The sequence below is a fragment of the Nanorana parkeri genome, unplaced genomic scaffold (genome assembly GCF_000935625.1).
Source record: "Nanorana parkeri isolate BGI_ZX_2015 unplaced genomic scaffold, ASM93562v1 scaffold238, whole genome shotgun sequence".
Taxonomy (NCBI): Eukaryota; Metazoa; Chordata; class Amphibia; order Anura; family Dicroglossidae; genus Nanorana; species Nanorana parkeri.
The window spans coordinates 309,201-367,299 of record NW_017306506.1 but is presented as its reverse complement, the minus strand read 5'-3'; the positions used below and the strand labels follow the sequence as shown (position 1 = coordinate 367,299).

Here is a 58,099-nt window from a genome sequence, read left to right as displayed (position 1 = left end):
GCGAGGTGGTGCGTGGGCTCTGCTCGGTGTGTGTGTGTGTGTGTGTGTGTGTGTGTGTGTGTGTGTGTGTGTGTGTGTGTCTACGGACGCACACAGCTACTGCAGGCACGGCCGGACATGCACAGTTGCCTCCACAGCAGCCGCTTAGCTGATAGAGGCACCTATGCAGGGGGAGAGCGATGCGGGGACCCACTAGAGAACGAGGGATTGAAAGAATTTAGAAAAACAATCTTTATCCCACACATTGTTCTCCATGCGTACCAATAAAAAAAAGTAAAGGTTTAATGTTGGTGAACAGAAGTAATCAAGCAGATGTGCTGAGGTCAAGTGAATCAGTTTTAAAGTAGTTTCTCATTCTCAAACAACTTTAAGTGAGGGTCATGGCAAATTTTATAATAAATGTTGAAACACCAATACATGCAGTTAATATCAGTCTGTGAAGCACAAGGATTTTTGAATTTGAAGAGCAGAATATGCCAGACTCGTTGTTAATGCATTTCTATGAGCGAGTTGTTTGTATTGGTTGCAGAAATGCAGCTAAACAATTTAACCAGTTGCCGTCCGCCTGTAGAAAAAAAACGGACGGGTGGTAGACTCGCATAAGCTTGTTGTAGTCTCCAGACGGCATTTTTTTTCCTGCGCACGGGCGGGAAAGACCCGCTCGTTTTTACAGCCGTTAACGGCTGTTTCACATACAACCGATCAGCGGCTCTATAGCCGCCGATCGATTGTATGGCGTGATTTTGTAGCTCGCGCTATATCGAGCTTAGGGTGACGGGAGGATGCTAGCTTGTGTCCTCCCCTTACCCTAAGGAGAACTATGGGGATAAGCCATAACCCCATAGTTCTCCTTTAATGCTGTCGCAGTGCAAACTACAGTATTTACTGGTTCCGTTTTAAAGATAATATGGTAAGTCTTAAAACTGCTCCCCATCTGTGCCCCCTCAACATCTCTGCAATCAGTCAGGAAGGTCTTCTGCAGTGAACCCTAGATAGCAGAGAACCCTTAAATACAAAGGGAACTGCCAATGCACACCTATGCACCCTCCTAGTTCTAAGATCTGACTGCCCCGGTATTGGGCTGGCAACAGAGACCCAGCTTGGTTCCCTAATAAGGGATGACATTAGCTTTGTTTACAAACAAGCCTACAACTGTGCATTAGTATAAAAATGTAAAATAATAAAAAAATATAATTTGACAGATTATTTTTTTAGAAAAAAAAAAAAACCCCAAGAGAGCGAAATATATGTAGGTATAAAAATGAATAGCCTTGGCCATGTATACTGACACTGCTAAATTTTTGCCAGGGCAATCTAGGTTTCACTGACCTGTGGTCCTAATAAAGACATTTCTAAAATGCAGCCTAAAAATAAAGCAGCTTTCTTGCTTAAGAAGTAAAATCTGCACAATAATTCTATTAAGTGATGTACACTACCATACACAGAAAAATAAATTACCTCTTTCAATTGCTTTATTGAAAATGCATGCCATGTATAACCCCAACGTTTGCACAGTGACTTGACATGAGGTGATTAGACTTATTCCCTTTAACCTATTTCTCCTTTTCACAATTTCTTTTGTTCCTTAACCCCTTCGTGACTGACGACGTACAGTTTACGTCGCCAGCATCGGGGCTGTTTAAACAGACTCCCGGTGACTTTTGCCGCCGGGACTCTGTTTAAACTTGTAGAGCCGGCTGTCGGCTTTACAACAGAAGCGATCCTGGCGACTTACCTGCGTCCCGAAGATCAAAAAGGTGTTGGTTTTGCTCTTTTGTGTCCCTGGAATACATTAGTAAAGCAGCAGATAGCGGACCAATGCCTGATGCCCGCTGACAGCGCAGAGCTTGGCCTCAGCCGAGAAGGATCTCAACAATATTGTTGGCATCCATCCCTGCTGCTTGACAGTTGGTGCTGCCTGCCTAGAGCCAGCCATGCATAGTTCTCCCATTTGCCCCTCCAGTGAGTGGTGGAGAAGCAGAGAGGAAAGAATTCCTGCGGGAAGCAGTGACTGGCTGTCGCCACACTCCGGGAAACGGACACCAAGAGATGAGCAATCAGGAGTTACATGGTCACTCGCCTCTTGGTCTTACAGTTTGGCATGTGACAGCAGCAGTGTCCCACTTTGGCTCTGAGCAGCTGGGAGAGAACATTTTACTCTCCTCGCACTTCTCCTTTAAACTCTCTCCCACCTTTCTAAAATGTTCTGCCGAAATAAAATGATTTAAAAAAAAAATCATTTTTCTTTTTTTTTTCTTTTTGATCTGTGCAAAAATGGTATTTCCCTCGTAACAGGCTTGCAAAGTATAATGATGTTTTCTTTGTTTGTAGAGTATGAACCGATCTTTGCTTTGCTACAAGAAGTACAAGGTAGTCTGCAAACACGGCTTTTCTTCTTGCAGAGTGTTATCAAAGAGGCAGCAAGGTAGGTTGTGCAGTTTTTTCTGAATTTAACCAGTTGACATCCGCGGTGTTAAACCCCCTTCCCATCCAGGCCATTTTTCAGTATTCAGCGCTGCGGTACTTTAACTGACATTTCGGCATTTGTTTATTGCCAAGTTTCAGTCATTACATCATTATCTATAATAGGCAGTATTGTCCAGGGTTGTTCATGGGTATTACTCGTGGACCCAGTTACACACTCAAGACAAGGAATCCCATTCATTTCTATGGCTCCTGTTCACAGCTGAGCGTTTTGTTGCAGGCAGAAAGACACCTGTCTCTGGAAAAAGTACATGAGCTACTTTTTGGCAGTTTAGACGAGCTTGGCTTTGAGTGACAAAACACCAAGATGTGAACAGGGGCTAAAAGTCCACACCTCATATGTTTCCATCTAATATGTGTGATGAGGTTGTAGCTATAAAGTTGTCTAATTAAAGAAGGACTCCAATTCTTTTTTTGTGGGGGGTTCTTCAAATTAACCCCTGCAGTGTTGATCTACCCCCAAACTGCAAGGGTTAAGTTCTCATTTTGGTCTAGGGCTGAAAATAAAGAAGATATACTCACCTGTTCCTCAGTCCTGCGTCATTGACTGTTCACCTCTTCTGCTCCAGCTTTGATATGTCCCTCGACGTCCTCGCGTCTAATTGTCCTGCATTAGATGTGATGATGTCACGCATCCTTAGAGTGCCGGGGGGGGATGGCGCTGCAGGGACCGTCGAGCAGCCTGCCAGGCAGGACCGAGGATCTGGTAACTATATATTTTTGTCCATAGACCAAAACGAGTACTCGTTCAGTGCAGGTACCCCTGCACTTCAAGGGTTAATTTGAAAGATATCCTGGAAGTCCTCTTCCTCCTGCAAAAAAGCAGTATGGCAATATAAATTAAAGTCCCATTGTAATGTCTCCGTCAGTCTTGGTGAAATGTATGAAGGCAGAGGGTGATTGGACACACGAGTATCTAGCCGATGTCCATTAGTTTGGTTAGAATAGTCAGCCATCTTTGAACCTGGTAGGTTTTACCTGTGAATGGCATATTTGGTTTTCTAGTCCTGACACTATGCCACAGACTACTCTCAATTGCAAACTCCCAGCTCTTCCTGCCGGTGCCAAATCTTGCCCACCCCATCATAGTGATTAGCACATACTGTGTGGAAGTCACAGTGAGACCTAGGGCTGCAACAGCAAATCGATTTTAAATCGATTGAGAATAGTTGGCAACTATTCTCATCGGTTAGTTGATTCAGAGAGATTTATATATTTTTTTTTAAATTAAACCAATCGATTAGTTGAAAAAATAATTGGGCAACTAATCAGTTATGAAAATCGTTAGCTGCAGCCCTAGTCAGACCACATCCATGCTTAATAACGACGTGGCCATTCCAGCATGTCTGTGGGTCCCTTAAATTAGAACTCCAATTGGTTGACTTGTAGACTTGAGTTGTGAGAAGGAGCAGAAAACCAAAACCTTATTACAGGGGCAGAGGCTGCAAATGAAAGGAGCTAATATGGCTGCCCCCATATAGGTGATTCATGTTTTTAGACTCATTTTATGGGTACTTGGTAAAGCAGATTGATGAGTAAACTGATCTTTTACATGAATAACACAAAATAAGACTAGATATTTCCTTTACGTAACCTTCAATTAGCTAGGAAACTACCGTAGTACTAGGAGACATTCTCTATGCTGATGACACTCAAATATATCTCTTCACTCCACAATTCACCTCCTCAGTCTCCTCGCGTATCATGATGTCACAACACTTCTTAAAGCTCAATCTTCATGTCAAGGTCCTAGGTGTCATACTTGACTCTGACCTCCCCTTTCTTCCCCACATCCAATCACTATCCAAATCCTGCCGCCTTCACCTTCGTAACATCTCCAAAATACGCCCCTTCCTCACCAATGAAACCACAAAGCTGCTCATCCACTCCCTTATGTCTTGTCTTGACTATTGCAACTCCCTCCTCATTGGCTTACCTCTACACAGGCTCCTCCCCCCCTTCAGTCTATCATGAATGCAGCTGTTAGACTCATTCACCTAACCAACCGCTCAGTGTCTGCAACCCCCCTCTGCCAATCCCTGCACTGGCTTCCACTCGCCCAAAGGATAAAATTCAAAATATTAACCACTTACAAAGCCGTCCAGGTTGGAGATATATCCGGGGGCAAAGGATCACCCTAACCGTCCCCTCCGCTCCTCCCAAGTCTTCCTGCTTTCCCTCGTCAACTCCTCCCATGCTCGCCTCCAGGACTTCTCTAGAGTCTCTCCCATTCTTTGGAACTTCTTACCCCAACCTGTCCGTCTTTCTCCCACTTTGACTGCCTTTCGGCGATCGCTAAAGACTCATCTCTTTAGTGAAGCCTATCCCACCTGAACCTAACCACTGAACTCCTTCTCATACAATTCATCCCCACACAGCTACCTCCTCATATATCGCTTCTCCCTCCCTGTTAGATTGTAAGCCCTCAGGGGCAGGGCCCTCCTTACCATCTTGTCTTGAATTGTATTGTGATTGTAATGTCTTCCTTGCATTGTAAAGCGCTGCGCAAACTGTTGGCGCTATATAAATCCTGTATAATTCTGGAAAATGTAATTTTATATATATTTTTTGATTCTCTTCTGTAGATTTAAAAAACGAATGTTGATCGAGCAGTTGGAAAATTTTCTAGAAGAGGTCCACAGAAGATCGAACCAGATGAACCACTTCAGCAGCTGTTAAATGGTCTCAAGGAAACCCTTGTATGCTGGTGGGCACAAGGTGTGCCCAGGAAGGGTGATGGTTGCCACAATCATCTATACCATCTTTACAATGACTAGTTGTACCCTTAATATGCTTCCATTTTTTTCTTCTATGGAAATAATGATGCCTTCATTATGGAGTATCGGAAAGTTTTTAGAAGTTCCTAGCGGTCACTGACCAGCTATGCTGATCTTTCTCAGGTTCCACAGCTGACACTTAGACTCACATTTAAGTTCACTCACTGGCTAGGATTAATGTCTTTTGCCAAAATCTGATCGGGCTTCTCTCACGGTTCCACAACTGGTTTTGGCATCGGAAGTGTGAACTCTCTGCATTCGACATGTACGCTGGACAACAGACCTTTTAAATGCAGTCCCAGGTTTGTAATTAAAACATAGCTAGGCAGAAGCACAGATGTTGAAACAAGGTAATATTTTGTACATAATTATTTTGAATATATTGTAAGTTGTACAGTTGTATTTTGAAAACTATTTAAAGAGGCTCTTTTGTTATTCCATCAATAAAAAAAGCTCTATTTTAATATTTTTGCAAACTCTATATTATGAATCTGTATTTTTGTATTTCCTGGCTGAGAACTGCATATTATTCAGTGTCATTTTGTTACTTGACATGTAAATTAAGCCTATTATCTGTTCACTGATGAGTTGACCTTTCCTGCATCAGGACATAGATCAGAGCTTTTAATTAAAGGGGAGACACCATGTTAGAAATACTTATTGAAGTTCTGGCCTTTTTCTTACCATGCATGCAAGTTGCCCTGCTTGGTATGGGGATCCCTGACTCTGATCAAGTATGCGGCCGGTGACGTCTTAAAGGAAAACCTAAGGCCCCTTTCACACAAGCGACACCAGTTCAGTCAAGGTTCACGGATACAAAAAACTGATGAAAACTGAATCAGTTTGCACTTCAGTTGTCAAGTTCAGTTTACATCCGTTTCGGACTTTGTTGTTATGGTAAATTCCCATGATTGTTTGCCATGCTGTATTATAATATCAGTCCCAAAAAACGGGTGTCACCTGAACCGATGTAAACGAAACATCGGGTTACATCAGTCCCCGTCAATCAAAATGGAGAGCGGATCCGTGTCAAATTGCGGACCTAAACTGACACTGATGTAAACTGATGGTCATCCATTTTCATCCACACTGCCATAGAGATGCATTGTCCATTTTTCATCTGCAAACGGAGGGATCAACCTGAGTGCTCGTGTGAAAGGGGCCTTACTTGGAGGAGAGACTGCTGTGGGGGCTACGGTTCTGGAAATGGCCATTGAATTTCTAATGCTGTTGCAGAAATATTGTTTGAAGATAGCCAGTCATTATACTTTTCTTAGGGTTCTATGTGGCACTTTCTATTTTATGCTGGTTTGGCCAAAGCTGACTTAGAGAGAGGGCATGCGCAGTCTTTATTTCAGCAGGCTTAGATTCTAGGCTATACAGAGGACACATAACAGCAGTTCAGCACCTGGAGGCCCCACTAGTTAAATCAATCTAGTTGTGATGGATAGATGTGTCCTCATGCTATTCCAACCTCAATAATCTCAGACCAATCTCCTTACTCCCATTCACCTCCAAACTTAGCCCTGTCTTGAATTGTATTGTGATTGTAATGTCTGCCCCATATTGTAAAGCGCTGCGCAAATTGTTGGCGCTATATAAATCCTCTATAATAATATTCAGCAGATCTAGTGTGCCCCATGTTTGGGTCTACTTCTGCTTTAACCCTTTTGCTGCCGATGTGTTATTTTGCACACGTTGCAATCCACATTTTAGGCCTGAAAGTTACTTAAAACCCCTGAGAGTTATAGATTTCCTGAAAGCAGTGCCCTTGTAGAATAAAATGGTGGTGGTTACGAAATTTTACATCAAACACAAAAGGTCATTAGAAATTACACTAAGTTAATTTTAGTGCACAAAAACACAACAATAATGCCCATTTTATTTTTGTAAAATATAAGGTTAGCTGAGTAAATAGATGCCCAACATCCCAAGCTTAAAAATTGCCTGCACCCATGAAACGGCGACAAAGTACAGTACCCAACATTCTCCATAGGCAGCAACGCTTTAAAAGCCTGTGAAGGTCATCAGTTTAGTTAACCGTTAATATTGGCCCTAGAATTATTGGATCCACTCTGGTGCACACAGTGATACCTAACGTGTAACGCAATCGTAGTTTTCATACATTGGGGCACCTGACAAGTTTAGTATGTGTGTGGGGGACTTCTTTAATGTATTTGTACATTTATTTTTATTGCACTTCATTGCTATCACATAGGGTGGCTCACAAGCACATTGGAGGTGACATAAGCTCTCCCCTCTACCTGCTGACACCCATGATGCTGGTCGAGGGGCAATGGAGCCCGGAAGCAAGGTGGGAGGGAGGTGCAGTCTTCAGTGGCCACTGGAAGCAATCTGGCAGTAGGTCAGCAACCAGAATTGCTCCCGGTGTAAAGCCGACTGTCAGCTTTATGCAGCTAAACAGTTTCAGCATATCTGTTTAAAGGGGCCTGCTGGCAGTGAAAGGGTTACTACGGTGAGTGACTACTAACGGCAATGGTAGCAAACCTCTGGCCCTCCAGCTGTGGTGTAACTACAAATCCCATGAGGCATTGCAAGATTCTCACAGCCAAAGACATGACTCCCAAAGAGATGCATCATGGGATTTGTAGTTTCACCACAGCTGGAGGGCCGGAGGTTTGCTACCCCTGACTAAGAGTAACTACAGTGTGATACTTGCAGTTCTTCAGATACCTGCTAAGGCAATTTCTCCTTCTAGCGTGCTATGATGGGGTGAAGATGGGGTACACATTCAGTATAGTCTGGTTTGCTCTATTGACAGCCTGAGCCATTGTGGTTTGTGTGTGCTTCTGTTGGTTGGACACTTAAAGGTTTTAAAAATAAAATGGCGTAGCTATTGTTCCAGCAAAACTGCATGTACATTCATTCTGTGCACATTAATCGGATGCTGTTAGAATGAGGCAAAAATCAAATGTTGAAATATGGGCAGTAGAGAAATTGGGCAAATCACTGGACTGGGGTCTCATGGACTACTTGTCTTTTCTGATATTATACTGTCCTATATTGTGACATGTCAGGAATGTACTCATGACAGCTGGTACAAATCACTACTAGTGTAATGTCACAGATAGCAGGAGATGTGATACAGGTCTACCTACCCCAATGTCTGACAGATAACATGGTCATTATAGTGAGTGTGATCGGCATGAGCTCAGGCAGTTGGCAAAGTTACAACTGTAAAAATTGTGGTAACTGCCGATCTTTAACGGGCAGGGCCTAGAGTCAGCACTACACAGGGTAAGTCACTCTACATGGGGGTATATGGAAATGCATTTATTTTCTGTGTGCATTAGTATCTGGCACACATGTGCTTATGGAGGAGAGAGGAATAGCTGAGCTCTGGCTTATCTCGGAGGACAATAAAATCTCGTCCTTAATATTTGGTCCACCAAGGGATCCTGAGTTAGCTTTGATGGAATGTTGAGATCAGGCAGGGCCTATAGACATGAGTCCGCTCCTTTGATTGTAAACACCTATTAGGGCAGATTCACATCTATGCATGCGGTTTAAACCCTCAGGTAGAATTGCTTGCACTGTGTATGTGTACTGGAGTGCAATTCACAATGAACGTACATGCATGTGGAAGGGGCCAAAATGGATTCTAGCTGCCACATACAAGTGACATACTCTATAAGCCAGGAGTGGGCAAACTCCAGCCCTCTAGCTTTCATGGACCTACAGATCCCGTGAGGCATTGCAAGATTCTCACAGCGACAGACATGACTGCCAGAGACGGATGCATCATGGAATTTGTAGCTTCACCACAGATGGAGGGCTGGAGTTTGCCCACCCCTGCTTTAACCTTTTCCATCCAGCAGGAGCCGCCCCTTAGTTTATAACACTGAAGGTGTCACATGGGCTTTCCAGTCCTGTAACCACTGTGATTGGCTGTCACGGTGATCAGGAGCCTGCCCCACCGGCTACTGATTGTAAACAGTGACTGGTTACTGTCTGTGAGATTGTGGTCAATCACATCGACAATAGGAGCTTAGTCAGGAAGGTATGACCATCCTGACTAAGCTCCTATTGGGAGAAATGCACCGTAGGAGTAGGAGAGGGTCTGGTGGTGAGCTATGCGCCGGTCTGATTTTGAGTGTTTCCACTACTTGCAATAAAGCTTGTTGCATATCAAGAAAAAAAACAGCAAAATGCAGCCTATTCGTATCTAATATACTGCAGGGAGGAACAGATCCCAGTAGGTATGTACTCCTGACCGATGCATGAGCTATGAGACCACCAGGAGTGGTAAGATCTTTATGTATGTGTATTAAGGTACCCACACGCCTTGCGATAATCGTGGGAAATTCTGCGATCGTACGATTATCGCAAGGTGTGTGGAAGGCTTGCGACCGTTTCTACTGTACAGTCGCACGACTTTTATCTTAGGAACATGTTCGAAAACCCGCCGAGAATCGTTTGATTGTCGGCGGGGGTGTGGCATGTTCGTAAGCTAAATGCCGCACGGGCCGGTGTGCGCAAGCGCACACTGCCGGTTCAGCATTGCATCGCAAGCCTGCATCAGAGGGGCGGGCTTGCGATGATCGCAAATACGATCTGCCTGTCCAAGATAGGCAGATCATAAGGTTTTTTTTTAATTACCTTACAACAGGGGTAGCCAAACTCCTGCCCTCCAGCTGTGGTGAAACTACAAATCCCATGATGCATCTCTCTCTGGGAGTCATGGCTGTGAGAATCTTGCAATGTCTCATGGGATTTGTAGTTCCACCACAGCTGGAGGGCCGGAGTTTGGCTACCCCTGCCTTACAAGCATCGCAAGACAAAAGTCTTGCGATGGTTGTAAGGTCTGTGCCCAGCCTTAGACTCTAGGCAGCTATAAGAGACAAATGAATGCAACGCTGTAATAATAAATACAAGTGGGGAATTTATCAAATCTGGAGCAGTTGCACCTGGCAACCGATCAGCTTCTAGCTTTCATTTTCAAGGCTTTAATAAACAAACTTAAGAGAGAAGCTGATTGGTTGACATGGGCAACTGCTCAGGATTCTGTCTGCTCCAGTATTGATACATTCCCCTCAATGTATTTTTTATTTTTATGCATTTTGACCTGGTATCAGCCACCTGCAATCCTTGTGCAGCAGAGTGGAAGTGTGAAAAGAAGAAGCAGTAAAAGTAGCCAATTAGTGCATGTGCTGACAAGGAGGATACTAAGAGAGAGAGCAGAGTGACAGATAGATGAGATCATCATTGTGCTGCTTCTCCTTTCACTTCTTTTTCCGGTCACAAACTGGGTGGGTCAAAGACGCTCAGAGGAAGTGGGATAAATGATGCTGGTCAATGAGGACACCCAGTGGCAGAAAAAAAAAAGGACTGCCGGGGGAAATCTCTGGATTGAAGGGGAATATTGCAACAAAAGCTGATTTCTTGTTTTAATGGACTATTCTGGTTATTTTGGCTGGAATTCCGCTTTAATCATTTGGACTCCAGATCTCCAAACATAACTAAGACAACCAAATGGTGAAAAGCCATTTCTTGCATGATTCACTTACAAAAAAGGCAGCCAGGTATATATAAAAAGTAAACAAATAATATGTGCAAAAACCAAATATTATAGTGAACAATACTACTGTGAGAGAAAAAAAACCATATATGTAATATTTTCAAATATTTTGAAATAGTCAACTGTTTGTGTGAATCACAAGGTGATAATCTAAAAAAACTCCAAATGACTAATAAAGTAGCAAACGTCCTGTGTCAGTGTATAAAACACATCATTTGAAACAAAGTGTTCATAAATTCATTAAAAGCAGGTCAGTAACGTCAGGACGCCTGGAGGAAAAGAGGAGGACAGATCTAACATCCAGGAATGAGATTCTGATACGCGATTTTATGTCAGTGTATTTTTAAATAAAATCATTTCATGCATACGGGGTGCGTTATGATTTCCACTTCTGTCTTTGAGAGATCTTTTTTGGGCTGTCGGTAGAGGAGAAAACCATTGAGATCAGGATTGGTCTCATCTGAAAGAAGGAAGATGACAGCTACAAACAGTGTGAGGAAGGAGTTTTACCCTATAAGAAGCACTGAGACCCAAGGGTCTGAACACGAAGGTGGGAGGCCTATTTATCAGAGCACTGTTTTTTTATGAGCACTTCAGCAAAAAATACACAAGAAGTTACAAGAGTGGGCAGAGTGACGCACAAAGAAAAACAAGACAACACTTTTTTTTTGTTTTTTTTTTGAGAGAGAGCTGCCTGCTTTTAATGAATTTATGAACACTTTGTTTCAAATGATGTGTTTTATACACGGACACAGGACGTTTGCTACTTTATTAGTCATTTGGAGTTTTTTTAGATTATCACCTTGTGATTCACACAAACAGTTGACTAGAAGATTTCATTTTGAAAATATTTGAAAAATATTATGTTTTTTTTCTCTCACAGTAGTATTGTTCACTATAATATTTGGTTTTTGCACATATTATTTGTTTACGTGTTGGGTGATAGTGCCGCTTCACATATTTGAATGATACTAAGGCTGGGCACACACCTTGCGATGGTTGTAAGGTACTTAAAAAAACGTACGATCTGCCTATGTTGCATAGGCAGATCGTACTTGTGATGATCGCAAGCCACGCCCCCTGAGGGGAGGGCTTCCGATGACCGCAATGCCGAACGGGCAGTGTGCGCTTGCGCACACCGGCCCGTACGGCTGTTATCGTACGGACATGCCACAAACCCGCCGAACATCGTACGATGCTCGGCGGGTTTTCGAACATGTCCGTAAGTTTAAAGTCGTGCGACCTTACAGTAGTAGAGGTCGCACGGCTTCCACACACCTTACGATAATCGTACGATCGCGGGATTTCCCGCGATTATCGTACGATTATCGTAAGGTGTGTGGGGACCTTAATGCAGGCTCATGCAGCCAATTTAAGTGAGCAGCTGTAAGGAGTAACGCCCAGTTTTTCTTTGATTAATCGAGCGCAGAAGCCCCTGTAGATAATATATATATAAAAAGTATCAGAGCTTTATTAACACACAAGTATCTATAAAGCATCTCATCCGTTAATAAATACAACAGTACTGTGATTTGTCTTCACAACGCATGCTTAGAATGTATGTTCAATGGAAGGGGTTGGTGACCCTCCCGATGAATAGCACCGAGCCTGAAATGACAACATAAGAGGTCACAAGGTGAGGGACAGGGATGATATCTAAAACAATACACATGGCAAAGACAATAGAACTGAATTTAAATGAAATAATTATGCCCACCCAGGTGATGGCTGTGTCACGTGTAGTAGGAACAGCAATTCTGATGTTCATGAGATGAATGGAAAATATTGGGTCATGTGCCTGGGAGAGATACACAGCCCCTCATCCCATGTCAGCCTCTCTGTATCTGTTCAGGACTTGTTATTACTAAACACCCGCTGCTCCTAAAAAGAATGTACTTGCCACTTAACCATAATCTATCATTTCCATAATGTGTCTGTGGGTATTGTTAACTTTTAAAATGTATCTAAAGACATTTTTTTCAAACATGTTTAATTTGTGTCCCATTGGACGTGTCCTGTAGACACAACAGGAATTCATTTCTCATGTGTCTATTGGGAGATTTCCCTTCTATTCATGTTCTGGTGACATCACAAAATTGTGGCTTTTCCCTTACCTTTAGTCCCTATCCATGGTCACCAGAATAAACAGAGAGGGTGAATCTGTCTAATGGGGCCCAAACAGCATTAAACACCTGACAGAGGTTATAATCTTTCCCACTCTATTCAGAATGAAAAACAATGTTTTGTGCACTTTAAAGTGCAAAGGAAGTCAACATTTTTGTGTCCTCCTTAGGGAGATTCACCCTCTCTATTTGGTGACCATTATCACTGAAAGAAAATCCCACAATTTGTGTTGTCATCAGAACAGGAATAGAGCAGAAATCTTCCAATTGGGGGCACTAGTTCTGGTGACCCTGCTCAGGGCCGCCTCCTAGGGGAGGGGGGGGGAGGAGGGTGTGGTTGCTGGTGGTTGATGCTGGTTGATGCTCACTGTCGGTGGATATTGGTTTCCTGGGTGGGGGGATGTAAGATGATGCTGGTGGTGGCTGTTCACTTCCTGAAAGGGGGGGATTACGGGCGTGCTGGTGCTACTGGTGGATCTGGCTCTGTCCAGTGTCTTGCCCAGCTCACTGACATTACTGGTTGCCAGGAGCTGGCAGGCTGCCAGCCAGAGCGTCACTGGTTGGTAAGAGCTCTGCCACCCCCCTCACGTGACCCAATGAGATGCTGCCTCATGCTGCCATATTATGGGGACAGCCCTGACCTTGCTGACCAACAGGGATTTCACTCACTTTGGAAGGAATTTTTCTCACTTCCTGTTGTGACTGTCAGACAGGAAGAGAAAGAAAAGTTGACGGGATATTTTTACTTACTTAGTTTTACTGAAACCAAAACTGGAAAAAGTTTTGGATTCAGTTCTACTTTAAGCCCTTCAATTCTTTTTTTTTTTTCTTAATGCAGCTCATCATCTTTTGTTATATTTGATTTTGTCTGTGAATTACATAATAATGTATATTCGTTAGTGCAGATACGCCCTAACACTGAACAAAAATCTGTAACTGTGAAATTTGACTATTTAGATTGCATGCGGCCATTTTGAAATTGGACTTTACTGTAGATTATCTTTAATATATCTAGAAGATTTGGTCTATTAGCTAGAGTTTATATATTTGTCCTGTGTTTGGATACATACACACTATGTGGCAGCATTTCTCAACCTTTTTTCAGTCACGGCACCCTTTAAAAGTAAGCAAAATCTCAAGGCACCTCAGTTACAAATATACAAAAAGTAGATAGGGGTCTGGTATGGATTTTAAGGGGGAACCCAATGCAAAAAAAAAGGTGGTTCCTTTTTTTTTTTACAAAAGAGTCCACCTTTCACATCACAAGTCCCCCTTCACATCAGGAGCCCTCTTCACAACTGGGCCCCATGTTTACATCAGAAGCCCCTCTTCACTTTAGGATCCCCCCCCCCTGGTTCACATCAGAAGCCCCCCTTCACATTAAGAGCCCCCTTTCATATCAGAAGCCCCTCTTCGTTTCAGGATTCCCCCCTTTATATCAGGAGCCCCCTACTACCTTTTTACATCAGAATTTTCCCTTCACATCAGAAACCCGCCTGCTCAATGGAAGGGTATGACTGTAAAAATTCAAGGCACCCCTGAGGAAGCCAGAAGGCACCCTGGCTGAGAAAGGCTGCTATGGGGCATATTTTATAAAGCATTGAATGTGACTTTCACCAAACATTCTCTATTTATGAATCAATCACTGTTATTTAAAACGGAAAATTGTATCATAATTACCGGTAATTTTCCTTTCCTGGTGCCTAACCATGACAGCATACCGATGGTATGCTGCCATGGAGGCACCAGGAAAACACATTCACCTGCAGAGAATGTTGGCTGAATATCAGATTCAACGCTTTATAAATATGCCCCTACGTGTGTAGCAGGAACCTTGTAAGCTTTATGGATGGCCAGGGCTTGTATGTCAGCGTGGTAATAAAGTGTAACTATGGGTGAGATCAGTTACCTATATGAGTCAGTCTGTGACAAGTATCAGCACAGCAGTTTTTGCTTTCTCTGAAATATAGTAATTTCAGAGAGGGATATAGTTTTATCACCTATGGATCCAGCTAGTAGATACCTTATGTCTCCACTTTACCAGGGTAAGATGTTGTTGCTTAAAAAGTGTTAGCTGGAGTTGGGCTTTAGTTTCTTTGTGGTCTACTGAAATCATATGAACAACTTGTATGTACCAGCAGCAGTGCAAAATAATTTTTGCCAATCCTGCCAACCTCTTGCCAAACAGCGTGGACTGTTACGGGAAGAGAAAAAACAAATGGATCTTCTGGCAGGATCACCAGATAATAATACTGCTACAGGGAACTATTGCATATGTGTATTTTTTTTACATTTTGTAAGTAGTTCTACTTTAATAATAATTTAGTTTCTTCCAATTCATGGCAGTACAATAGTAGAAAGGGCAATATTCCTTAAAGTGACACTTAAATCTTAAACATGCATTCAGGTGCCTTAACTATGAACAAAAATTGATCTTATTTGTAGATGTAGCAGTAGATCCCCAAATCATCTCTGAATTGGTGCTGACATTGTCCTTCCTTCTGGAGGGGGGCTACTTATGTTCCCGATGGTCCCTCTGTGTGTTGTTAAGTAGTCACCGCTCCAAGCTCACTCCCGGAATGAACTACAATCTCACGTTTAGTTTACTAATTTGTATTGAGATTGTAGTCCATCACAGGAGCGAGCTTGGAGCGGTGGCTACTTTACATCCCACACAAGGACCATGGGGAACAAAGGTAGCCACCCTCCAGAAGGAAGGACAGTGTCAGCTTGAATTCTTCTGTGTTTTTTTTTGTCACTTTAAATGAAGAAACAAATGACATACATTTAGAAATGTACTGTACCTGAGCTGGCTTGCCTTAGAAAAAAGAAAAATGGTCTGTCTGCTTTAAATACGGGCATGCGGGATCTCTTCAGCAACACCATGGCTGTACAACACACATTTGGAGAAAAAAAAAAAGCATTTAGACATGCAGCTAATATATTAAACCTTTTACAGGAACTATACTCTGAAGTGAACAGAAGAACAGAAAAAGAAAACTATTGACTCTTAAGTCCATGAAAATGTTTTTGTGATATGTTTTCCTTTATTCCTCACTGGGCTTACTTTGATCAGTGCTTTGTGTTAAAGGAGACATGCATTATAGTTTTATTTTTGACTTTTCTCTGCAGTGCAGTTGTATTGTTTTATTCATTACACGTATTTATATAGCGCTGACAATTTCTTTTACATACTGCACATTCACATCAGTCCCTGCACTCAAGGAGCTTACAATCTAAGGTCCCTATCTCACATACTGCACATACAGTACCGATTTAGACAGGAGCCAATCAACCTGCTAGCATGTCTTTGTAGTGTGGCAGGAAACCAGAGTACCCGGAGGAAATCCATGCAAGCACATGGAGAACATGCAAACCCCTTGTGTAACTCCTTGTATAACCTTTGCACTCCTTGAAAAGGTTATACAACGCCTAAGTTCTGTAACCTTTAGCAACTGAAAACCCAAACAACAACAAAAAAAAAGATAACAAAGACTATCAAAGTTTATCAAAACTGTCTATATTACCTATAGCAACCAATCCAGTTCTTCTCTTCTGACTGCATGGGGTAGATTTTTATCATTAACATAAGGTTTTTGACCTTAGTGCCCATTTACACCATAGTGTTGCGCAAGACGGACGTTATTGTGTGTTTAGCACCTAGCGCTGTGTACTGTGTGCTAGGTGCGTTGCATTGTTTTGCATTGATGTTCATTTGAATGGCACTCCACCTGCCGGTGGCCGTGCATTAACAGTGCTCATGCCATCTCACGTGTATGGGCTGCTTTAGAATGATTCTACCATAAACATGCACGCTCATATGGACAGAAGATATATATTCAAGAACTGAGCAGACACAAGGCAGTAAAATAGCACAACCTAGCCCATACTGTCTACAGCTTGTATTTGGGCAGTGTGTACAGCAAGCTTTTACAAGGCATTTACAAAGCTTTCCTGTATTAGCTTTTTTTTTTTTTTCCATATTAGGGGTTCAGAAATGTATTTGATTGATTCCACAAAATGGCAAAAGCCATGCTGCACAGCCACTTAACACAGACATTCACTTACTATATATCGATTGATATATCCAGGTTCTCAGTTTTGGCCCCCAAAATACTTTGGCTGTCCTTGGCCCTGGAAACGCGTAAACCCAGGCATACTGTGCGGTCACATGGGAGCCACCATTTGTGCAGCTCTCTCATGCTGTTCTTGCTTTTTGCAAAGACTGAGGATCAACCTTTGATTTGAAGGCTCAATGTTACCTACTCTTTTGTGAGTATCATTCCACTTTTTGCCATTTATATAATAAAAATGTATCTACACTAGGGAAGGCGCCCCCTTGTTTTTGTTTTCTCATCAGTACAATTTACATACCTGTAACTCCTGAGGCTCCCGTACCATCTTCTGCCACTTCGATTTCCGCTTTATGAATGGCTTGAGAGACGTACACATTGCTCTCCTCTGAAATAAAATGTTTGAGGGATGTTTCATTTATATCACACTGACATTTCTGTAGACCAATATCAGAGCTGCAAGCCAAACAAAAATGTTTGTACAGCCAATAGAAATACAGGCACCTAAAGATCGTCTACAAATCCATGAAAGAAAAGTCAGTTACAGGTTTTTGGGTAGAAAATAATGGCCGAAAAGAAGGTGACGTGTAAATTGCAGGAATTAGTTTTCAGTGCAAGATATCATGGTTTATATGAGGTGACAGCTATGGACTGATATACAGTAGAGCCAATCGGGGCTCTTCTTAGTCACCATACTGCCACTGGCACCCCTAAATGATGGCACCCTGTTGCACAAGCTTTGTCAAGCAATTTTGTTATTATAACTATTATACAAGATTTATATAGCGCCAACAATAAGAAAGACATTACAATACAATTCAAGACAAGATGGTAAGGAGGGCCCACAATCTAAAAGGAAGGGGGATATAGTGATACATGAGGAGGTAGCTTTGTGGGGTTGAATTGTTTGAGAATGTAATGGTTGTTGTGAAAACTAATGCCAGAAAGTACTATTAGAGAAGACACGTGGCCTGCTTTAGATTCACAACTGTTTAAATGGTTTAAATGTCCAGCCTAAAGCACAGAATAGAGATATAACATGTTTTGTGAGCTATAAATGTTGCCATAAACTTCCAGAGGTGACCGGAAATGGTGAACAAATAAAAAAAATGAATGATCACAGTTTATAAATGGTGAGGATTTCACCAGTCACAAGTTCCAGCCTACTGTTCTTAAAGGAGAACTATGAGGTGAGTGCTTTTCACTCACTTCATAGTTCTAGCCGACCTGTGACAATGAGACTGTCACAGGTCGGCTCAGTAGATCGGGAAGTGAGCGAACACTTCCCGATCTACTGAGTGCTGACTGGCGGAACGGACGGGGGAGGGGGCGGGGGCGGGTACAGCTGGCTCTGCCTCTAGATAGGCAGAGCCAGATGTCAGTCACGCAGCTGGGCGGATCCCGGCACAATTGTCGGGATCTGCTTTAGCTGCGGCGTCTCGGTATACTGCAGGCAGCAGCTCGCGGTATACTGAGCCTAGGGTGACGGGAGGACGCTAGTTTGTGTCCTCCCATTACCCTAAGGAGAACTATGGGGAAAAGCCAGCCTTAACCCCATAGTTCTCCTTTAACCAAAGGCAACTCTAAAGGCGGAAGGCTACTTAATGGCTTTTTACACCCAAGTTTACAAAGAAATAAAACAAAGGTTTTCCCTCTCAAGGGTATAGTCTACTCTCGCAGACAACTCCCAGTCCCGGAAATCACCTATATCGATCAGGTGCTGAGGTATTTATCCATACATTAACCCCTTAAAGCATTGCTATACACTTCAGCTTATAAACTTCCCTAGTCTAGATGGTGTATATATAACATTCAACACCAGTCTCTGGATCATCTAGGGCCTCCTGTCTAAAAATGATGAGTTGTTTGCCATCTTAAATGGATTCCTTATGAGCAGTTCCCCTGAGGCCACCTACATGAAGTCACATAAAAAGGAAAAATAATGAAATAAATCATGTAAATAGGATGCAGTTATAACGTAAAGCTGTCACAAGAGACATACAAAGTTTGCATTGCAAAATGCGAGTTGGCTGGTTGTGATGTGACCCACTGGCTTCATTGCCTTCTAAATATCAGGCACGGAGCAAATATGCACATCAGAAAAGGCAGAGAAATGACATAAGACCTTCATCGTGCATCACCAATTAATCTGTCTACAGACTTTAAAGAGCAGTTGGTTGGGCAGGCACAATCTAGGAGACGAGAGTACACTGCCAGTGCTGGAATTATCTGGGCCGTAATACACCAATTGGACAGGTTTTCCAAAGTGTCCATGTACCCAAGGCAGCAGCACAAGGGGTACAGCACCAGGGGCTAAATCTTCCACCAGACCCAGTAAACACACCTTTGGGGAAAGAGTAAGACTCATAAACATTATAGAGACAAAGTCGTGCCATTTTAAGCTTATGTCTTTATCTTGTTCCTCTTAAGCCCTTAGTGTTGTGTTTTATATATATAAATACACCTACAAATGCAAAATTACCTGACATCCCTTTAAAATCAGCTTTCCTTGGATCAAAAAGATCCAAGACTCCCAGGGCTGGTAATACCACTTTTAAGTCACTGTGGCTTTGCAATTTGAATCTGTAAGTAAAAAAAAAAAAGGATTGGTAAGTTAGTGTATCAGCACATGGATATGGCGCTATAAAGACAAACTATAAAGAAACTGTTCAAGTCAGAAATCTTGGGGATAGCAGAAAGAAACCCCAATATATAAATTAACAATAACATCCTGCTGAACCTGAAATGTTTCACTTTTTGTTTTAATTGAGTAAAACATTACTCCATTCTTGCTCTAAGGATTATTCTTTTGTAGCCATAAAGTTCCTTCATTGTGTTTTAGATTTTAGAAATGGAATTGCAGGGCTACCACAGATTTGGGGTTGGAAATAAAAGGTCATCAACCTACATATGGGGCATATAAACATTTTGTGCAATGAACGTGTTCCCTGTAAAAAAGAAGCTAAATACTTTCCTCTCCCACTGCACATGACTGTGTCCTCTAGTGACATCAGGGACAACAGTGTTGGTTATGTGTTTAGATGCAGCACTAAGATCTTGAGGAATGCTGATTTAAGTTTTACTTGCCTATGAGGACATTGCATGTGAATACAGCATTCTGCAGGGAACATATACACAGATAGAACTTCCTGTGTATCATAGATACGTATATATAAGCATAGAGAATAACATTGCACTACAATGATATCTACAGCTCAAAAGACAAGTAATACAAATCAGTGTATGCTGTGGTATTTCCAATAAACAGGAACCACTGAGAGCCAAGAGGGTCCAGGAGATCAAAAGTGCCAGAAGTGCTGGAGGTTTTTGGTTTGGGGGTGTAGAATATATAAGTATAGAAGTATTTTGTTTATTTTTTACAGGGAAGACTTTAACTGCCAAGTTGAGTTTGATCACAAAGTTGCTTTAAGAGTTAGGTCCTCCCAAAACAGATATTTCAGGTATTGGTAGGTACCGATTGGTTGGATATCTCTTCAGCTTCCTATATCTCTCTGGGACTCGAGTTGTAAGATCTCCCTGAGCAGTACCCATCATTTTGTCCTGCCACATCAATACAATTCCTCTAGCTAAATACGCAATGTAAGGTAAATAAAGAAACCAGTAAAAAGATAGTGATCACAGATTAGCTTGGGTAAACTCATTGCCAGAGTCCCCGAGAAATATAAAAAGTTCTACTAATCTACTAGCATCCACTCAAAAGTAATATATCAGATTTGGTTGACCTTAAGCCGGCCATACACTGCTCAAATTTCAGCCAAGTCCTGTTGACTCATTTTGACAAAAGTGGATTTTTCAATTGACTTTTGTTGAAGGAGCCAGTCCAAAAGTTCTGGGCTGGGCGGTGACTGCTGCATACCTGCTGCTGTCAGAATAAAATAGCCCAGGAGGGGAGATTCCCTCCATCCATGCTGCTTAGTGTGGATGGAAGAATCAAGTCCTCCAGGGGCTGAAAGTAAAAAAGAAAAACATTTAAGTGTAAGGTCTTTGAAAATACTCTTTGATATATTACTACCTGGGCATAAAGATGTCCATTTTGAATTTCTTCATGGAGCTGGTCCACAGTGCTATGCTCTTTGATGTCAAGCTTGCTTCAATGGAAGATAATGGTGTATTCTTGTCTGTGGGCCGTACCACAAACATACTGACTGTATTCCCCAGGTAAGGCAGCTCCACTATGGTAAACTTCTTAAAAGAAGTGGTTTCAAACTGGCCTGGAGAAGTATATACAAAAGGCATATTGGTAAGGGAACTATACAGTGGTGGTGTTCAACTCATGACCCTCCATTGCTCCCTCATTGGCCCTCCTGAACTTATTAACAGATGATTTGCTAATAATATTTTCTCTTTTCTTCCACAGATTTCAGCAAGGTGAACAGGAAAATGGTGTCAGATCTTGGAACAACATAGGATCACACATAACAGGAAGAAATACGGTATATTTGACACTGTTCGTGTTGTCTGTTGGTTCAAAAACATTTGGAAGCGTATTCAGTAACAGTATGGCATTGAAAAGATTGGTGATCAGGAAGTGCAATACATCAGAGCAGCCTATCACATTCAAGTTTATTGTAGCTAGTTCAGTTGAGATATGATTTCTTATTGGATGTCATGTGTAACTGCAATTTTTACATTGCCATTCGTATTTGCACTGCTTTAAGACACTAGTGTTAGGAATGAACTTTACAGATGTTCTAACCCAGAGATCGGCTTTAAATGCATTAGTCAATTGGTGTGCCAGTTAACAATAGCGTGCCATACTCATATAGTTTGTTTTCAACTTTTGCACTCATAGTTGTACTGCTAATGGCAAGCTAAACTCATTAATTATTTAACGTGTGCCCCCAAAACATGTTAAATTTACCACTAATGTGTACTAACCCAGTGTATGCACCTTCAGACCTCAGATCAGCCTCAATTATAGCAACTTCAGACCTCAGTTCCATCCCAAATAGTGCAACTTCAGACCTCAGATCAGCCCCAATTAATACAACTTCAGACCTCAGTTCAGCCCCAATTAATGCAACTTCAGACCTCAGATCAGCCCCAATTAATGCACCTTCATACTTCAGATCAATCCCATTTCCTGCACCTTCAGGCCTCAGATCAGCCCCAATCAGCCCCTGCAGGTTGCTGACCCCTGTTCTAACTCTTCCCCATTCGACCAAATAAATGTGATTGTGTCACTGTTTCGGCCCCCAGCAAAAAAATATCTCACCAGGACAGTTACACAGGCAGCAATAAAAACCTGCGGTCCTAAAATGCATTGGCTTTATTGCTTTCTATAGACCTGGAACAAACATGCAGATCAAGAGTTCTGACTTCATTCTGATTTTCCAATTTGCATACATTTCAGTGATCCATATGGTACTGAAGGCAGATACAGACAGGCAAATATTATTTTTAGGAGGTCCTGTATTTCCCTCAGTTCAAGTTTGCTGTAGGCCACATTTACACAGCTGTGTTGCCATATTGTGGCAACTCATGTTATGCATGTCAGTGTGCTGTAGTGCCATTCATTCGCAATGGCACTCTAACACACCTTTCCCAATTCACTGGTGTTTCAGTGCACCAGAACGATTGGCAATACACTGCCATGTGTTGTGGTGCACTGCATTGCTAAGAGTGCATGATTTACTGGGGCATTAGGAACACCATTCAAATTCAAATGAATGGGCTGCCTTAATGCAATACAGCTTAACATGTCATAATGTGTGTTAATGCAATGCAAAGAAGTAAAAGGTCCTTTTAAAGGGAAGCTGACATGAACAAAAACTACTGTAGGGATATAATGCAAACACCAAGAGCTCCCTGCACTTACCGGCAGCAGCCTCCAATACATTGCCGTTATGGCATCATGAAGAAGAAGAAGCTTGCCTACCCCTTCCTGCCTCCTGCATACTTATATTGACCTGTAAGGCACCCCATCATAGTGATGGACCAGTAAAAAGTGTGGGGGGCAGGAGCATCAACATTATCTGAAAGTGTTGAGATTTTGCCTGTCAGAACGGCCACGTTTGAAGTCTCCAAAATGTAACCAGTTGTCAAAATTGCTGCAGAGTAATGGCCAGTCCAGAGAAAAAGCATCTCTTCCTTTTCCCTAGGTTCCCGAAACACCTCAACATTGCATTTTTAGAGGTGGTGTAGGTAATTAGCAAATGTTATTTTATAGTAAGAGATTATAATTCTAATCCATATATATAGTCCGCTCCTACTTACCATAGTTAACATCTGCAGTTTGATGCATCATGGGAACCTTTACCACCGACCCATCCGTGCTGATAAAAGGCAGCATCTGTGTGTCTGTGAAAGAGAATTTGGTTTTCCATCTGCTTCTAAAGTACATTGTGCTCACAAGTGTGATTTGTGTAAAACCCGGCACAACAGGTCCACAGGGCACAAGGGTCTGTATCCCACCTGTATGGAAGAAGACAATAGGCTTTTACTAGTTACATGACTGACTTTATAATCATGCTTTCATGTTGTATCTATCACCTATACACTTCATTCACAATGTTAACACTTCAGGATATGAATACCTATTTAAAAAAATAAGTGATTTCCTTCTGCCAATGTGTGTACCCAGCTTTAGTCTGAAACAGGGAGAATAAACTCTGTTTCCACCTTGCTCCCTTAGGTCTGATGGCCCTGCCAGCAACTCCTCTGGAAGGGTTATAATGCTAAATGGTCTGCAGTGAATTCACTACAGTGTTGTCTCCCTGCTCAGTGCTACGTCACCACAAATTCTGAGGAGGGGGGTTATCAGCGTCATCACCAATGATAACATTCCCTTCGCTGCCAATCACCAGAGGACTATTATCCATTAGGGTGCCTTGCAAATGGAGGAAGTGACTCAGGGTGCCCTCTTGGATCCTGCACACGAGCAATTATGGAGTGGGGACCCCTCACTCATAGACAAGTTAAAAAAAAGTTGATTGGCATTTATTAGAGGAAGGGAAACTGGCAGTAAAAGAAAGGTTCAGCCAGAAAGGGACATGGAGCTCCCTTGGTACATGTGGGTACTGAATGACAGAAACCAATTTCAGGTTAGACCAGTGATGCTACTGGGTATCACCCAGGCCCATGATATAATGCAATGTTTGAGAACCAATGACAGGGCTACACTGACAATTCAGAGACACTGGTCAGTTAATCAATGCTACAGGTAACAATCTACTGAAGGTGTAGGCAACCTCTACACAGCTGTGGTAAAAAATATCTAATCATGCTTCTGTCTCTGGGACCCATACCTGTAACTGTCCTGCAATGCCTGGGATGGGACTTGTAGTTCCACAAAAGCTCTATAAAAAGCAGTACAAAAAATAGATACAAAAAACAATAAAGAATAATACATGAACACAGGTCACTCTCACCACTGGTACTGAGCTATATAAAGGAGCAAAGAAGATATGCAGCTAAATAAATATATAACAAAGTGTAGAGAGCATGCATGCGTAAAATATACCATACCAGATCCAAATTAGCAAGGAGATGTTTAAACAGCGGACACCTGATTGAAGTCGGGGGGCAACCTCAACGTTTCAGGGTTAATACACTTTCCCAGTCCCAGGAGGACATATTTTCTCATTACATACAGTATGCAGGTTTTAATTCCTGCTGAGCAATACTGCACAATAGTTTACTCTCAGTACTGGTCTATCAGCACAGAGCCATACCGCAGTCAAGAAGAATTCCAACAATATTGTCGAGATGCACCTGGCTGCCTAAGTAAGTGCTGGCTTTGCCTCTCAGGAGCCAGAGCCAGTTGTGCCCACCTCCTCCCTTGTCTGCCTAACCAGTGAGCGCTGGAGGACTGGAGAGGGGAGAGGAAATCCCTGCGTGGAGCGATGACTGACAGTCACTGAATTCCGTTCAGACACTGAGCGGACTGATCAGTGGTTATGATTGCTCAGCTCTTGGTCTTAGAGCCAATGTGTGACAGCTCCAGCATCCCATACCAGCTCTGACCATCCACATATTTCTTCAAAGTGACTCTGTTATGAGAGCAGCACATGGGCCCTAAAAAAGAATTGTTGCCTCACTCTGTCTGATGTCAATACAGACCCAAAACAAGCATACTGAAAATGAGTGTCAGAATTCCTCATCTCTATACTTGCTACCAGTGAGTAACGTAGAAAGCACTAAAACCAATGACAACTGTTATCTTCAGAACCTATAGTCAGCAATGGCAGCTTATGTTATTCTCTTGTGACAGGTTTCCTTTAAACCATTTAAGGTAAAAGCAGTGCTGAAGTGCAGGGCCATCGTGATGTTTGCCCTGTGTCCCTGTGCAGCATCCTTTAATCCTAAACCCAGACTGTACATGAAGCCTCCACTTGTGCCCAACCCAAATATAGATTACACCCTGCCCTTGTCTATCAAAACGTCAGTGGAGAGTAGAGGCCCTGGTATTAGACAGCTGAATGACAGGGGGAGCATCAGGAAGGGATGGGCTTAATCTCAATTTGGGAAGAAGTTGAACCCTCCATGTACTGTTTGGCCCTAGGGTCCAGCAAGGTCCACCAGGACATTGGGCTTGATTTCTTTGATAACCAGAAGACAACAGATTTTTCAAGTTGTATATACACAGCATAGCAGAGCTTTCTTAGAACAAAATGAGGGTGATTCAATAAAACATTTGCCACCCTTTTCTGCCTTTATAACGGTATTAGAAAGTCTTGCTCCAAATTCATAAAGTTGTTCAAATGTTTTCTTGCTATTTTCAGCACGTGCAACAAAGTAGTTTCTTTTACCTTCTGTTGATATCAGAAAAGCAGAGGTAAATAAGACCTCTTCCATGTTGGAGTAAATTGTGTTACATGTGTACGTATTGTGTCGCAGACAAAATCCTGTCTGAGCCAACATTCTGTCTAAGGCAATTCTGCAACAGATTCATATTTGTTGCATGGATGGGAGGCAGATTTGTGATGAGTGTCTATGACACTCACAATTCATAAATCTAAGGGAATTACCGTATTATTTATTTTAGGATAGCGGGAAAGGTCACTATCTGAAAATGAGTCAAAACCCATCGGGTCAAACTTTCTAGATTTGTATATTAAATACTGTAATAAAAATATAAAATAGAAAGCAGGTAAAAAAACTATAATTTGTAGGTGTTATAATAATAATGTCAAAATGGTACTTCCATTGAAGAAGTCACTTTTACAGCATTCTACTGAAAGGCACTTTTATGTATTTGGCTTCTTTTCCATAACCAAACAGAAATATAATTAAAACATTTTTTTTGCCTATTTTTAGATCTATTATGTTGCTTCAGCTGGTGATTTTTTTACTTAATTTCGGGACAGTCAAGGATTTCTTAGATGAGAAAACGGGGAGGATGCGAGAGAGGGAATCCTTCCTGAATAATATGTTGCACGCGGTGGAAAACAAAATGGAGCAGTATAGTGTGAATGAGAAAACCTTGTGGTGGGTCCTCATCATAATTCTGTTGGTGATTTGTCTTGCTGTTGTCGCTGTGTGGATGGCAGTCAGACACCGAGCCACATCAGCGCAGGAATCATCTATTGCACATCAGACTGGCAGTGACACCAAGCAGTTCCTGAAGCAGCGGAGACGCATCAGGCGGTTATGAATGACTCAGGGGGAAATTACCCTATATACCAGCCAACACCTTCTGTTTTGGATGTCAAATAAATTGATTTCAATCTATGTGATACCAGCAAACCCTCCATCTGAGTTGACCTGCATCTGCCTGACCGATGTATAATAAGGGCTGTACAGGTTTGCTGGAGGGTGAGCTAATTTAGGTCTGCAAGGGCATGTTAAAAGGATATGTGTGCTTTTTTTTTAAAGTGCATTCTTCCTTCAGAAGAGAGACAAAGTAATTACTAGGGATGAGCTGAGGTTCCGAACTAAACTAGTCCAAACCTGAGCTCCTCTAAACCTGGAAGGCGCTCCTCCCAAACACGGAAGGAGCTTTACAATCAGCTGTGGGTGGGGAATTCCCTGGCCACAACTTGATGTGAGCAAAGGGATGGGGTGCAGTGACGTCATTGACCTTATATGGCTACATGGCTAGATTAGGTAAGCTACATTTACCTTCATGTGGTGAAAAGGGCATCTACACAGGCATCCACACAGGCATCCCACCTCTTTGTTTATCGTCAGCTGCAGGGCAGGGAGTGCCCTGACCCACACTGATTGGGCAAGAGGACCATGTGGCTTCCATATTCGGATGAGCACATGTTTGGACTGAGTACAGTCCAAACCTGACCTCACCCCTAGTAATTACACTGAACAATTAAGACCTCCCTCTAGTGGCAAATTTACCAATATCTATATTTAATACAATGTAACGGAAGAGCAAGGGTATACAAATTTGAAAAAAAAGGCCTTCCTATTAAGGACTAGCCATGTTTACAGCAAAGGTCTCATAGTGGTGAACTGTAGAAAAGATCTCCTCACCTCCTGTGCTTCTGGTAACCCACTGATTGATCTGACTTGCTGTCCAGGTTTGCTGACTGAAGTTAGCCTGTTGAAGGCTGCTGTTTGCCCATAGTGCAGCATTTTCAATAAACTGTGCAGAGAGGGAAGTCCCGGTCTGCACAAACAAGGCACACGCCAAGCGTATGGATGTTTCCTGGCTGGAGTTGGCTAGTTCCTTGTGCATCGCTTTTATGAAATTTTGTACAGATTCATCTAAAATAAGGAAGAAAGCAAACCATGTTACTGTACAGACTATAATAAAATCAGTGCAATACCCTCAGTTATGTACACACTCTGCCCAATACATAAAACCTCTACTGGCAGAAATAAGGCTGCTATGGGTGTCCTCCCCTTCTGAATTTACTGCTTGTATGGTGATCTGATGGCTTCAAGCACATGACAGGCAAGTCAACATTTTATGGAGAGGGATTAAAACCCCTGACAGGTTTTTATTGCTATCTTTGTCCCTGTTAGGGAGAGTCACCCTTTCCATTTGTCCTCCTGACCATTATCACTAAAGTGAAAGTAAAAGAATATCCCAAATTAGGAGTTGTCACAGGAACAGATTTATCTCTCTTTGGTGGGAATTCCTCTCACCTTTTGTTGTGGATATTGGACAGGAAGTAAATGGAAATCTCCCCAATGGGACATGGATGGCAAAACTCAATTTAATGCATATACGTTGACTTAGCTCAGAAGATGAACATGACAGCCTAGTAGCTAACATTTCCAGCAGATGGACATAAATGACAGCTTCTAAGGCCAGACTTTCTTTAGCACCTAGATGCCTGCAATTGTTTCTTATCAGCATGGTTTCCAATGTCAACAGAACTTTAATATGTGTTCTGTTGTAGAACTAGGAGTGTGTAGCTGTAATTAGCCCCAGCATTAGAGAAGATAATCGCAAAACCCCATATCTTTTCATACAACTGTACAATGAGGTCATATATAGTGTCCTGGCATACAGAACAACAGACATAGTCAAGGAATGTGTTTGCTGATTGTGGAGGAGCCAGAGCCATGGGGGACACACTTAGCCAAGTGACCTGACCTGCTTTTTCTGACCTGCATAGCAGGTGTCCTCTGGTGACTGTCCAAAAGTGTGGAATAGGCATACATGTTCCTTCATCCATATCACAATGCAGTTCCCATGTCTAAGTGGTGTGAGATCTGTCACCTGAGGATCAAGGGTTTGTGCTTTGTCATATGTAAAGACTGACTTTCATAAATATCGGTATTTGCATAGCATTTTATGGAGGCTGAAGTAGATCAATGGGCTAGAAAGCAGAATCACTAAAGGTCGAATGTCGCTGTGGAGGGGCTTTGCAGTCTGCATTAATTGATGGCTAACACAGTACAAGACTCTTCTTCTATTGAAATTCACTATAAAGTAAGTTACACAGTATAATAATAACATAAAACAGTCATTGGAAATGCACTACAGTTTGCCATTAAAACCCCAGGATGCTAAACAGCTCTCTTCCGTAGATGCCTGAAAGGGGAAAGAACTACAGATCTTTACACTGCTGAGGAAGACATCTGGTCACCATACCGCAAAGGGTGAACACCTAATCCTGCGCTTTTGATTCTTTTAAATTAAAATCCTTTAAGTACCTCATTATAATTAAATACAGGCGTTTGAAACTATTTTTTGTTTTCTTTATTCATTCTGCATGACCCTCTGGAAGTGACCTTGTTATTGCAAATTATTATAAGATTAAGAAGAAAAAAAGTTCATATGCTCATGGGCTAATAACTAATCCTGCTATTGCAGGGCTGCCATATACCTTTTATTTAAAGTGGAAGTTGTGGCAAAATGAAAAATCACATATATGATGCAGTCTGCCACTTGAATTAACACAATAGTGCTTGTTTATATGAGTTCCCTTATCAGGGAAGAAAAAATCAATTGAAGAAAAACCTAGTCATTCCGTATATTCAGATAGGCAGCTGACCACATTTTTTGGACACATGACGTTGTTGAACCTAGTAATTATCCGGTGGAAGGCTCTCACCTATTTGCTTAGCTAAATCCAGGTGGTGACTTTTTTTTTTGGCCAGGCACTCTATATACTGAATATTATGTGCAGCCCCTCGGTGATATCAGGGGCCACAGCTGAGGTCCCCCTATATTTAGCCAGTTGACCATCACTGCTCTAAATTATTTAGATCTGATTAATTAATATTTTTAAAATATATTTTATATTACTATTTTTAAATAACATTTTACCATGAACATTGTATCCCAGTACATTTTCTATCTGAGTCAAGGTGCTTCCTCGAGCTCCAAACTGCAGTAACCCCAGAGAGTTGGCCACACTACTTGGGGAGACCACTAAGTTAGTCCTGTTTTCTGTGTCCACTAACGTCCGGTAAAGCCTGACAGCAAACTCCGTATTCAACTCTCTGAGTCTCTCATGCGAATGGCTGTATCCCCGGCTGAAACAACTTAAATACACGAGCACCAGGAGCAGGTAAACTGGAGGCATGGAGAATGTGTGCCCAGATGATCGCCAGTCCTAGAAAATGTAAAGATAAAATACAGGTACTGCATGTAAAACCATTTTGCATAAGCTTTAACATGGTAATGTCATTTCAAAAGTAGTTTTGAATGTCACCTGCAGCATTAATTAGAACAATACCAGCTGATCCTGACTTGAAAGTTCTTTCCTATTATGGGGTAACAACTGTCTCTGTCTACATTAGGCACAGATTGCACAGGCATGATCTATTGTTGTCACCATCTGGAAATCCACCTTGGGAAATGCTATCAGTGTCGGGACAAGGACCTCTGACACCCAAGGCGAGGATGGCAAAGTGTGCCCCGCTTCACCAAGTTCTTTAATTCAGCATTACAAAACACAAATTTAAAATGTTTATATATGAAAAGTAAAAAAAAAGCTAAGGAAAGAGAAACAAAAAGTTAATAAAACAGTTAACTAAAATTTTAGCTAGAAATTTGCCTTTTCAGCAAGTTGACAATTCTGCTGGCCAAAGGTGGCTCCATTGGTGCTCCATAGAGTGAATCTGCCATAAGACAGGAAGTGTGAAAATAAAGGGGAAAAAAAAAACCTAAGGATTGGTAACCTGCAATTTATTAAATTATTGGTTTGGGATTTAGATACAACGGAACTCGGTTGGTGCCAGAGCCTTTTTTGCCCTTTTTTTGCACTCATGTTAAAATACAAATTTTAGACCTGAAGATTAATTTAACCAACCACCCAGAATTATATATTTCCTGAAAGCAGAATGAAATGGTGGCAATTGCAATTTTTTATGTTGCATTTTATTATCATAAGTGTTTCTTAAACCCAAAAGTAAATTTTAGTGCACATTAGCACCATATTTTACCCAATATTTTGGTAAAATATAAAAGATGAGGTTGTGCTGAGTAAATAGATACCAAACTTGTCAAGCTTCAAAATTGCATGCACCTGGCAAAAAACTACAGCACCCAAAATTGTCTATAGGTGACACTTTAAAAGCCTGTACATGCTCTCAGTTTAGAGTTAATAGTGAAAAATTGACCTAGAATTATTGCTTACACTCTGGCATGCATCGCAATACCTAACATGTGTAGTGCAATTGCCAATTTTGTACATAGGCGCCCATGACGCATTTTTGTGTTAGTATTTTTTTGCGCATATCCAGGGGAGGGAGACATTTTTTTGGGTGTATTTACATTTAATTGATTTAACTTTTTTTTTAACTTAATTTTATTGTTATTAAATAGGGTGGCTCACAGGGCCCCTATGTGATAGCACTTTAGTGGGGAGAGGTCCTCAATTAGACCCCTAATATCATCTTTGCAGCCTGTTGAAGTTGATCAAGCACAGATCTTGCTTGATCAGCTTCCTCGCCTGCCTCTCTGGCCAGGGAATGGCAAAACCATTGTTGCTTCTGGGTTCATTCAGCAGGTAGGAGATCAGCAAACCAAAGTTTGCTGGTCTCTCTCTTCGCCGACAGGACTCACATTTCAACAAAGTAGTATCATTTTTACAGAATGTTAACATTTTTGGTAAATTAAAAATATTCAATTTAGAAGTTAAAATGTATCAACGAATGTCCATATTTTCTCCCAGGTTATGAGGAGCCTATAAGATTTTTAGCTTGGGAAAGGGCTGGATTAAGAAGAATATCTGATTTTTTATCTTCTGCAGGGATTTTGCCCTTTTTCTGAGATACAGGTCAAAAATAAACTTCCCAATTCTGAGGTATTCCGATATTTACAAATAAAATGTTTTATTAACACGGTTTTATATCATGTTAAATTGCCATCTGAATTAACAAAGTTTGAACAAAAATGTCTGAAAGATCTGCATGGTAGAGGAAGTCTCTCTATTATTTATACATCTCTGATGGAGGGTACTAATACACGGCCTCTGCAATATGGGTTAGCCTGGGAGGAGGAACTAGGAAGACAATTAGAAAAGAGAGATTGGCGCCAGATTTGGGACACAGTAACCCATTGTCCACATAATTCATCGGCGGTAGAAGCAATTATAAGCTTTTGTTTAGATGGTAAATGGTCCCTATTAAACTGGCAAAGTTCCCGAAGGGTTCCTCCTTGCTATGTTTTCTAGGATGTGGGGAGGGAGGCTCCATGGCCCATATATGGTGGAATTGCCCTAAAATTCAGCTTTTGTGGATGAGGGTGTATCAGATAATATAGAGAGTCATGGGAAGAAGGTTAAGGAAAGACCCATGGGAAGCCTTGTTATATTTAAAGCCAGAATGCTGCACACAAGATCAAATTAGATTGATAACATTCACCTTTATAGCAGCAAAACAAACAATAGCTAGATCTTGGAAGTCAGAGATACCAGTTATTCAATAAGTGAAACAAAAAATTGCATGGTATTTCATATATAAGAAACTGACTGTAATATTCATTGGATTCAAAAATATATGCCTCCAGATTCTGATATATATTTTGAGGATATGGATCTATAGGAATTAGGCTGGGTTCACACCTAGGCGGATTGAATATGCACGTTTTTCGCGCGTTTTTTTTTACCGCGATTCGCGGAAAAAAAAACCGCGCGGAAGACGCGCGGTTCCGAGGGATACTTGGCTGTATCCCAATGGAACCGCCCGACCAAAACGCCCCAAAGAAGTACATGTACTTCTTTGGGCGTAGGGCGGTTTCCCGCACGTTCGTACTCGCGGAAAACCGCCCAGATGGGAACCATGCACATTGAAAATAATGGCATTTCCCTGTTTGAGCGTTTTTCCGCGAGTACGAAAGCGCGGAAAAATGCCTAGGTGTGAACCCAGCCTTAAGGTTGCTTGGGACCTGCAAGGTGTGAGGGGGAGGAAGTTTCTGAGGAGAGAAGGAAAGAAACAGATAGAAAAGGGTTTTTTTGGGTGAAGGGTATGGTAAGAATGAGGGATGAATGTAAGGTAAATGTTGATGTGTAATGAATAGATTGTCGATATTTTGATTGTTTTTTGTAAATATAACATGTGGTTGGAATGGGAATTCAAAGAAGGATCCAATAATGTTTGTAATGTTTTATGCTATAAAATGTATCTAAAAATGTTATATACTGCAGCTTACCAGTCCTTGGATGTGGTGGATGAACCAATAAACATTGATATAGGTTTATATCTGTGGATGGATTTTTAAGGATTACTAAAATCACTAAAAACATTTGTTATTTTAAAAATGCGTTGCTGTTTGTGCCACGGTGACTGACAAACCTTTATATTCATATTTCTAGTTTCCACCTTAAAATATAACGCCTGCACAAACATGATGAAGGTCAGCTTTTTTTTATAAGAGTACCATAAGAGAATTACATTTCAACATGTAATCATGGATATAATGGAACTTATGTATTCTGTTACATATCAAAGAGGACTGACTTTTAACGTTTAAAAGAGTTCTATAATAAGATAAAAAAACTGGAGGTGATTCATTACTGTTATTTTAATTGTATTTAATTGTTGTTTTTGTTTGCTATTATAGATGGTATTGTAAGGTTGTACAATACTTGTAATATGTGGAACAAAGGAAGGTGCTTTTATAATGTGACAGGTCTCTAATGTTCAGTGGAGACCTCACAGAGCTCCACACAGGTTATATAACAATTGCCAATTATGTATAAATTATAACTGAGAAAAATCACAATGTTACTTTTCAAATCTAACTTATTATTCTCTACCAGTTCTGACACCACTACTCCATAAATGTCACTTTGATTTTCAGAAATCCTCCCCTCACTATATCTTATATTCAGAACCGAAGGGGGTTACTCACTAAGCTGCCACAGGCAGCTGAATGAATAACCGGGCCGAAGTGAAGGGAGCCGAACCCTGTTTGGTTATTCACTTCAGCCATGAAATAGCCGTGGCTATTTCTGAATTGAGAAAGCTGGTTGGATGACCAGTGAAACGTCTTCAAGAAAAATACAGCAAGTCCAGTTGCCTTGACTTATTTTTTTACAAATATACCATGACCTGGATGAATGAGAACCTTCATAGAGATATTTCAATAGCGATTTGAAAGGTGCAGACTGAATGTCAACAGATAGGCGGAGCCAGCAGTGATATCACTGCTAGCTCTGTCTATCTGTTTACATTCTGGCCGGCACCAGTCCAAATGCTCATTTAACATGGGAGTTCGTCACGTGTGGTTGGGTCGGCAGGCAACCCCTGGAAGTTGCTAACAGATTGAGATATTTAAAAACTCTAAAACAAATCTGCAAAGTGCTTCTGTCACTTTTTTGACTGCTGTAAACTGAAAAGTGAATCGTGATTAGTTGCTAGTGATTACTGCGTTGTACAAATCATCATCGTCAACCTATTTATTGTCTTATTAATTAAAGTGGAAGTAAACCCTTGTAAAAAAAAAATGGCCTCCCAGGAGCTTTTAGCTCTAATGTGATAGTATGTACAGCATATTAGCACTTTATGGCAGATTTATCTACCAATCCGATCCCCTCTGGTGCTTCCATCTTTGGCTTGGTTCTCCTTTGAGTTAGGAGTCTTCGGCTGCTTCATTTTCTGGGCCCTGATAATGTAACTCCTGAGCATGCTCTCAGGAGTTACTTCATCTCAGCATGCGGGTCTGTGCGCTGAATTGTGCATGCAGCACAATTCAGGGTACAGAAAAAAAAAGCCACATGCTAAAAAGAAGGTTTTATGGCAGAAGAGACGTACACAGTATAGTCTGCCATAAAAGGCCTGCAGATCTTCAATGTTTCCCTTTACTTCCACTTTAAGCCTGATAGTGAAATAACAGAGCAATTTACAGAAGACAGTTTTACAATGAGTGCAAGATCTTTGCCCATTCTTCTAATAATTGATGAACGCATTGCAGTGACTGCCATTTGTTCAGTCCAGTTTAGAAAATTTGTATCCATATGTTTCTGGAAGTGACCTTATGTTTACTGCAGGCCATCAGTATAATGATTTCTATTTTAAATTCCAACAATAGAAATTTTCCATCATGATGCCAGATTGTGACCGATACAACAGATTGACACTCTGGGACATGGTCAGTCCTTGATTTTACAGTTACATCATGTGCCAAAAAACAGTATTTTTTCTTGCACATAATTGGGTGGTGAAAGTCAGCAGAGCATCACCTCATTCACTAAACTAAGGGGAAACATCCCCTGCAAAGTGAAAAGCCTATTTGCCTTTATCAACCCCAGAGAGTCAACATTGCAAAAAAGACATCCAAAAACGTTCCTACATTGTTACCGCTATAGAACAGAACAAAATCATGAGATATGAGAATCTTGATCATCAGAGCTTACAGTATAAAATGGAATCCAACTGTAAGTTCAAACACTGTGCATACACAGATTTTATATCGATTTGATTGGACAGATAAACAAAAGTTAAAAAAAAAGCTTTATATTGAGGGAGTCTACGTCATCAATCCATTTACATTATATCCAGTCCAGTGGGCCCTCACATAACACAGCTGTTGGTAAATTTTGCTGATCTAATACTTTAAATCTGATACAAAATGTGCCAGCAATCCGAGCAACTACAGAGTCATATCCAACTGAAAGCAGACAGTCCGGAGCTATTCTGTAGCCAGCCTCGTTGATGGTATCAACGGTAAACCATGATTAGCCTGAGTGTTATTTGTTCATCCCATTTTTTGTGGGTGCCATTACACATCCTTGCTATGCTGAAAGTTATAACTATAATGAACAATCCTCCTTGTAGACTGTAAATTCTCAAGGTCCTTCTAATCCTTTTGTATGGCATTGCATTGTAATTGTACTGTCCCCTATATGTTGTAAAGTGCTGTGCAAACTGTTGCCACTATATAAATCCTATATAATCATAATAATAACAAATAAAAGTATTTCTTATTACAGCCATTCATTCAGTTGCCCTTGTTTGATTTTGGGATTTTATTTGGGATAAAAAAAATCTTTTTACATAAACTGTAATAATGAAATGGGGTTAGGAATTGGATACATTGCTCATAACAACCTACCACATTTGTGGATTCTTTAATATCAGGGAACAAAAGATGGCAATTGATAGGCTACTATATATATATACTGTTACTTCTCTTTTGTCTGCTCCCCTTTTTCCAGAATTCCCACCCAAGTAGGTTGATTTCCTAAAGCTGGCCATACACTTGGCTGTAGATCCTCAAATCATCTCTGAATTGGTGCTGACACTGTCCTTCCTGGAGGGTGGCAACTTCTGCAAGCTCATTCCTGTGATGGACTACAATCTCAATACAAACTAGTAAACTAAAGTGTGATTGTAGTCCATCACAGGAGTAAGCTTGGTGCGGTGGCTACTTTACAACACACACAGGGGCCATGGGGAACAAAAGTAGCCACCCTCCAGAAGGAAGGACAGTGTCAAAGATGATTTGAGGATCTACATCCCCGTGATACACAAATAAGATACATTTCTGTTAATAGTTAAGGTACTTGAATGTATTTTTAAGATTTAACTAATGAGTTTAGTGTCACTTTAATTTAATTTGAAAGACGGAAGGAACAGTTTCACATTTGGGTATCTCCAATATTTCTGCATCTACAACTCTAGCTGAAGTCAGAAACAATCTACAGGCTTGTCATTTTTTATGCAGTTGCAATCTGTCGCATTGATTCTGCATTGAGTCACTAATCGCAGGCGTCTGCTGGTGTACTCACAGTTTGCCTTGTGCTGCGCTGTCCTCCTCTACGTATCTCTCTGTGAATCTCCTTCTGTCAGGCACTTTGATGTGTGGTGGATGTGTAAAGCTAAATCATGAGACTGCATTGAGAGGGATAGTCGGTGACTGCAGTCTCTATTGGCGATGTCTGTACCACTCTGACCAAATTCCTGTAGACTGGTAGATCTATATAGAGCCAGGCGGAGAGGCTGGTCACTAACCAGCAAATCCAGTGCAAGGCACAATAGGGGACACTTGGAGATGCAGTCAGCACTTTTCACTCACAGTCTTTACAACAGTGTGACCTGATTATGCTTCAACAAATCACTGTGCTATATAAATCTACTATTTATAGACTTATCTATAAATAGTAAAACCTTTGACAATTGTCTGCTTGAAGCATGGTTATAGAATTATTCTTTTCAAGAAGGTACAGTTCTAGCTACAAAATCAAAACGTTTCTATAGGATTAATTTATCATTTTCATATATAAGAGTTATAATCCCATAAATTGGTTTAAGGGTATCTGTAAGGGTATTTGTACTGAGACCTGAAGTCATGGGCTTTCCATGGGAATATATTTTTAGATAGGTTGAACTCCATGGACTTGTGTCTTTTTTTTAACCTGACTATGTAACTATATGGTTTTATCTGAATACTATTAATAAATGATTCTTAGATAAATTATGTAAATTGTATATGACATGATTACCTGACACTAAAAGTGTTTTCTGTAGTTGTGCCTGCTTGAAATCCTTTCACAATAGTCTATATACAGATCATATAACAATAAAGGGCTGTGTCACAGGGGTGATCTAGGATCACTAAGAGACCTTCTACCAGGCTCTATTGAGTTGCTCCCTCATTAGAATGGCTGGCTTGATGTTGCCACTTTGTTATGCCATTACAAGTGAATGAGAGTTGGCAGCACACAGGGCCAGCAAGGGAACAAGAGGTAAGTGGGAGGCTAACCCATGTGGCAATGTGTTGCCACCAAAAGAGTTGCCCCTTCGACATGAGTCTGAAGAAGCTCCTCTAATTCTTTTACTTAGTTCCTAAAGTAGACCTTCACCCTGAAAAATAACATTGCCCCCCTTAAACCCTCCCCTGCTCCCCAAGATGAAAATGTCCCCCCTTTTTTGGGGTTAACTTTTTTCATGATTCACCTTCCAGGCCCACCCCGTCCTCCATTCTCACCAATAATGAATGACGTGCTTCACTCCCAGTGCCATCAGCCGAAAAAGGATGTGAATGCTCATTTTATTTATCCTGTGCTGTGAAAAAGCAATTTACTGTACACTTAAGAATCATGTGCAAATGCTTTTTCTTACATGATTTGATAATTGAAGTGAATAGTGACAATTTTTTAATTTTTTTTAAGCAAATATTCTGAACTTACTTAGCAAATCAGCCTCACAAAGGAGGTGGACTGATGGCAGACATCTCCTGATTATTAATTCAGCCCTACTATGTCAATCATTGGGGCTACAGCAGGGCTCCCACTAACTCCATAGAGGGACTACAAAACTTTTTTATTATGGATAGAATAGTGAGCAGTAAAACATCTGTGTTTTGTTTTTGGAATCTGTGTCCCACTGAAAACAGCAAGTGAGAGGGAATCTCTCCAACATGAGTGAAATGCCTTTTTAGACAGTTGTCACCAGAATAAAAGAAGAGTTCCCCTCTATTCCTTTTTCATTGGAAAACTCAACATTTTTGATTTTCCCTCACCACACGATGGTCATCAGGACAAACAATAAAAACAACAATAAAAAAACTAACTGGGGTTTTAACCCATAACTGCTCCAAAACTAAAAAAAGTCATGTTGTGGTTTTAGATACACGTTCATGTAAGTGCTACTTGGTAGTAGGGAACAAAAGATGCCAGCAGTTAAAAAAAGTGGTACATCTAGGTTTGGGGCACTCTGCCCCACCACAGTACAGTGCCCAATGCTTGAACAGCAAATTGCCAGACGATGGTACAGCCACATGGGAGTCAGTTTGCAAATGTCAACTTTCAGGTTGCTGGAGCAGCAGATTAGTAAGCATGGGAGTGATGGTAAAATAAGAGACGACACTATATGGTGCAGGGACTGCAGGCTGCCAAAATTCACTGCTCTTTTAAAGCCCAATCGAACCTTCAGTTTAAATCAGTTTAATACATTCCAGGTGCATTAAACAAAAGGTTAGAAAGGTCTTACAGTCTTTCTGAAGTAACCTGAGTAGAAATCCCTTTCCTCTGCCAGCATGCTGCAGAGCAACCTTTTCTTAGTCACTGCAAAATGTTAAATTATACAAAATCTCGCAGGCACCCCAGTCTAAAATGTAAATGTATTAAAGGATGTATGGCCCCTCCATATCCCGGAAGCAGGTCTTGTAAAGATTTTAAGGAGTTACCCCCATCATATTAGAGACCTCTCTTCAAATCAGGAGCCCACATCACAACCTCCCTCTTCATATTAGGAGCCTTCTTCACATCAGAAGCCCCACTTTCAAATCAGAGTCCTCACTCTACATCAGGGTCTCCCTTTTACATCAGAGTCCCTCCTTCACATCAGGGTCCCACCATCACATCAGGAGGCGCAGCAGACGGTGGGAGATGGATGAGGCCTGGATGGAGGCAAATGTCCGTCCTTTTCTGAATAGATCCCTCACTGAATTGGCATCATTCATTTTCTGGTGCTGGTGGCTGGCCTGCCTGCACCATGGAAAGACATGATACTGCGTGACAACGTTGAGGCACCCCTGAACAAGCCAGAAGGCACCCCATGGTCCTGTAGCAAGCTGGTTTTAGGAGGCTGCTGTAGAGAAGGACAATTGCTCTGTGGAAAGCAGTGATCTTCTTGCAGAGGTCCGACATGCTCCTGGCTGAGCTCTTGCTATGGCTCAGCAAGGGACGTGTCAGACCTCAGGAAAGAGATCACTGCTTCCCCACAGAGAGCAATGGTGCTTCTCTACAGCATGCTGGCAGGACAAAGGCTTATTTAAAGAAAATGAACTGCAAGACTTTGAACACCTTTTGTTCTTATGCACATGAAATGGATTTAGCTGATTTAAACTGAAAGTTCACTTTGGCTTTAATAACATTTTTGACATTACATACTATATACATTTACATTACATATTACGTGCATACTATATTTTGTATTGGAATGGAACTAAATTCAAAAGTTCTGGTAAGGGATGGTTATATGTGTTCCACTGGGGAGATTTCCCTTCACTACCTGTCTCATAGCCACATCAGGAAGTAAGAGAAAACCCCTCCAAAGTGAGAAATTCCCCATGGTCCCTGTGTGTGTTGTGTAATCTCATGTTTGGTTTACTTATTTGTATTGAGATTGTAGTCCATCACACAAACAAGCTTGGAGCGGTGGCTTCTATACAACACACACAGGGACCATGGGGAACAAAAGTAGCCACCCTCCAGAAGGAAGGACAGTGTCAGCACCAATTCAGAGATGATTTGAGGATCTACAGCCGAGTGATACACAAATAAGATACATTTTTGTTCATAGTTAAGGTATTTGAATGTATTTTAAAAATTTAACTGCTGAGTTTAGTGTAACTTTATGGACATGGGAGATTTAGAGGACATTCACATCAAGGCAACTTAATTAATACAAGAGCTGATAAAAGATCCAACTTACAGCAAACATTTGATAAACAGGGCATATTTTAGGAAAACACATGACTTAAAGGTGACAATAATATGTAGAAATAAACCCATAATCAATATAAAGAGTTGGCAACTGAACATTTTAACCCAAGGACAGAGAGGACAAGGGGAAATCTGCTGCCTTAAGCATGGCGTAGTGCAGCGTTTAGCACCTACGAAGGTCCGTAATCCATATACTCCCTGCTATTCAATATGGAAGTACTTGTAATACTAATATGCTATATGTGTATAGATATGTTTTTGAGACACGTTTTGATTGTTATGTTGGGAGAATGGTAATATTACAGCAGGGCCCTGTGATAGGAAAGATGTTTTTACAAATGGAATTATTACAATTGACTTCTTTTTAACTAATATATATTTATATGTTATTTAAGCTGCACAACCATCCTATAGAGTCCAGAGACATATACATAGTGGGAACCGAAATGGAAGTTTTGTATTTTACAAATAAACCCATAATCAATGTAAAGGTTTGGCAACTGAACTTTTTAACCCAAAGACTGTAGGTAGGGCAAGGGGAAATCTGTTGCCTATAGAGGAAAAACCTGGGGTTCATTGGCGCATCATTTCAATTGGAACCCTAAATCTTGTTCTGTGTTCAACACACAAACCTACAGTATAACCTACCTACTGTATAACAGAAGCAGGCAGGGAGCCAGTTTTTCTTTTAAAGCCCTGCCCCCGACCTATGAACCTTTGGTACTTCTTGTGTGGTTTTTGGGGCCCAGAAGTCAGTGTTTACCTTGCCTAGGGTCTTACTCAGGGACAGTAAAGGAAAATATTTCATAAACTGGTTTCCACTAGCTAAATTATTTGGTATATTTCTTTCACTTTTTTTCAAACTTTTTTTTCTGCTTTGAATTTTTACCCTTTTTTATATTTTTTTCTTTTGACCTTGACCTTGCCGAGAGGAATATCAAATGTGGTGCCAGTATTAAGTAATTTAAGGGACAATAGGGGTTGCTAACTGTAATGAAAGTGATCTCTGACAGTCTCCTGCAGCATGTCCTCAGTCTCCAACTACACCTGAAGCATATCAGCAGTTGTTGACCTTCTCTTGTAGTATGCTTGATGTCTTATCATCTACTATAGTACCGGTATGTCTAGTTTCTAAACATTTTCTGCAGCATTACACACACTGAACATTATGTGAGTCCCTTTGATGATGTCAAGAGCTGAACTAGAGGCCTGCTATTTTAGTGACTATGGACTATTCTATGGATGGCCCTACAACATAGCCAAAATGTGAAATTTCTTTTTTTTTATACAGAAGTGCAAATGAAACCCACAAGTTCATAGATTGAAACACCTATTGACTGTAATAGCTGAGGAAAGCCTCTCTCAACCACATTAGCCTGGAGGAACCTTTCAGGACTCAGAGACCCTTGAAATAATTTACAGATATACAGCTCCAGGTATATTAGTGTAATCATTAAGTTGTAGATACAATAGTAAATAAGAGAATAAACAATAAACTGGAGTTGCTTGTCCAATGCAGCTGACATCAGATGGTGTAATTATAAGGTGTTGTCAAGTGGATATCAATCCTCCTAGTGAAACAAAAAACTAAAATTAAAGTGACACTAAACTCAGGAGTTAAAACTTTAAAATGCATTCAGGTACCCCAACTATTAACAGAAATGTATTTTATTTGTGTATCAATCACACAGGTGGCTATACTTTACAACATACACATAAAAGTAGCCCCCTCCAGAAGGAAGGACAGTGTCAACGCCAATTCAGAGATGATTTGAGGATCTATAGCAGTGATACACAAATAAGATACATTTTTGTTAATAGTTAAGGTACTTGAATGTGTTTTTAAGATTTAACGCCTGAGTTTAGTGCCAGTTTAAAGGGGACATTATTCCACTGCAGTGGCAGACACAGCACTGGGAACACTGAAGGACACCTGGTACACCAAAGGTTTAAAAGTAAGACATATACAGGCCACAAGATAGTTGGTCTATGGGTGCAGAAGTAACTCCTGTCCAGGACGAACCACACACACAAAAAAGTTGTATCTTTTTAAATGGATTTAACGTTTCACTAAAGCAATTTTGGAAAGTGGAGGAGGCATATTATAGAAAATAGGGTTAAAATGTAGGTTTTCAGTAAGTATTAGCTTAATCAAGAACATAGCTATGGAGTTCTGATCTGAATGCATAACCTGTAAATGGTGTGAGATTCAGTGACCAGCTTTACGGCCATAAAAGATCCTTATTAGCTGTGCAAGTCACCACCACTGTGGTTTAAGCAATTGATCTTGAAAATTTTATCTAAACCCGTGAGAAAACATCCAGAGAATTTGGACATCATTTATGTATCTCTCTTTTAATTATAAAAATATAGAAAAAAACCCAAATTGACACAAGATCTTCCCAAGTGGGACAAAGACGATTGTTGCTGCTCATTATGCTGTAAAACAATTTATGGTATTTGCTGGATTCTGCATTCCTTTATGCATCTCTGATACACAACTATTTATCCTATTCAGGCTTTCCATTTAGTGGTAATTATGTTATACCACCAGCTCTGCACATTCTGATGACTACCTGGCCTTGTTAGGAAAGGCAGCATGAGAAATAGTCTGACACAAAAGGTCTAAATTGGCTGAAAAGTAGGACCCAGAGTGAATAGACAGCATGATAGACATTTGCTCCATGTGAAATAATTAAAGTGTATATAAAGCCAATTTTTTTTTTATAGGTTGGATAGAAAGTCGGAAGGTTAGAACTACTGTCAGGTTTCCATTGCTATGTGTGACCCTGCTACAAAGACTTGCCCACACTATTGGACCAAGTTGCCTATGTCTTTGGTGCAGAAAGTGATGGTAAAACCAAAATGTTTGAGCTATTACAGTTACAGGGGGTTAATGGTAAACTTCCAATGGTGAAATCTGTGACATCTGTCATAGGGTGGACATTCCCTTGCTTTGGAGATGTCTCCTCTTACTTCCTGTTGTGCCTCTGGGACAGGAAGTGAAAGGAAATCTTCCTGACGGGACACAGACAGTTAAAATAAAAGAAAGGGGTCTTAAACATTCCATATTCTACCCCCCAAAAAATGTTGGCTTCACATATATTACAAGGGTTTTCTAATGAAAATTAAATATTGAGCATTTCTCCTGCCCGTCAACACTTTCCAATAGTGGTAGAGTCTCATTACTCTGTCATAGTGTTTTTACCCAAGCACCAGGGTCTCTGGGCCATCAGGTGGGAAATCATTCCACCACTGTTCACTGCACCCCTGGAAACTCCTGGAAGAACCCCAGGCTTCCATGGAACCCTAGTTGTGAACGGCTGCCTTAGACACAAAGGCAAAATTTCCGTATTCAGTTAAGCACATTTTATATCTAGCTGTAACAATGTATTCTATTGTCAGTGTTCATCTTACCAGAGCCCTCACCCCTCTGGACAACAAAACACATTTTTCTAATATTTAGTCCAAGTAACATTGGTTGATTGCCTGTGTTTTATCATGGGATGACAACATTCCGTGCCTGCCCAGTTGAGCTACTGTGTTGTCACCCCATCAGGTTTCAACAGAAATTACACATTACCTAGACATGTTCCATTGTTGTCACCCTCAGTAAATATGTCCTGAAAAATCCCATACAACCATCACCGGAGTGCATGTAGACAGGAAGTGGCTTCAGGAGTTTGGTAGCTCTGAGATGCAACACAAAGGTGAAAACTTGTATTTTAGCAAACTAAATATAATTTAGTTTTTATATATTCAGTAGGGATGCACCGATACCGAGTATTTGAGTGAGTACTTGTACTCGCTCTAATGCTCTGATACCTTCCAGCCAAACAGCATGGAGCCAGCATATCGGCAAATCAGGAAGCCGGGAGGTGGGTAATGACACACACCCCGGCTTCCTGATTGGCCAGGAAGCCGGCTAGATGCTGGTTGGCTGAATCAATGCTGATTAGCCAGGAAGCTGGCTTCCCAGGCAATCAGCATCAAGAACGGCTTCTTGGACAATCAGCATCGAGCATGGATTCCCAGCCAATCAGCATCGATCCGGCCAAACAGCATGCAGCCTGCTTCCTGGGCAATCAAAAAGCCGGGTGTCAGGTAATGACACGCTGCCCGGGAAGCTGGCTCCATGCTAGCGGAAGTACCTGGATCGGTACTGGGTATTGACAAGTACCAAAACATAAATATCGTTACTTGTACTCGATACCGAAAAACCAGTATCGGTGCATCCCTAATATTCAGTATAGGGTTTATATCTTCTGATTGAGTTGCAAAACAAACAGTCGAGTCCTCACCCTGGATGATGCCTGAACAAGGCTGGAGCCGTCGTTCTGGAGTGAAAAGCAGATGAAGGTATTGTCAAAGAAAGTACTGGGATCTCTTTGAGAGATAAGAAATACCTGGAAGCGTTTTAATGCACATTACTTAACATGAAAAAATATATCTCATTCTGGGTCTACTTTACAATCTGTAACCAGGGAATGACTTGACTGGGGGGACGGGAGGAATTTACCCCACGGCCAGTACTAATAAGATACGTTTTGCTGGTGGAGACTTAAAGGAGAACTATGGGGTCAGTGTTTTTCCCCATAGTTCTCCTTAGGGTAACGGCCGGGAGGACACAAACTAGCGTCCTCCCGTTACCCTAAGCTCAGTATACCGCGAGCTACAGCTCACGGTATACTGAGACGCCGCAGCCGGAGCGGATCACGACTTAGCTGACGGGATCCGCCCAGCTGCGTGAGTGACAGCTGGCTCTGCCTATCTAGAGGCTGAGCCAGCTGTACCCGTCCCCTCCCCCGTCCGTTCCGCCAGTCAGCGCTGGCAGATCGGAGCGGGGAGAGGGGAATCCAGCCCCTCCCCTGTCACGGCAGAGAGCCGTGACATGATCGAGAGGCGAGCGAACCCGGTATGTGTTCGCTCACCTCCCGATCTACTAAGCCGACCTGTGACAGTCTCATTGTCACAGGTCGGCTTAGAACTATGAGGTGAGTGAAAACCACTCACCTCATAGTTCTCCTTTAACCATTCGGACATCAATAAGAATAGGAGAAGCTAGAAGAAGAAGAAGCTGGAAGATGTTACAGAATACCGTGTCCTTCAGGAACACCCACCTTTCCCCAAGCCCAGCAATCAATGAGGCCCCATGGCAGACTTTTTTAAGCCCACAGAAATCTGTCCCTTCCATCATAGCACTAAATGGTGGCATTCTACACCCAGGACCTAGTCCTCCCCTATCTGTAACATTTATAAAAGAAATAAAAGCACAATAAAAATGGGTTTAAATAAGATCTGATTATCTTGTGTGTCAGTTATATATACTAAACGCAGTTATGTATTTTTGTAATATTGTAGTTCACATTACACCATTGAAATTATGAGGTACTTAACCTCTTGTGCCCTATTTGTGAACAGTGGAGCTGTCTGCATGGATTAATCCGATCCTAATTAAACTTGCTGATATTTGGAGGTTGGGTGGGAATGTGCTGCCAGGTACACAGAGGTAATTTGATCTGGATTATCTGTCAATATGAATTTATCTATTACAGACAGACCACTTCTGGCCAGAACATATCCACAAGAAAGGAGAAGAGATTAGACTGTTACCTTAGTTTAATACCAGCTTTCAAATACACTTTCATTATCTTTAAATGAAAATATTCAGAGTACAAAGTTATATTGTGTAAAAGTGAATCTGGCACACACAGAGCACATTCTCAGTATTGTGACGCAGATTGAAATAATGGAGAAATCATAACAACTTTTTAAAGTGGACCTTTACCAATATCTTTAAAATAACAACAAACACACCTTTAGAAATGTTTAGTAATGACAATCTACACACACATACTTCTAGATATTTGCCGGCTTTGTATTTGTATATCTTATTTCTCCTTTCTTCCCCATTCTTCTGACAGTGGCCACGTTTACTAAGGGCAGATTACTAGATCTCTCATTACTTCCTGGACCTCTGGCACATGCGACTAGGACATGTGACCATGCACATCATCTCAGGGGAGGAAAATGCCTTTCCCTGAGATCTCGTGAGATTACAGATGAGATTTCCCAGCAATGCTCTGCTGATGTATACTTCCCAGGATGCAACACTTTGGCACATTACATCATTTGGTCCAGATCTGGACCAGGAAGTAGATGAACTCTATTTGTAAGTAAATGAAAAACATGTTTATTTAACTTATAATGTCAGATGATTTTAAATTAGCATGCAGAGCTGTATGCTGGTGCTGATTTTTAGTGAAAGGGGGTAAAGGTCCACATTAGGAAAAACTCCAAATTGCTTAACCAGTTGACATCCGCGGTGTTAAACCCCCTTCCCATCCAGGCCATTTTTCAGTATTCAGCGCTGCGGTATTTTGACTGACATTTATTCCGTCATGCAGCGCTGTACTGAAATTAATTTTATACCCTTTTTTGGGGACAGATAGAGCTTTCTTTTGGTGGTATTTATTCACCACTGGGGGTTTTATTTTTTAATATATTAAGGAAATACTCTGGCTTGCGCGGCGATACCTAACATGTATAGCACGTTTGTCGTTTTCATGCATTGGCGCACACGACGTGTGTTTACGTGGCGACGCGCGTGCTTGTGGGGACGGGGGACTTTAAATTTTTTTTAAACTATTTTTAGATTTTTAAAATTTCCTTCATATTTTTTTTATACTTTACTTTGATTGCTATCACATAGGGGGGCTTGCAAGCCCCCCATGTGATAGCAGATGGTGGTGACAGGTACTCTTTAAGGTAATGCTGGGGGTCCAAAAGACCCCCAGTGTCACCTTTACACTGGAAATAAGCTATTGAAGTGCAGATCGCAGGAGCCCAGAACTGACAGCCCAGGGACCGGAAGGGATGCAATCTGCATCGCTCCCGGTCCCATAGTATGGGGAGGGGATCGACGAACAGAGGATCGTCCATTTCCTCCCCAGCTTCCCGCTGACACCAGAGAAGCCGGTCCCGTAGGAGTGGCAACGGAGCCCGGGAAGCACGGCGGGGGTGTCGGGCGTGGGGGGGACCCCTTCACCGGGCTGTAAAAGCGATCTGGCGACAGCTGAGTCGCCGGAATCGCTTCTATTGTAAAGCCGACAGTCAACTTTACAAGTTTAAACAGAGTCTGTTTAAACAACCCGGATGCTGGTGACACTGTACGTGGTCAGTCGTGAAGGGGTTAAAGAACTCCGGGCAAAACTTTTATTAAACCCGCAGTGGGGCTACCCCCCGCACTGCAAGGGTTAACTGCTCGTTTTTGTTTAGATACTAAAAAACGTTTTACTCACCCAATCCTCTGAAGCCTGTCTCCTTGGAATGTTTCTCGGAGTCCTCAGGTCTATACACGATTTACGGGACCGATGCAGCAGAGTGAGAGAGAGGCTGGCAGGAGCGGTCTAAGAACAAGGCGTCTCCACTGGTCAGGGGAGTATAACTTTCTTTTGGTACCTAGTCAAAAACAAGCAGTTAATCCTTGCAGTGCGGGGGTAGCCCCACTACAATGGTTGATAAAAGTTTTGCCGGAGTTCTTTTTTCATCTCAGACTCCATTGCTCTTCATAGGAGCATGCTGTAGAAGAAAAAACTGTAGAACCAGCACACGATGATCTTCCAAAGAAATTCAAACTTTATTCCACATGCATCTGTACAAAGAACAACCGCTGATGCATTTCTGCCTTACTTGGCCTTACTGGTGAGCTGTGACTAAGGCAAAAACGCGTCAGCGGCTGTTCTTTGTACAGATGCACGTGGTATAAAGTTTGAATTTCTTTGAAAGATCATCGTGTGCTGGTTCTACAGTTTTGAGCCTATTTCTCCAGAAGAGAGTCATCCGTGCACTGAGTGTGCATTGCGGGGCGCATTATATTTACACATACATACATACATACATACATACATATATTAGACATGCGCGCCGGCAAAAAAATTGTTTTGGATCTTTCGTTTTTCGGCATTCGGGTCCGAAAGTCAGTTCGATTCGGGATTGGGCATTAGATGAATCTGAAATTTTCATTAATTTCGGATGCTTTAGATATTTATTAATTTTTTTTTGTTGCAGCAAAGTGACATTAGAAAAAAAAATGTACATTTTCTTTTTAACTTTTGACAGTCCACAGAAACAATTTATACCAGTCCCTTTAGGTCTGGTAGGTATTTTAGGGGTGACCCCAATGGCAAAAACACCTGAAACAAAATGTGTGGGTTTCCCCCTAAAATTCCTACCAGGCCCTTGATTGGAGCAGCCGCCTGCAGAACAGGAAAGGGGGATGACGAGCGTGCGCCGCCCCCTCCTGTACCATATCAGGCCACATGCCCTTGACATATGTAGGGTGCTTTGTCAGGAGGGGACCCCCTGGAAAAGCACCTTGTCCCTATGTCGATGGGGACAAGCCCTCCCAGTTCTTGCAGTGGTAGTAGTAGTGGCAGTAGTAAACCCTCCCAAGCACTAGTGTTACTATGTGGCCTGCAGCCAGCTCACAAGTCATGTACGCAGTCACAGACCGCGTACGTGACTTGTGGGAGCAGCTACACGGTCTGCATCTCTATCGGGTACAGACCTTACCAATCAATCACCATGGATCGATTTGCCTCCTCCCTGCAAAAAGGTAAGCAGGAGAGGGGGCTCTGTATTTTATTTTACATGCAGGAGTGCGGGGGCTTACGGGGAACGGACACTGGGAATTATTTCATATATATGTGTGTGTTGGAGATGGCATTGTATTGTTATGTGTGGGTAGGTTTTTTTTTTATGTGTATGGGTGTATGGGGGGAGTGGTGTGTTATTTTATATGTACAGGGGTAGTATTTTTTATGTGTATGGCGGGGGAGTAGAAGTGTATTAGGCTCCATTCACATCTCTATCTTTACGTGCGATTAGGGATTCCTGCATCAGGAACTTGCATTCTCATGCAGTAGGAATCCCTAATCTGGCGTTTAAAAACGGCAGCTGTCACCCATTCAAGTTAATGATCAGGTGACAGCAGCTCCATGTAAACGCCTGCACACCGCATGTAAAGATACGTGATATGATAACATTTGGTTAGGAATCAATCACTCTAACTGGACGCATCGATTGTGCATCCAAGGAGAGTGTTTTCTAACCGCATGTAGTAATATCACATATCATTACATGCGGCGTTTACATTCAGCTGCTGTCACCTGATCATTAACTTGAATGGGTGACAGCTGCCGCATGTAAAAGCCAGATTAGGGATTCCTGCTTCAGGAAAACGCAAGTTCCTGACGCAGGAATCCCTAATCGCACCTAAACCTACAGATATGAATGGGGCCTTATCGTGAGTGGCCCCCGAGTGAATTGAGTTTGAGACCCCCTGCTTTAAGTGATGTTAAAATCACTGTTCCTTTAAAAACTAAGGGCAGTACGTGGATCCCTGTACACTTTTTATGGCCAATAACTTGCATATAAGCCCTCTTAAAGGGGACAATCGTTTTTGAAAGTTCTACCCACATTGCCTTCCATTGAGTTCGAGTTCGAATTCAAACTTTTTGCACGTTCTAAAGTTCGGGCGTGTTCGGCCAATCACTAATGGGCACCACTAAACTGGAGATTTTTAAGCAACTCTAAGGGTGCCCACACACCTTACGATTATCGTACGATAATCGCGGGAAATCCCGCGATCGTACGATGTTCGTAAGGTGTGTGGAAGCCGTGCGACCTCTACTACTGTAAGGTCGCACGACTTTAAACTTACGGACATGTTTGAAAACCCGCCGAGCATCGTACGATGTTCGGCGGGTTTGTGGCATGTCCGTACGATAACAGCCGCACGGGCCGTGTGCGCAAGCGCACACTGCCCGTTCGGCATTGCGGTCATCGGAAGCCCGCCCCTCAGGGGGCGTGGCTTGCGATCATCGCAAGTACGATCTGCCTATGCAACATAGGCAGATCGTATGTTTTTTTAAGTACCTTACAACCATCGCAAGACAGAAGTCTTGCGATGGTTGTAAGGTGTGTGCACAGCCTAAGAGAGATGTCACTACTCCAAGCCTGCACAAAAATCCCTCACCTCTGGAAATTTGAGTGCCGACCAAAGAAAGCCCTACCCCGCTCTATGAATTCAGCAGGATGTCGCACACCACTGAGGTCAGATCATATTCAACTTTATTGAACCTGGACATAGCGCACTGCAACCCTGCCTAAGATGGCCCCTCTGTAGGTTCAATAAAGCTGGATGTGATCTAACGTCATCGGTGTGCAACTTCATGATTTACTGCTGAACTCTAAGCTTTTAAACACTATACCAAGGTTTGCAGCTCCTTTTATTTTGCAAAATGCTGGAACTGGTACAACATAGTTGCCCTAATGCCATTTCATTGTAAGGATTAATTATATTTCTGGCTTGTGACAGAGGCGTAGAAAGGTCATGAGGTGCCCTGGGGCAAGTCTTTCATTAGTTTAAATTTATACTCGCAATACTGTCTTCTCACAGCAGGGGCTTCTTTCCTGCCACAGCAGAGTGAAGGGCTTCTTCTTCTCCTGTCACAGACAGGCCAAACAAAGTCACACACTCTAATATTTTGTTGGACCGCCTTTAGCTTTGATCACGGCACACATTCGCTGTGGCATCATTTCCATAAGCTTATGCAATGTCACAACATTTATTTCTGTCCATAACCTGGTCATTCCGTATATTCTGGTAGACAACTGACCTAATTTTCTGGGGACATGACATATGAACATATGCATCACTGCAGTAAATATCCAATCGAAGGTTCTTACCTATTTGCTTAGCTAAATCCAGATGGGGCCAGGCAGTGTATATGTGTTTCTACCTGATTGACAAACTCTGTACTGCAGGATGTTGGAGCATAGTTATAAAATCAGGTTACCTAAATGCACTGAAGGGTGATGGGATATGCAGGGCTTTTATGAAATATGGAAATTCTGGGTTGAACCTCTGATAAGAAGTAGTAAAAATTTTCACCAGCAAACCACAAATATTGAAAGCAAAAAGTCCGTTAATGACAGATTGCCATTCAGTACAAGCACTTTGGGGGGTCTTAGAAATGCCCCTTCATTCAGTACAAGCGCTTTGGGGGGTCTCAGAAGTATCCCTTCATTCAGTACAAGCGCTTTCGGGGTCTCAGTCAGAAGTACCCCTTCATCAGGTTTAAATTGCAGAGGGGGGGTTCAGCTTTCTGAGGCAGTGTCTATAAACTGTTCTACAGAACACTGAGTCCATCTCTCTGCAGAAAACACACAGGCAGTCAGAACATCAGCGCTTTTTTTCCAAAATGTTTGGTCTTTTTTCCTTGATATAGTAAAAAATACAAAACTATGCTTATTAACCCTTTGGCTGCCAATGACAAATGCCATACATTGATGGCAACGGGCTCCTGTAAACGGACTCCTTTACAGGGCTGAGTGAAATGGTGTCAGTGCTTTGAGGACGTACATCCTATTAGCATCTTCAATAAGTAAGTTTACAAACTTCTAGATGGATCTGGTTACTAGGAGTGGGTGCATTGAGGAAGTACATCCTAAGGACATCTTCAATAAGTAGGTTTACAAACTTCTAGATGGATCTGGTTATTAGGAGTGGGTGCATTGAGGAAGTACATCCTATGGACATCTTCAATAAGTAGGTTTACAAACTTCTAGATGGATATAGGTATTAGGAGTGAGATAGAACTTATGGAAATCCATTATAGAAATACAAATGTATTTTTGTAGTTTTTCAGCATAGATACCATAATATATAAACTCTGATGAACAAATTTGGATTTTCTAGGTATATTTCTGACATAAAAGAAATAACTGAAACGCGAATGATTGTTTGTTGTGTTTTCAAGAACAATAATTTTCCTGTACTCGGGAACTGCATGGTGCGATATCACTCCAAGCTTAGAGGAATAGTCTGCTACAAGCTCTTAATCTGTGCTTGGTGGCTGGCACTGAAGTGTTAAGATGTTCCAGTTTTTTCCCTTTCATGTTTTTCCCTTCTCTGCTTCAAGGGGAAATCTTTGCCTAATAAGTTAAGATCTCACAGCATGCGCTCAGACTGTTGTGAATAGGAATGGCAAAGCCTGGAGGAGCAATGGAAAATGCTACATGACAGGTGACACTTTGTATATCAAAAACATTTTGGTTTTCTCAGAAATGCGCAATGCTAAATTATACTTGTATTATTGGGGGATAAATGTGCATTGTACAAAGACAGACAGGAGTCAATAATCAGTGGGCCAAGCACAAAGACTGAATATTTTAAAACTGTGTCTAAACCCGTGGGATGAAATGATGAAGAAAAACTTAGCGGGCTATGATTCTATTGGATACAAAAAGTTGAACCACCAAAGAATTATGAGCACCACACCCCTAATAGTTATGTAAACAAAAGAAAAAAATGCCATGGGGCTTTTTGTGGCTATGATTCTAAACTGCTAAAATGACATAAAGCATATACATGGTACTAACTGAAATATGCACATACTGTGGAAACCAGGAAAAACTAACAGTCACAAGGCCCAATGGGAATATATTTGCTCCTCGCAAATCTCAGGCAGAAACCTTTAATTATTCAGTTTAATCCCTGAGGTGCTAATTGTTTAATAAAAGTTAAAAGTAATCTGAGGTTTGTTAAAGGTTATCTCAACAACCTAAAACAAAAATGCAATATATTGAAGCTTATTACTACTAAGATGTGGCGGCTGCACTAGTTTTCTTTTTCTGGGCTGAGGGGACCGAGAAGTGGTGGAAGAGTGGTGCAGGGGTGAGCAATGGTGGAAGAGAGGTTCAGGGGTGAGCAGTGATGGAAGAGAGGTGCAGAGGTGACAAGTGGTGGAATATAGGTGCAGGTGTTTGAAGATGTGAAAAATATTTGCAGGGGTTTGAAGTGGTGGAAGAGGAATTCAGGCCTGAGAAGTGGTGGAAGAGGATTGCAGAACTGAGAAGTGGTGGAAGAGGAGTGCAGGACTGAGAAGTGGTGGAAGATGGGTGCAGGAGTGAGAAGTGGGGGAAGACGGCTGCAGGGGTGAGAAGTGGGGGAAGAGGAATGCGGGAATGAGAAGTGGTAGAAGATGGGGACAGGGGTGAGAAGTGGTGGAAGAGAGGTACAGGGGTGAGAAGTGGTTGAAGAGGAATGCAGGAGTGAGAAGTGGTGGAAGAGTGGTGCAGGACTAAGAAGTGGTGGAAGATGGGTGCAGGGGTTTTTAAGTCATGGAAAATATTTGCAGGCCTGAGAATTGATGGAAGAGGTGTGCAGGGGTGAGAAGTGGTGGAAGAGGGGTGCAGGGGTTTAAAGTGGTGAGAAAGGGATATAAGGGTGAGAAGTGGTGGAAGAGGGGTGCAGGGGTTTAAAGTGGTGAGAAAGGGATATAAGGGTGAGAAGTGGTGGAAGAGGGGTGCAGGGGTTTAAAGTGGTGAGAAAGGGATATAAGGGTGAGAAGTGGTGGAAGAGGGGTGCAGGGGTTTAAAGTGGTGAGAAAGGGATATAAGGGTGAGAAGTGGTGGAAGAGGGGTGCAGGGGTTTAAAGTGGTGAGAAAGGGATATAAGGGTGAGAAGTGGTGGAAGAGGGGTGCAGGGGTTTAAAGTGGTGAGAAAGGGATATAAGGGTGAGAAGTGGTGGAAGAGGGGTGCAGGGGTTTAAAGTGGTGAGAAAGGGATATAAGGGTGAGAAGTGGTGGAAGAGGGGTGCAGGGGTTTAAAGTGGTGAGAAAGGGATATAAGGGTGAGAAGTGGTGGAAGAGGGGTGCAGGGGTTTAAAGTGGTGAGAAAGGGATATAAGGGTGAGAAGTGGTGGAAGAGGGGTGCAGGGGTTTAAAGTGGTGAGAAAGGGATATAAGGGTGAGAAGTGGTGGAAGAGGGGTGCAGGGGTTTAAAGTGGTGAGAAAGGGATATAAGGGTGAGAAGTGGTGGAAGAGGGGTGCAGGGGTTTAAAGTGGTGAGAAAGGGATATAAGGGTGAGAAGTGGTGGAAGAGGGGTGCAGGGGTTTAAAGTGGTGAGAAAGGGATATAAGGGTGAGAAGTGGTGGAAGAGGGGTGCAGGGGTTTAAAGTGGTGAGAAAGGGATATAAGGGTGAGAAGTAATGGAAGAGGGGTGCAGGGGTGAGAAGTGGTGGAAGAGTGGTGCAGGACTAAGAAGTGGTGGAAGATGGGTGCAGGGGTTTTTAAGTCATGGAAAAGATGAGTGCAGGACTGAGAAGTGGTGGAAGAGGAGTGCTGGACTGAGAAGTGGTGGAAGAGGAGTGCAGGACTGAGAAGTGGTGGAAGATGGGTGCAGGAGTGAGAAGTGGGGGAAGACGGCTGCAGGGGTGAGAAGTGGGGGAAGAGGAATGCGGGAATGAGAAGTGGTAGAAGATGGGGACAGGGGTGAGAAGTGATGGAAGAGAGGTACAGGGGTGAGAAGTGGTGGAAGAGGTGTGCAGGGGTTTAAAGTGGTGAGAAAGGGATATAAGGGTGAGAAGTGGTGGAAGAGGGGTGCATGGGTGAGAAATGGTGGAAGAGGGGTGCATGGGTGAGAAATGGTGGAAGAGGGGTGCATGGGTGAGAAATGGTGGGTGAGAAATGGTGGAAGAGGGGTGCAAGGATGGGAAGTGGCAGGAGAGTAGTGCAGGGGTGAGAAGTGGTTGACGAGGAATGCAGGAATGAGAAATGGTGGAAGATGGGTGCAGGAGTGAGAAGTGGTGGAAGAGGAATGCGGGAATGAGAAGTGGTAGAAGGTGGGGACAGGGGGGAGAAGTGGTGGAAGAGAGGTACAGGGGTGAGAAGTGGTGGAAGAGAGGTACAGGGGTGAGAAGTGGTGGAAGAGAGGTACAGGGGTGAGAAGTGGTGGAAGAGAGGTACAGGGGTGAGAAGTGGTGGAAGAGAGGTACAGGGGTGAGAAGTGGTGGAAGAGAGGTACAGGGGTGAGAAGTGGTGGAAGAGAGGTACAGGGGTGAGAAGTGGTGGAAGAGAGGTACAGGGGTGAGAAGTGGTGGAAGAGAGGTACAGGGGTGAGAAGTGGTGGAAGAGAGGTACAGGGGTGAGAAGTGGTGGAAGAGAGGTACAGGGGTGAGAAGTGGTGGAAGAGAGGTACAGGGGTGAGAAGTGGTGGAAGAGAGGTACAGGGGTGAGAAGTGGTGGAAGAGAGGTACAGGGGTGAGAAGTGGTGGAAGAGAGGTACAGGGGTGAGAAGTGGTGGAAGAGAGGTACAGGGGTGAGAAGTGGTGGAAGAGGAATGCAGGAATGAGAAATGGTGGAAGATGGGTGCAGGGGTTTTTAAGTCATGGAAAAGATTTGCAGGACTGAGAAGTGGTGGAAGATGGGTGCAGGGGTAAGAAGTGGTGGAAGAGGAATGCAGGAATGAGAAGTGGTGGAAGAGGGGTACAGGGGTGAGAAGTGGTGGAGGAGGAATGCAGGAATGAGAAGTGGTGGAAGAGAAATGCAGGAATGAGAAGTGGTGGAAGAGAGGTACAGGGGTGAGAAGTGGTGGAGGAGGAATGAGAACTGGTGGAAGATGGGTGCAGGAATTTTTAAGTCATGGAAAATATTTGCAGGACTGAGAAGTGGTGGAAGAGGGGTGCAGGGGTTAGAATTGGTGGAAGAGGAGTGCAGGACTAAGAAGTGGAGGAAGAGTGGTGCAGGTATGAGAAGTGGTGATATAGGGGTGCAGGGGTTAGCAGTATTGGATAAGGGGTGCAGTGGTGAAAGAGGGGTGCAGGGCTGAGAAGATTGCAGATGTAATGATCTGACTCCTGCAGACTTTTCCTCCGAGATACAGACATTTAGTAACATTGACAGGAGGAAGTGCCAATGAACTACAAGTGCAGTGGCGTCACCGTACTTATATTCCATGTAGAATTACAAGTCCCTGTAGCTGATGGGAGCTGCAGTTTCTCCATTCACAGAACCTGCTGGGAGATGAAGTGTGAGTGGGGCTGTGATGTGACCGTATTCCATGTTACATCCTAAATATGGATGTAACATAAAATATGGTCAGGAATGTAAACTCCGCCTCTAAACAGAAATCCCAGTAAAAGAGTTGGCTTTCATTGTAAGCATGTTTGTGGAAGGCATCAGAGATGCTTCTCATTTCTTGGTGTGGGTTCCTGTTGTCTGCATGTCCTCAGTTCTCTTTTTCTAATGCCTTATACAATAAGTCTGTTAGTCTTCCGCTCCCATACTCTATCCCCTAGGGTTCATTTCCTGCCTAGGCTGTCTTCTCTCTAGGCACTGTTAGAACATTATTTCAGATCCAACCTGCCAAACTCTGTGGAAACATACAACCTCCCATAGTGGGAACACTGGAGGTTGGCTCCCTATATGCAGGTTTGTGCATACAGTGCCCAATTGGTGCCAACTGTTGTATACCAGGGAGGTACTGCACACACTTAGGAACAGAGCAATGTGCAGGTCAAACAGTAATAAGGTATAAATCCATGGTCTTTACCTGGTATGCCTTTTCTCTAATCCTATTTGCATCTGGGATACATTGCATACAACTGCTAAAAACTAGAACATGTTTCTGATGATGGCAACAACAGTCTTTATGGAATCAGTGATGAGTGTAGCCGAGCTCTCCTTTACTAATTAGCTGTTTTATGAGAACGGTTTAATTGTTACAATGTGGTCCATCTTGATAAAGCCCAGCACTGACATCCTTATACATACAAATGACTCCTGAGGCAGAGCGCTAATTTAACAAGTAGAGACTGTCAGCGGCTGGAGATATTAAAGCATCCATAAAAGAGAATTAATAGTGTACATTGTAACTCTTGACGCAGAACACGGAATCCTCAGCCAGAAGCAGAAATAATTAGTCGTGGATACATACGGTATATGCCAACCATCTCCTTTACAAACATCAAAGATCAATCACAATGGCTCAGAGGCAAAGAAAACCTGTACTGAGAGAATGTGGGCAGGAAATGACATTTCTAGGGCTGTTACTATACACAAGTAAGAGACAGAATACCACTGGTTGCCATGGTTACAATCAAGTGGCATTTTATATATTTTTGGCAGTTGAAAAAATCATAGCAGCTGCAGATTGCAGTGGATAGGGAATTCCTAATAACATTGGACTGGCCAGCTATTATACAGAATATGTCATATCAATGTGGTGCTGGAAGGTGTCCTTCTTTCTCATCTCAGAATATAAAGAAGTATGGAAGACTCAGCGGCAGCCATCTTGCTTGACATATGAGTGGGCACATGGCAGGTATCAAGGGGGAAGGGGGGTTGTTACCGTGGGACAGCAAGCTGCCCTGTGCTCACCCGAAACACATTGAAAATGCATTAAAACACATAAGAATGCACCATACATACATTTTCATGGCCCATTAATACTAGATCTGGTGACTGGTGTGCAGGGCACATAGAATACAATTGTTTTCTATGTGCCGGGTCCACACCACAACACAGGTGGAAGACATAACGCACAGCAGCACAATACACTGCACAGCTGTGTGGGGACCTGAATGGAGGGTACAGTTTTTACACTCCGAATAAAGTAATTCAAAAATGTAAACAGTGGCACTTTGAGAGGTTCTGTGACTCCAAAGAAAAGGTTGCACATACCCTATCAGTCTTATATGGTCTCCTCAGAGAGAGGCTTTGCTCAGTGTCTACGTTTTATCTATGCTTGCTTGGGAGAGGGATCTGGGTCATGTTCTGCCAGGGAAGGACTGAGAGGTGTTTACGTGTACACATTCTGCCTCTATTTCTACTCACCTTCAAGAAAAGAACGATAAAGTTCTCTCACGGTGATATAGATGTCCAGATGTCAGACATCCCAACTCTCCCGGATGCTCCGGGAGTCTCCCGCTATTAGATAGCGGCTCCAGGCCGCCCGGGAGATAAACACTTTCGCGATTACATCCT

General features: G+C 42.2%; 2 protein-coding genes across 2 annotated transcripts in view; one reads left to right on the top strand and one right to left on the bottom strand.

Moving 5' to 3' along the window:
• Window positions 1-5,806, top strand: part of INTS6 (integrator complex subunit 6) — a 56,707-nt gene extending 50,901 nt beyond the window's left edge. Inside the window, exons 16-17 of the mRNA XM_018556444.1 lie at window positions 2,332-2,425; window positions 5,070-5,806. Of these exons, the coding sequence (XP_018411946.1) occupies window positions 2,332-2,425; window positions 5,070-5,163 (188 nt within the window). The 3' untranslated portion in view covers window positions 5,164-5,806. The remainder of the gene's footprint in view (window positions 1-2,331; window positions 2,426-5,069) is intronic.
• Window positions 5,807-12,308: 6,502 nt separating this feature from the next.
• On the bottom strand, window positions 12,309-36,753 carry SERPINE3 (serpin family E member 3). The gene is made up of 9 exons (XM_018556459.1): window positions 36,607-36,753; window positions 29,697-29,985; window positions 27,446-27,679; window positions 23,234-23,431; window positions 21,030-21,228; window positions 19,479-19,579; window positions 17,298-17,384; window positions 15,728-15,811; window positions 12,309-12,408 (listed from the first exon to the last, which is right to left on the bottom strand). The coding sequence occupies exons 2-9, from the start codon at window positions 29,953-29,955 to the stop codon at window positions 12,365-12,367; spliced, it is 1,206 nt and encodes a 401-aa protein (XP_018411961.1). The 5' UTR covers window positions 29,956-29,985; window positions 36,607-36,753; the 3' UTR covers window positions 12,309-12,364.
• Between the last annotated feature and the right edge of the window lie 21,346 nt (window positions 36,754-58,099).

Coding starts and splice junctions, on each gene's coding strand:
- SERPINE3 (XM_018556459.1), bottom strand. CDS start 29,955: ATGCCTCCAGTTTACCTGCTCCTGGTGCTCGTGTATTTAAGTTGTTTC. Junction 23,432..27,445: donor GGTTACCAGAAGCACAGGAG/GTGAGGAGATCT, acceptor TCTTCCATACAG/GTGGGATACAGACCCTTGTG. Junction 21,229..23,233: donor AACTGCAGATGTTAACTATG/GTAAGTAGGAGC, acceptor ATACTTCTCCAG/GCCAGTTTGAAACCACTTCT.